We start from the raw sequence: 51824 nt of genomic DNA on the forward strand, positions 1-51824 counted from the left end.
TGAACAGGTCTGTGTTTGCCATTGGCTCATCAGAGCAACAGATGAACATAGATGGAAAGAGATCACATACATGTTGATGTTTTTAGCATGACAGAGCACTGGTTCTCAGTCCAGGGCCACATTTCATTAGCCATTTGAATTTGGTTTTCTGTCCTACCAGCTAGTTAATCACATTCACCTGGCGTCCCAGGTGTAAATCAGTCCCTGATTAGATGGTTAGAATGAAAAGCAGCAGGCCTGTGGTACTCAAGAATGGGCCTCATGTATAATACGTCGGGATGTATAAAAATAAACTTGACGTGAGAATGTGCGTGCCCTCCCGCAGACTTTAGATCATGCGTACACAAGTAGTGAAAGCCCTGGCTCCCTCCGGACGGCTTGGCTGGAGTAGTCCATGTCAAGACTGGAGGACCAACACGCATATATGAATGTTTGGACATGATGTTCAGTGTTTCCCACAAAAAGACTTCACTTGTGTGTTCACACAGATCATGTTTTTAAGTTTCATGTCATCTCTCAGAACATACTGACACCACTTTAAGTCATTTCAGTTGTTGAACTCTGATTGCCTCTGCTCCTCAACATTCTTGATGAACTCACAACTACAATAACCGTGCAGTAATGCCGGTGAAATCCACATGTAAACTGGGAATTTGTTGGAAACATTTTTATGATTTATGATTTATTTTTTAGTCATATCATTACACTAATGCAAAGTTGAATTAGCCTGCCATAGCCACAGTTTGACAAATGCTCACAGATCTCTTCCAGACACAGACAGTGTGACTGAGGACAAGATGGCAGTGAGGAGTTGTGGTCATACTTGAGGTCCTCTTGTATCCCCAGTTCATCAATCTATTGGAAGGAAAGTGGACTTAATAAAGCAATGTGGGCTGATTTAATTTTTTTTCATGAGTTCTTCACCTGATTTGAAAATGAGTCACTGAAAAAACCTTCAGGACAGCTAATCTTGAATTTGATGGAAAGCGCTGCAACTTTGTTGTCATAAAGTTGAGAATATCTATTTGGATACCTGGCTGAAATTCAATCGACTCTAGTCTACGGGTAATTGTCCGGTAGGATGGAATGGGGTATCTCATTTCTTTGGACAGAATTAAATTGATTAGTTCCAGGGTTTTATGTCTTATTTGCAATCAAAGTAAGTAAAGTACATGCTGAATTAGCTGTCAAAGTCAATGATATTGTGTTAAAATTGAGAGATACTAATACAGTACATTTATGATTTGAATTTCATTCCAGTAGCTTTTGAGCTCAGACCTTATCGTATATATTCATAGTCAGTGGCAGCACTTTCAAACTGTAACTGTTGCAGAGTCCACTTGTGACTTAATGTACAGATTATTTAAGGAAAAGTCTGTTTGAAAGAAATCATTCAGTGTGTCTCTATACTCCTCTTTCCCTTTCTTTCCCCTCTTCCTCGGAGAAACCCTGGTATCTTAGCTCTGGCAAATCACAGAGCAAATTCCATACAACTCTAACAAAATGTAAGTACTGAAAATGTCGATGTTTCACACTTGATCAACTATTAATCACTGCTTTCTCCTCCCTCTCTTTTCCCCTCAATCACTTTCAATCACCCTATCTTCTTGGGCATTGTAATGTCAGGCTTCTCTCTCTCTCTCTCTCTCTCTCTCTGGGCAGTCAAGGCATCTTTATCCTCCTCCACAGGTCTGAGACTGTTCCTCAAGGATACTGTCAATTTGAATGTAAGCAAGGACTTACAGTAAAGCTGGGGACACATTAAAAGATTTTTCCAATCATAAACGAGAATGAAAAGATTGAGCAGCACATTTAACAACTGAAATTGCAGAGTTCTAGTCTCTTGTGATGCACACACACAACAGCAGAGGAGCACAAATCAAAAGACCATAGACCGTATACAAAAGACTGAGAATAAGCGTCCGCAGTTCTCTCGCGAGAATGCGATTTTTTGTGGTACACTTGCACTGTACAGTATTTTTCTGTGATATTTTTAATACCAAATCAAACATGCAACCCATATGGCTTACAACAATTGTGGTTTGTGCTGCAATTTGCATGGAAAAAAAGACTGAGAACATATTCAGGTTTCTTTTTCTTTCCCGGATCAGCCATTGTGCATGTTGGATCTAATGTTTACACTTACGTGTTTTTTCCCTCTTGCTTTGTCTGTCGCAATCTCCGTTTTCATTGGCTATTGAAAATTGCAGTTAAGATTTGAGTCGAACATGTTTGATCTAATCGTGATGTTGTTGATTGGGATCATAGGAGAGAGATTTGAGTGTTTCACTTCTACACACATAACGATTACAGGTGCAACTAAACACGAGCACCTGCACAACCCTGGACTACTGCTGACTGGCCGATCTCAAATCGTTGCCAGTGATTGTATCACTGTTTACAGTATTTGTGGCCATATTGGCATAATTCCTTTTATCGTCACCTTGACAGTTGGACTTGTTGGGGACAGTGAAGGAGAAGTCTCCCCCTGTTGAGGTCTGTGCTGGTGAAGTGTGCCTTTAATAAAGTTAGAAAAGAGAAACAGTGTGCAACTTGTTCTTTACTCTTGATGTAAACCCCACTTTACTCATTTTTTTCTTACCTCAAACAGCCTTGCTCCTTCTGTAGGCTTCCATAGATTGAAAGTATTGACCCCCAGCATTTCCCCTATTAATGGCTTTCACCCAAAGCTCACACTGCTCTGGGTCTTTGGGGAGGCAAAAGAATGACTTTTTGTTTGGGCCCAGTTCTCAGCTTTGGCACATCAAGGCTGCACAGCCACCTGTTGTGCTACCAAAGGAGACAAGATGTTAAGTGGCATGACCATCAGTGAAATTTATTATGTGCATCCTCACAGTCAGACTGCTTTTCAGGTGCCTAGTAATGTGATGTTATGGAAAACCTCATCTGTAGGTTATGGCTACATATAAATCATATCCCACCAATAAATACTAGTAATATTCCAGGGTTTGCCTAATAGCATGTATGAAAACCCATTACTACTCATGACATGTCAGTTACAAAGACACAACCAAGCACAGTGATATCTGTAGTTTTTGTATTGATAGCAGGGGGTGATACATACTCAACCTAAATAACTGATAAATATTAGCCAAAAATTGGTACGATCTTAAACATACCTGTTGCTTGGTATTCTGTCAATAAAGTTTTAGCTAGCTAATCGACAATGTCTGTTCACTTATTGACCAAGATGTAAAAAAAAAATTTTAGTTTGCTGAGTCCTTGTGAAGGTGAAAGGAATCCACGGTTTGTAGAGAGCGACTTCTTCAGATGCAAGTGATTATACACTTTATTGATGACTGACTCTTTCTCATTTCATAGTCATATAACAATGAGACAAATGAAAAATGACTGTGCATGTTGATGCTGGATATATGACGTGGATGCTGGATATGTGCCATCACTGACAGCTTATATTGCCCTAGAGAAGGCAAGATGGTCAGTACTAACACATAGTTGGTTTTGAGACAGGCAGTAAGAAAACAATAATGTGCATATTTGGGAAATAACACAAATTAGTGTAATGTGATGTTTGTTATTTATTTTTGTGAAAGCTTGTCAAGCCAGATATCCACAATATGAAAGTTTTTATTGGCACATTCCCTGCCGCTCTCATAGACTTCAATAGTCTTGACTCCAAATGTTGTCTGCAAAATGACATTAGAACGCTATAGCATTATGCCGTATCTGACTTTTCCTTGTTTTTTTTTCCTTCTTTTCTTTCCTTGAGCCTCAAGTAAAACTTGCCAAACAAAACAAAGTATTTCATACTTTCATCTTAAAACACATGGGCTCCTAATTCACTTAGCATTACACATGAACCTGCAAGACTGTAATGTCTAATTTTCATTACAAATGCTCTAGACTTCATTCTTCATTCATACAAACTGGAATTACTGAAACAATTCTGCTCCCATGGCTCCCATGTTCAGAATGTGAACTTTTGTGGGTTTTTGACAGTCTGCGGGGGTTGATTATATTCATGTACTGCAGAATATTAAAGAAATGTTCACATTTACTCAGGCATATTATTATGGAAACTTTCATTTCACCAAGGCAGGCTCAAGCAGCTACTGTACTTCCTGGTGTTTAAGTGCGAGTGCTTCTGATGCACTGGGAGTTCGTCTTCAATCCCGCAGCCTCTGAGTCATAGTTATGGCAGACAGTATTGCAAAGCTTTTACAGGGCCGACACAGATTAGAATTCAGGATGATTCTTATGTGTCAGAGTGGCTGACATAGGACCGCCCACTGCAGCATAAACAACTCCCCAGCCAAGAGCACTGGAGTCATTAGCAGCGTTAGACCCAATGCTCTGTATTATTCATGCACACACTTGCAACACCTGCACAAATACACTTTTTCTGGTGACTGTGTGGAAACCTGTCCGGTCACTAGATACTTAGTTGGCATACAGCCTGATTTAAGATAGCGTTGAGAGTTAATATAACAATCACGCTGGGACTCACAGCATCATCCAGCAGCAAGTAGGCTTAAATCATCATGCAGGATTCTGTATGTAAATTAACTTAACATGATTTATATTGATGATACAGCAATTATGGCAGGAGATGACAAGGATCATTTTTCTGTCCAACTCAACCTATAATAAGTGTGGTCAGAGACATTAAAATGTGTCTTTAGAGGTCCCATTGTGTCAGCTAAATTCACACAAGCTTCGGGCTAAAAAAGAATTATTGATGTACAAAACACATTTTGTTGCAAGGAGAAAGATGCACCCACTGTGTTATTATTGTGGTTAGTAACAGTATGGATGTTAAAATACATTCACAATCAAACAAACACCAAATTAAGTTGAAAACTACTTTAACAACATAAATATAATTGAATCACTTAATGCACAGATCATATAAATATAAAACCATCGCTTATTTAGTGTAGTTTAGTCTAGTCTTGCTTATTTATATAACCTCTATATAGCCCTTTATTTAAATTATTATATACATTGCTGTATTGCTTTAATCTTAAAAATCGCTTTACCCAAAAAGGCTTTATCTAATTATGCTAGAATGTTTTTTTAAAGCTACAATATGCAACTTTTTGACATATCATATTTGAAATATGTAGGATATGTCATACCCTTATGAGTCTAGGTTTGTGTGTGACCTGTGTGCACATGGGTAGTCACACTCCTTTGCCTGAAATTGGCTTTTCAGTGATGTTCATGACATATAGTCATATATATATCTTTTTTTTTTTTCCTTTTCCCTTTACCCTTCGAGAGGTCCTTTTGTCCTCTCGCTAGGCCGTCATTGGAAATAAGAATTTGTTCTTAATTGACCTGCCTGGTTAAATAAAGGTTAAATAAAATAAAAATAAAATAGGGGCGTATAGCATTTGCTGTGGGTGCGGCCAGCGGTGAGCTGGATTGTGGCTATTAAGCCTATAAGTCATAACAACAACCACAATGGCAGGAAAACAGTCATAAATGAAAGAACAGCAAGGCTAAACGTGCAGCAGACGAAGCCCATTAAAAACCATGAGTGAATAATGACATTGTTTTTTTTATTGCCAATTAACGGCCTTTCTTGTCTCCTTCAACTCCTTCAATGCCTGTGGAGGATTAGCGGATGCCAGTAACCTCAGCTTCAGGCTAGATGCCGTTTCAAGGTAACTCATCAAGATGAGTGACAAGTGTTGAGGTGGGAACTTGACCAACTGAGGGAGAGGAGGGAGAACTAGCAACACACTTCGTTTCTCAAGACAAAAAGTTGTATAGTATACCTTTTAACACCTAATCTAAACCTGTGAAAGAGGACACTTGTTAATTGTCTAACCTGTGGTGAACTTTTATGACATAATTTAACGTTAAGGATGCACTACATGTAGGATTTTTCTAAGTTTGCTAAAAAAAATATACATGTATATATATTTTCTTTTTCTGAAGGACTGGAAAGGTCTGGCTACTTGACAAACCAGATTTTACTTTGAGTTATAAAAGCAATTCAAGCAGCAAATGAGCAGAGCATATTTCCAGCAGAAATAGAGGAAGAAGTCAGCAGAACGGAACCATTACAGACAAAAACAGTCTTAGGAAAACTGACTTCATGTAGAGTTTACATATAGATTACCAAATTAAATCCGCTAAAAGTTGCTATTGTGAATGTTCTTGTTCATGTTTCCAGTTTCGTTGACAGTGGTCCGTGTCTTCTGTGTAGACTCGTCCTTTTCTGTTGTGTTAGTGTGCTCCATTTAGGCTGTAGTGGTGTTTTTGTCTGCCATAGCAGTTACATATTACCTCATTTTAATAAACAAGTGAAAACTAGTTAAGCATTAGTTACATGCTCACCAGCCGTGAGTGTCTTGGCTAATAATGTAACATATGTTTTTTCTACAGCCGTCATGGATACAGGCAACTCTAATCTTTAGCAACACCATTTATTGGGACGGCTAAAGGTTTGGAGTAGAAAGATGTTACAAGTCATTTGTTCATTTGTGGGGCGAGATTAATGGGTTGCACTAGAGAACACCAAAATATATTTATAATCTCATTTATTAATTTAAGTGTAATGATTATTGTAAATAAGTTCGATAAAAAGCATGTGGATGTGTGATAATAAAGTTGCTTGAGTAGCTGCGTGGGCCAATCTTTGTCATAAATGAAGTATTTTTATAACGCGTTGCACATAAAAAGTGAGAAGATGTGATAAGGCTGTAACAAGTTTGGAGAGTGGTTAATTTAATTTCTTACTTATTTCAAGCCACAACACCTCTAGATGCATGAGTAGATGTCCATCACATCCACTGGATATATAGTCACCTAGTACAATTATTGTTGTTTCTGAGTTATTGAGCTGAATTTACCTAATGTATAAGATTAGTGTCCAGTAGCAGGTTAAAATGTGGTTCTGAGAATTACTGAAGTATTACTTACTGCTTCAGTAATAAGTATTACTTACATTGCAATTATTTTCAATGAAGCTGGTTAGTTTTATATGTTGAGTGATCGTTCTAAATGATTATTTGAGGCTGTGTCAGTTGGTATTTTATGTCTTTTTACAATGGCGTTTGTCACACAATGTTGACTTAATTGTCTTTACAATAGGGCCATCAGCTAGCCTATAAAAGACATTACCACAAGTATTTCAGTCATGTGCAGTTCAACAAGACATAATAAAAATCCTCCAATCGCTTAGTGACTTCAGCAGTTCAGGAATTTAGATGGAGATGCTGCCCTGCTGGCAAGCATAAAAGCACTGGAAAAGTATTCCCTTTGAACTAGATCTCTCTCTCGCTGCAAGGCAGCATGTTGCCAACCACACTGTACTTTTGACAGCTTTATACCACTTAATACCACTTCCTCCACTGCCACTGCAACAAGAACTATTAAAACCAATGCAGTGGCATAGTGCCTCCTGAGAGATTTTATTGTGACGCCACATGAGGCAGTAAAACATTATCTTGTTGCTGAGGTATAGTGTATGGACAACAAGTCCTCCAACCCATACGGCCACATAGGTCGTTTGTTCCTACCCTCTAATACGACCCACAGGAACGTTTCCTAAATTAGCGCTCCTACCGGCAAAAATTAGCGCTCCTACCGTCCAAAATTAAAAATGTGACTCACGGTTGTATGTCTTTTGGAAACGCTAGGAATCGAACCCCGGTCGCCGACATCGAAGGCAAATGTATACGTCCATCCACCATCCCCGACCACAACACCCTTACTTTCCACCGTGCTATTTCAATGTTGAGAGAGAAACTTGACAGTCACGTGACGTGGACGCAGACCAACGTAGCACATTGTTGTTATTTAAACGACCGCTAGAGGTCGCTTAACTTTAAAACGTAACTATAGGTCGTAATAAGCTGCTTGTACAAACGACCTATGGGGTCGTTTTTTGGGGGAGGACAGTCTCTGTATGGAATATGATATCGATATAGATAAGTTGAGGCTGTAAGAACATGCAAAATAGCAACCTCTACTGGATTTGATGGGCTAAATGACGGAGTGACACCTGAAACGCAAACTGTAAACTCACTACAGCTTACTGACCATCTCTCCAAGCTAGCCATTTTACCAGTAATGTTCACAATCCATCCATCTCCTTAAAACTATCTTCATCCCCTTGCCTAATCAAGACTGTTGCAGAGGCTGTGATAAAAGAGGAAGGCAAAAAGAGTGAGAAAAAGATAACAAAAAGAGGACATGGGAATCCTTGATTTGCAAGCTGATTTCAAGCGTAATCAAGAGGCACTTGCTAGTTTTGTAGCCTTGACATCTGGTTCTAATCTCCAGGCAGTGGGCACAAAGTAGCCTAAAGCCTCTTGCGCTTTTTCTCATCCACTAGCGATTGGAGGAGCGCACCTGTGTGGTGTCAATCACTCAAACATCCTGCATTAGATTAGATCTTGCCAGACGTCAATCACAGCAGTGCAACTGGAAGCACAAGAGTATTCTCTCTAGGATTAAGCTGCTATTAAATTGGCTGCACTGAGCAAGATGAGCTGTGGTGCAGAGAAAATAAAGTAAGCCAAAGGATGGAGGGGAAGAGAGGGAGGCAGAAAAGGCAGTGGATAATGGGCCTTGTTAGGGAGAGAAAAAAATGTGTGATGCCGTGTTTAACTTTGAGAATTACATCCCTGGTTGTGTGAAATGAGGAAAACTTGAGGGAATTATTCACTGAGCTGTAATTAAATTCACTGTGAAACTTTAAATCAGCTAAATAAATTGCTTTTCTCAATTAGCTTTCCTTGACTCCTCCTTTCCTCTGATTTATTTATTTATTATAGCTTAACCTTACAAAATAGGAAATTTAAGGGCAATTTAGAAACTTTTTTTTAAAAGCTATGGATTCCTTTAATGTTGAAAAATCATTGACTGTCTGTCCTTAATTATTAGATATACTGTAGAAAAAGATTTTCTTTAACAATCTACTTTATTTTAAATCGTACTCACACTTATGTACTATTATCCTTTATCTAAGTCAGCAGCATTCAGGGGTTTACAACTCAAGCAATATGCTTAAATGTGTGGTAATTCTTAATAATCAGAAAGGGGCATAAAGAAATTTATGGAAAAACATCAGGCCAGCTTCCCAAGTAGGATGAATGGTGCAAATGTAAACAGCATCGCCAAAGTTGCTAATTAATCTTTAGTGACTGCTCCTTTTTTAGAATGCCTCTGTAATATTAAAATTGCATCAGCAAACCAGCTACATTTCATGTCTCACTAAGACTCAAATATAAGTGTAATATACTGTGTCTGGAGTTCTGCTATGGATTTTTGAATTGCTAATTGAATCTGAGGAAGCTTTGAGAAGTAACAGCTGGTCCCATATGAATTCTAAAACCTGCTGTTTGTCAAAAAAATAAAAAAATAAAATGTGCCTCCTTATTACAGTTCACTGAGATACAAACACATAACTGGTAAATAACGCTACCTGTTTTTTAAGCAGGATTTGTATACATTAGTGCATTTGTCCATTGTAATATTGCCAAAAAACACAGTTCTTTAAGTTTAAATCATTGGACTACTGACTATATCCATAGGCTTCATACAGTATGTATACTGTAATGCTGCACCATGCTCTATTGTAATAACTGTACTGCCTGTTAATACGTTTAATTTCTCCTATTACTTCTACCCTTGTCACAGCAGCTGCTATTTAACAATCTAACTGTTGTTTTACTTGAAAAAGGACTATTGGAGTTTTCAGAGAGTAAAGAGGCAAAGCTGTCAGTCTTTTGAAGCAGCGCATTGAGCAATGAGGGAAGACTTTCTCTGCATCTCAAAGGGTGCAAAAAGATTAAAAGATACATAATGTCTTTAAGGTTTGAATCCAACTACATTAGCGAGGCATCCCGAGTTGAATTTTTCCCTCAGACACTGGGTCTTTTGAGGTTGAGATTTTTTTTTTGATTGAAAAATCATTAAATTAATTTGTGTTTGCATTCAAGTGCATCTGCCACATCAGAGATGAGTGAGACAGATCTCCCTCTAGTTTCATTTTCTCCCTTTCTGCATAAATGAGTGTCTGAGGTTCACCATGCACCATGCAGGCGTCGTCATTGAGATGCAGCAGCAGCGATGTTCTCACGTCTTTCTTTTCATAATTATTTTAAAGGGCACCGGCAACTTCAAAGGGCCTGTTGTCGGAAGGCGCTGTCTCTTCCTACTGTTGTGTCTCCAGTCTCTTGCCCAAATGCTCCTTCCAAACAAATAGAATCAAATGAATTGCTAAGGAGACTCACAGCTGGCGGGAAGTGACTCAGGCAGGAAGCGACTCCCATTAATATGCAATGTATCATTCACAGCATGGATTTACTATTAGACAAAAAATTACACCTAACTGAATTAATTTTATATATGGAACATTTTCTGAATCAATGGGAAAGTTTGTGTATGTTTATGTATATGTATTTGTATATATTTATGTGTATGCGTATGTGTATGTGCATGCTTCTTTCACTAGATCAGTATATGATTATTTGATAATAATATTATTATAATAATATTAATATATATTAAATAATAACCGGCAATATGTTGTCGGTTATGTTGTTGGTTAACAATTTTATTTTCTTCTAAAGCACTTTTAAATTCTAATAAATACTCAAAATAAACTAGAAGGTACTTCTAGGTACCTCTGCAAATGCTGAATAATTCTCCAACTTGCTGTTACAACCAAAGTAAACATTTAAATTTTAAGTTAAATTGATTTCTTGACCCTAAGAACATACACTTAGTATTTGGAGTCTCTTTCTCCAGTTTTATTATTCCATGTTTTCCATACAAAAATAAACTTGTTCTATAAGCTGTTGATGAAGTCAAAGTTTCTTAATCTTTTGTTTGTCTGTTCAGCCACGGCGGCTGAGTCCTGTTTATTTATTAGGTGCTCAGGACGGAGCACCTCAATAAGAGCTGGGCTCTGTGTGTTCGTCTGTGTTGGCAGTGTGTGGGTGCGTCTGTGAGGATGCACACACAGGATTGGCCCTAATGAGACACTAGATGGTGTTGAGATTGGACCTCCCAAGCACCTAAACAGCGCTATAGCAAACTCTTTCAATCAAACTGCTGTTGCGGCTGCTGGAAATGACATCACTGGTTTCCATCAATGGAAAACGCATCACTTTGTGTGGATTCTTTCCCAGTAAAGACCTACCAGCCACCAGGTGTTTAGAACAGCAAATGTAAAAGCTTTCATGAACTGGATATAGGTTGAATCACTGTTGTGTTATAGCAATCAGTAATAAAGCATAGCAAAATGGGCATTTATTTATATGAAAATGTCACAAATTAAGACAAAATATTTTCTATGTAGCCTACACTAATGCACCTTCAAGAAAATATTTATGCAAAATGATGTGATGCCTCTTTTACTATTTAAATGTACAATAACGTCTAATGTCCCCTTGTTAAGGCAAAACACACTTTCCCTGGATTCCCTTTAATCCATTATATAGTTTGTACTTGATGTTAGGACCGTTATGCGCCACACTTAGTCGAATTGAATCATAGGCACACGCACATTCACAAACACACACATGCAAACACGAAAGACACACACGAGTTAAGAACTTTTCTCAGTATGTGTCCCTGGCTCCTTGGAATTTAATGAGTGGGGAAAGTCTCTCTCAGTGCACAGTGCTGCGCTGTTTGGCTACCACAGCAAAATCTTCGTCAAGCATGAGAGAATAAAAATAAATTGCTGGAGTAGAAGGAAAAATAACATTCCAGTCTAGTGGGAGATAATGCCACCTGTGCAGCCACCCGTGGACCCGACGCAAAATGCGATACAGGTAAAGTATTTTTTGGCCCAGTTTCATGCAGTTACTGTATGCCTGGACAATCCCAAGTACAAATAAAACCATGATACAAAATATGTCGGCAACCAGCAGTCATGAAGTCATGTTGCAAGGGGAAGAAGACTGTTTGAACAAAAAAACAACAGGAATTTTAATGATGTACAAAAATCTCTATCTTCTCTGTCTCTTTCTCTCTAACACACACACACACACACACAGAAGGACACACATGCATCTACTCTCTCTCTCACACACACACACACACACACATTGTAAATAACAACCTTAGATAATGCTTCAGGCATTGACACTAATTGCTGAGGCTTTGGAAGGAGTTGAGCGGAAACACATAGCCAGTGGTGCACAAATGAAGCTCAGAGGGTAAGGCTGTGACAGTGGTACAGAGACAGGCTGCTTGAAGGGAAACAAGAGACACAGGTCAGAGGTAAAGGCAGAGGCTTCTATAAAATATTTCTTATATTATCTAAAGCCTCAGTCATTTCGTCTGCATTATATTCACCTAAATTCTACTTATCAGCACCATTTGGCATGGTAATGCAATCAATTCCTGCTTAAATAATTTATCATATTTTGCAAAGTGCACACTTCCACCCACTGGCACTCATTTTGTGTCAAAACAAGTCATCTGGCGACCATTTTATCAGCTACCCACTCACCACCACTACAGATAAATCCCTTCTGTCTTTTTAACCATGCCGCTTATCACTTATCATGCAGTGGTTAACGCAAATACAACAAAAATAAGCATGAATCTGCTCGTCAGCGAGGATCACTGATCCAGATATGCCTGATTTTTAAATTTGCCTCAGAAGTAAATATTAATGTATTAGTAAAGTTACTTGATGTGATTAGTCAGTCCTATTTATAGATGAGCCATCAGGAATGATTTCTTAGTGAAACTCTGCTGTCGCTGGAACACAGCAGTGGAACACCATCACAAGATGAACTCACTCTTCTCCCCTGTCACACATAAAATGAGACTTAAATGTAATGAATTTCTCCCTGGGGAGGGAGGCGATGCAGCAGCCACTTGGTCCTCGGTTCAGTGGAGAGATCCTTCCCAGCCCATCCAGAACTGGGAAGGTCAGAAAGCTTCATCAGTCCTTGGATGAAAGGAACAAAAATTTACGCATTTTTGATGATGTTAATGACATTAATGTTATAGCTAATCATACGCCTATATTTATTCCGACACATTTGTTTACAGCCTCAAAGCTATTGTGAGCTATTATTATCAAAGTAATAGAATGTTTTAATAATAGATGACAGATATTAGAAATAGTATGTTACGTGTGGTTACGCAGCTACGCAGTTTCAACAACACCTCAGACCTCCACTGGTCAGCCGGGCATCATGGGTCCTGGCTTGTGCATATGTGTTTCAAAATGTAAAACTTTTGTTGAACTTCAGACTAACTTCTTGGGCTGGTTGCCAGCTGTGGCTACTGCACCTGCTGGCCCAGCCCAAAAAAAAACAAAAAAAACAAGAGGGGAGAGGAAAAAGGAGCGAGAGAGTAAGTAGCTATCATTATTGTCCCACAAATTGAATCTGAGCCAAATCATAAATAAGGCTCACCAGTTTAGTGTGCATCAAGGGAAAGTCAAGTCAAATAAAGTTTATTTGTATAGCCGTTAATCACAGTCGCAAAGGGCTTCACAATGGCCACATCTTGAAACAATAAATGAAGATGACACCCTCCAACCTTACAACCTCGATGAGAACAAGGAAAAACTCCCCAAACCCATTAAGTCTACACTTTAGCCATTCTTGAATGAACCACAATACACTGCTGATGAGGTTTTGGGCGGCAACAAAGAGCTGCCACTGTGAGTCAAGCTGCTGCCCCATGGGAAGACATCGACAGACAGAGGGGCTGCAGAGGCTCAAGCTAAACTGACTGCTGGTACATGTGTGGATACTGCACAGCCTTGTCCACAGAGATTGTGTAGAAATTGAGTATATGCTGCAACAAATCGGACCGTCACAGTTTTTGCTTGAATCCATGGCTGACATTGAGGAACAGGGATCACTGTGTGTGACTTCAATTTCAATGTTCACAGGGACAGCGAAGACCTGGAAATAACCAACAGGATAAACTGGCAGAAGAGAAAGACACCAGCTGGACTGAGAGGGCAAATGAGTAATAAGCAAGTCCCTTCAACTGTGAACTATTAAATTGACAAATATGATACACAACATAAACATTGCCAATAATGAGCTGTTATGTATTATCTGGCGTATGGGTTTCAACTCCTTTGACTGCAATGCTGTCAAAAGCAGGATTTTGCAATTTGTAAGGCTATTACTGACTGTTGCAAGAACTGTAGAAACATTATGATGGGATGGACTCACCCTGGTGTCAAACGCTGGAAGGACTTGAGCAGGTTCGATGTCAAAACGCAGTATAATTACGGGATGCCCAATGAGCAGCAGCAGCCCTTCAACCAGACGTGAAGTTGGCGAATGCGAATGGTGCGTTACCGTCTCTGTAGACATGGTCACTCATAGTTACCAGCTGAGAAGTAACTAACTTGTAGAATAGGCATCTTCTAACAGGATTACACTTCTTGCTTTTCGACATTATGGTCCAAATGGGAAAAACATTCTGCATTCTAAATGGATAATTAATTATGCACCTTGAACTTATTTTGACATTGAAAATGTGACAAATACTGAATGCAGTCTAATAGGCTATGCAGGATTAGATTACATTTGGGTTGATTACAACATTTTGAATGAATGACAGTATTCTAATCAAACATGTTGGCACCATTGTTCTTACTTACAACAAAGGAGCCAAAGTGTTCAATAAACTTTGTTGTTTGCATAACATTTTTTACGAGGCCAAATTTAGGCCAAAAGCCAAATTTAAATTGTTTCATGTGCTACTATCCTGTTAAAAAGACATTTGACTCACTCACAGAATTCTTTGACAGTGTAAAATGTGCTTACCTATCTGGTTAATCTGAATTAAAGTGTCTTGAAAAAGAGCAAGTTAATCTGACACATTTTAGCACTGAGTCAAAAGGGAACATCATTCCAGAGGGTTTGCAAGTAGTGTTTTTATCCATAAACATGTGGTGGAGGTTAAACAGAAATTAGGCTATGACTTATTTATGGCTAGCTTCTACATCAATCCTCTTCCAGTGCACTCTCACTCACTCACTCTCTCTCACTCTCTCACTCTCTCTCTCTCTCTCTCTCTCTCTCTCTCTCTGCCCAAGAATACATCAAGACCTGAAAAGTGTGGTCTTGCACCCTTCAACTTTAATCAGAGGTCCTTGAGCCACTGGAGCAGAAGAAGAACTTTTGAAGTATATTTTTCTGAGAGTGTAGCAGCAGAGAATTGACCATAGAGCACCTATCATGGTAAACCACCAGGCACGTAGATCACATGTTCTAGCCAGTGGAGTTTACTTTTCCCCTGAGGAAACTACTGTCTGATATTATTAGTTTATTGGAGAATGACATCCTCCAGTCTGGTCCTAAGGAATTGAGTCTGTCAAGCTCCAAAACACGGGATCCATGGATGACATCACTGCTGTGCCGAGGCCTGCAGAGTCCCCGCTGGGCCAAGCTTTACATTGCCTCGCTGCGATACAAGAGAGATCATGAATAGGTAACCAACCCAGCAGCCTAACTCACTTCAGCTGCACCTGCTGATGGACAGAACCGCCCCTTGTCTCTCTGTGTCCGGCCTGCGCTCTAACCACACCCTGCTGCCACAGCACAACAGCACAGCAGCACAACCTCGAGTGTGATACTGCTTTTATACAACAGTTGTATAAACAAAGCTGTTCATCAAATAATGGTAATTTGAGACAAAAGATGATTTTTATCTTTTATTCGTCTCCGCCAATAAAAACAGTTCCCTCAGGATTCCACTACCAAGTGTTGCCAAGCAACGGGTAAACTGTTTCCCAACGGCAGGCTAGCTAGATACTTTGAGGTTTGCACAAATGACGAATTCAGCTTAATTTCTTTCCCAATCTTCTGCCTCGGCCGACCGTTCATAATTAAGGTGTGAATGAAGTTAGAGTTTTGCGTAGCCTAATCAAGGTTATATTAGAACACCTGTAAAGCAGAGTGATACATATAGTAAAACATCCCAGTGCTGTTATACTGTATATCAGCACTCATGGAATGCCTCTTGTCCAATTAAATTACTCGACCGGAACTAACTGTTGTATAAAGGAGTATAATGTCAGAGCAATAGTGTTGTTGGGGCCTCAGAATCTGTGCTGACATGTACACTGCATTGTAGACTGCAAACCTCACTGGAATTTTGAGGTTGTTATTCCCAAACCTTTGGAAACACAGCGACACACACACACACACTGAAAGGCAGGTTTGACCATATTATGAAAAGAACAACATGGACATTAATCTTTCATTTGTCTTGTCACAGTACACTTTAATTCAATTTATTTACAGTTCCACAAGTAGGTAAAGCAAGTGCATTACAGTTTAGGGTACATGCCAGCAAAGCATCTCATTCAGTCATTATGTTTACGTTATGATTTACATAAGGAACCTATATACAATGTTTAAACATTTGCCACTGCCATTTAATGACAAATGTGGAGCAGCAGCTTTACAGCACAAATGTCCCTGTAAGTTCATTTTGAGAGGCTATAATACATATTCAGAAATCAGGTAGGTGATGAGGTGAGGTTTTGGCATATAAACAAAGAATGAACTGTCCAGTAGAAAAGCAATCAGCTGTGTTACCTCTACAATTAAAGGCGGTAAATCATGACTATTCATCCTTGTCAACTGGTGATGGAAAGCTGACTGATGACCATTAGGATGACAGGGGCAAAATGAAGACTAAGGATTCCTGGGATCAGCATAACCATAATGCCATCCCTTCCATCTCCCCTGTGATTGATTTAAACACCATTTTCTAATGCTCCTTTCCTGGCCATTACTATTGTCATTTAAGACAGATGGTGTAAGCCTGTTTTGGCAAGCACTTTGAATCAAGCAGAGCCATAAAACAAGGGAAACTATGAATACATTATAACTGTGTGAGTTTGTGTTTCTGTCTGCATAGGGACCCATATTGATTACTTGTCAGATGACAACGGAGGTTAGAGATGTCTGGAGGTCCTCTAAGTTGAGAGGGCTTGTCAGGTGAAGCAATGTTCTTAGTGGAAACTATTAGTAAAGCAGGATGCTTCCTTTAGTAATACATGTGGATGTCTGTCTGTTTTTTTCTTTTCAAATGGCATCAGTGAAAATGCGCAGATGAAGGTGATTAAAGCATTTTTATATTTGGACTGATGGGCAGACATATCAAAATCAAAGTTGAACTTCCAGAATGAAAGACTAGCAGCCAACTACCAGAGCTAAAGGATTCAAAAAACATTCAACTACAAACCAGTTTGTGGTTTTCAGAAAACTAGACGCAGTGTTATGAAGTTTTCAGTGACAGTAAAGCTTAAAAGAATGACTGGAGAGTCAGGACAAGTTTGAAAACATTTACTTCTGTGGTGTAATTATTGCTAATTAAGTCATGAGGGGAAAAAAATCACTCTTTGAACATTATCTTTTTTAACATAAAAGGTCTGTGCAAGCACTACGCCATTAGGAGATGCATAGATAAAGGCACTTGAGCAGTCAGCAAGCCTCCTTACTGAGTATGCCAATATCTCCCTCTGGGTGCAAGCTATCTTGTATTGCTGCAGCCAAAGCAGTGTGATTGAGCAGGGCAGCTCAATGAATGCAGATATATTTACTCAGAGTGTTGCCCTGGGAAACATCAATCCAGTAGGCATCGTTTCTCACAAAGTTAGGGTATCATTGATCCACAAAACGTGCTAAATGATTTAAGACTAAGCAGTTCTCCAGCAGCACTTATATACCATCTTAAGGCCAAACCCTGTAGAGGAGTAAAGTAAGTTTATTTATAAAGAGAGAGACAGAGGATGCATACCTTCAACTGCAAAACAAAAACCGACAAAATATAGAATGTCATTTATGGTGGAAAATTTGAGATTAAAGATTAAAACTTGAGATTCATATGTGATGATACAATAAGTCATTTGAGTATAAATAACAAGCATAATTTTTTTCTGCTTTACATCATTGCTTACAATAACCTGGTGTGACCTTTATGATTATTACAGTTGTGATTATTATAGACATGAAATGTTATACCCAGAAAAAGGAGCATTCATAAAGTGATCTCTAAAAGCAGGGAGATGTATCACTTTGGGGGGAATGGCAATTTTCCATTCCCCATGCTTGCATCTGTAATGCATGCATTTTCCATGGAATGGAAAATTGACATCAAGTACATACTGGATACTACATAGAATTTTCAGTTTTCTTTTTCTTTTCTCTTTTCTGCTGAAGGTAGGCTACTTTAACAATTAAATGTTATTGTCCATTAACAATGCCCTGTTTCAGGACTGGTAATGGGACACGCAAAAATAGTTTATTCAGTTTTATACATGTTCTTCCAATTGTATGTCTAACAATAGCAAATATCTGTTCACCTGTAAATCTGTCAATTTTAATGAATTTGTGTATTTATTGTACTATCCTCAACATGTAATTATGTTGTAATTATTTGTTATTTTATCTTCTTTCATTTACTCTCTATTTACCCTTTTCTTATCTACTGTATATACATTTCTGATGCTGCAATCACACAGTTTCCCTACAGGGATCATTAAAGTTTCAGCTAATCTAATTAGCATTAATGCCGTTGTTAATAGCATTTTTCATATTTTAGAAATTTGAATTCAGCACCATCTGAAATGATTCAGAGCCATATTTGGAGCAACTATTAAGGATTTGTTTTAGATACTTACGGCAGCTACGTGTCAAGAATGAGCTGGCTGGAGAAACTAACAGGGAGAAAGCTAGCTGGTGCTGCCATGACCACAGTGACCTTACTGCTATCGCTGCCACAGTTTCATAATATCTGTGTCATTTTCAACTCATCTGTCTGCTGACTGAGTGACTTTATGTACAACGACTGACTACTACTATTAAAGTCCAGCCATGTATTGATAAAGGAGCTCCCAGTTGGTCTAAAAGCAACACACTGCGGGCATCTGCTTAATGAGCAGTGGTCGGGCAGCTAACATTTGTCCAATATCATTTATAAATATCTGAAAGGGTATTCAGTCACTGCTTTAATTAAGGGATATCTTAGTTGTCTATAAGTATACGAGAACTAAAGTAATAGTAATTGTTCTCCAGCCGTTCTCATTGCCCCAGGTTGTTGCTGAGAACGAGCAATATTCTTAATCAATTTAGCTACTGTCAAATATTTTGAGCAACACATTTATAACTTTACATGATGGAAAAGGGGGATTTTGACCAGTGGCTCAAGCCGTTGTGCCAGCTCCCTCTGTGCATCCCAGATATTTAGTTCCAGTTGGGATAATGGCATTTCACTGATAGAAGTGTAATCTTTTTCTCTTTTTTTTTTCATAACATTTCATCAGAAGCCCTGAAACCAAATAAAAAATATAGGTTCATCCACTACACTGTGAGAAAACAAGGGACAAACCTTATACCTTTTGCCACTGGGGTACTGTTCCTTGTTTTCTCACAATGGACAGCAAAGGCTAGATTTGCTGGAAAGTGCAGGAAAACACAAAATTCTGGGATGCTGACATGCTTTGCCTCAACTGCTCCCACACTTGAGAACATTATCAGCCGTTTGTGTATGTGTATATGGCAAATATGGTGAATTTCTATAGCCTATATGCTTATACACTATGATACGGACATATATGATACAATCATCAGAAAACCATAATAGAGCATGAGTTAGATATAGAATTATATAAGTGGCAGTATTCAAAATCTGGTTCTGATCCACAAAGAGTGCAGCCATGGTCATAAATCCTGTATCCTCAGTGTAACTGACACACCAGCAGTTCATACAGCAATTCCCATTTCCCTTGGTTGCTGCTGAGAACAGGCAATCTTCTAAATCAGCTTGGCTAATTGGGCTGTTAAACATCTGTAAAACTAGAAAAGAATGTGATATCAGAGATTTAAAATGTTACATCCAATATCTTTAGATGACAGCAGTGATAGCAACATTCAATAGTTTTCAAATAATCCTGATGTATAACTCATGATCATGCAAAGACGTTTTTATGCTTGTGCATGAACAAGATGACAAGATGTCTTCAAAATACCCTGTGCATCCCTTTCAGTTTCGGCAAGCAGGATTTCTCTCCCAGCTGTTATGCAAGTGTTCAACTCAGACACTTGCTCATTCACAATTCATGCTCCCACACACCAAAACCTCTCGTCTATCTTTTTTTTTTACAATCTGTTATTTTGAGTTCCGCAACTGAAAAAATGTCTTCATCATTCCGGTTCGCACTCTCCTAATGGTTCTGCCTCCTGGTGTCAGTGAGGCTCTGTGTCACTTCCAGGACAGAATGTCCTGTATTCAGCATAAAGCAGTTTGTGTGATCTTTGGAGCGCTCTTCGTCTCGCCTTGCCGTCTTCTCCTCTGTGGAAATAACAGGAGCCTTTGAGACTAGTAACGCTACTAGTTGTACTACTGCATGTCAACATATAATTCAAGATGAGTGGAACAGATGCAGTGCCTAAGACAGAATCTAGAGTTGCACGGCCAATCCATAATGCTAGTGGTTATCCAATCAGAGTCTCTTAGTCACTGCCTGATTTCCTTCAAATTGCTTTAGTCAGTGCATTGTACAAAACACACTATGTACAATATGAATGCTATTATTTTGCACCCTGGATAGCAATTGTGATATTCTTATAATATCCCTATCCATCCTGTGCTTGAACCAACTGTCAACAATTTTGGCTGTCTCCACACATTGCCAATCAACATACTGTGAACTCAGACAGGCCTCCGCTCTGTGAGAAGCAAATGAAAACACAGTGTGAGTGCTTGACAGTCATCCTAATTAGCCCACTTTGTTTAAATGCCGAAAATGATACTCACATTCTCTCTTTTTTTGATCTAGATAAATGGCAACATTTCAGATGGGATATTGGCAAAATTCAACACCTGCCAAATCATACTGGGTCAAATCGGTTGTTACACAGGAGAGAAGTTTGTCGTCTCTTAGGAAATATGGGGAAAACACACAGAAAAGCAGGCTCAGGGGCCAACCGATGCACATCAGGGAATAAGAGTTGTCTTTTGATGTCAGTGTTAAGAGGCATAGAAATATTTATATAAGAATTTGAGTGCCGTCGAATGGTTTCTCCTACATTATTATTATATTAGCTTTAAGTTTTGGCAGAGTACTGCATTATGTCAGTGAACCCATACCAAAGCAATGCCATCCTGCTGAAATGAGGAAAAACAACTCACCTGTGTAGTCCCACATCCAACCCACCACCTAACACACACACACAACATGACATTCCATGAAATTACAAAAACTTTGATGCCTGACAGACTTTTGACAGTTGTTCACTCTATTCTGCTCAATGCTTACATTTTCATTTCATTTCTGCAGAGATGTGCCGAGGCAGCTATGGCCCTGTTGTCAATAATTCCCAAACTACAGTGTTTTTAAGTCAGACCTGCAGTGCTAATTAATTTCAGCAGCGTGATACATTTAGAGGGTTGGACCAACAACAAACACTGCTCTCCGCTCCTTCTTATTACAGATTAATGACTTTTTCACATTAAGAGAAAGTGTGTAAATCCAAAGTACAATCAAATGTATAAATGCAATAGTCTCTGAGCTAAAAACTTTGTGGAAAGGCTGAATTGAAAATAGAGATTTAAATGAACGTCTAGCAGCACCTATGCTCTATCTTGGGGATACAATATGTCTGGGAAAAGTTGGCCGAGAAATTTGTGAGACAAATATTTGCACCAAAAGATAAAAAGGAAAGGATTTGAGTCCCACACCTCACTGAGCACTGCTGGTATTCGTTTCCCAGCTGGATGAAAGCAGAATTGAGTGGACACATGGATTATTCATGTGTGACTCCAACACAACCACTTACAGAAATACATTTCAACAACGGAGCAGAACTTAAAACTGACTTGGACTAGCTCCGGGCATTACTGACTGATGGTGATCGTGAGGTAACTTACAGATATGCATGAAACAAATGCAGCATTCCAAATTACAATGGCAGTCTTTAATTAAAAAAAAAAAAAAAAGTATTTGCTGTAATTGTTTTTGGCTCATTTGGAAGGCAGCGGTAGCGCCTCCCCTTCAGACCTGAGGAAGGTGGACATGTTGGAATAACTTACTTTTGACAGCACAAGTTGATTTTTCTTATTCATTTAGGGAGAGGGATTGGCAGTTAAATTGTATCCACCCAATTTGTGATGCGATCTGGCCATTCTTAAGTGAGTGTGAGTGATGGGCTTATAACATGGATGAAAAACTGATGGCTAGTAATCAGCTGAAAATGAAAAAGCTCTGGAGCCGCTCTCTCTCTCTCTCGCCTCCTCCCTCTCTCCCTTGTTGTCCTCTCTGCTTTGAATGCAGCAAGGCATTTTGAAGGAGTTGCCATAGAGATGATTATTGCAGTTGCTGTAGTGAACAATTTGGCTGGAAACCTCAGAGATAGTATCAGTGCGGCAGACATGCAGACCACAAGATAAAGATGAATATATTGGCATATTTGAGAGAGGCTACATGAAGGCTGCTTTTTGTTTTTTGAAGAGGGGAATGCGCAGTCTGTCCTCCACAAGTATTTATATTTATTTTATGACAGTAGATATAGAAAATCGAGGAAAGATGTAAGGCAGCATCACACGGGTCAGGGCTGTGAGGGCTTGCAACTTAGAAAGGTGACAGGTTTGAGTCCCTGGACTGACTGAGGTGAATAAGTAATGCTCTCCCCTCTCTCAACAACCACTGTCCAGGTGCCCTTGAGTAAGGCACTTAACCCCCAGCTGTTCCAACAGAGCTGCTCAGCCACCAGCAGCACAACACTGTACAGGGGCAGCACCCAGGTGTGCATGTGCAGAACTGTATGAATGTAAAACACGGCTGGGCACGGCTGGAAAAGAGCAAGCATGCTCAGTTGACTTCGCCTAGATCAGTGGTTCTCAACCTGGGGTCCGGGTACCACCAGGGGTCCTTGAGGGAGTTCCAGGGAGTCCCCAGCAAATTGATGAAGTGTTAAACTTCACCAGTATTTCATTTTACAATAAGTTAACACAATTAAAGAATGTAGAAGACTGACTATTTTGATAGTTTCACTGTTATATCACTTCCTACAATACAGATAGTCATGGAATTCTGGACAAAATCATATCTAACAATAAAAATATTCTCAGGGACAAAATCTCATCAAATGGGGGTCCATGGCCCCAATGGGTACAAAATTAAGGGTGCTTGATATGAAAAAGGTTGAGAATCACTGACCTAGATGAATAAAGGTTAAATAAATATATAAAAAGGATCCAGAGCCATGCATTCTCAAGCTATGTTATTTTCAGCACAGTGAACTGTATGAATGAGTCACAAGGACATCCCATTAGTTGCGTCTAAAGAAGTCAATAGGAATATATTGTATTTGTATTGCACACATTAAGATATAGTGACATTTAAAGACCAAGCATAGACAAGATAAATCACAAAAGCTGAAGCCATTCAGAAATAAGATTCCTGCAGTAGAAAGGCCCTGTCACACAGGTTTGGTGCTTGATCCTGGTGCTGAGGGTTAGACGTTTGGCATCAGCTGACCACCGAATGCAGTGAAGTGTGCGACTATTGAGGAAATCGGAGAGTTGTAAGTGGTCAAGTTGCATGGTGAGTAGACACTGGACCTGAATCTATTCACTTGTCTTACTTCATCACATCAGCCTGTGCGCTGCAGCTGTTGTGATCTGGTACAGTAAGAGACTGGAAATTTTACTGAGGTAGAACAAGCTTGCTTTATCTGATTATTTATTTGAAAGTTTGGAGCAACCAATTTTTTTTTTTCATGCTACCTTGAGACAAACCTAACTCTCACTGGCAAACTGCATTTTACCAGGGTTCAGAGAGCAGGGTCAGTTGTTTTGCCTTGTTCCTGGAGCGCAGAGAGGTTCAGGGTCTTGCTTTGGTTGGAAGGAAAACTGCAGACTCTCGGCCCTCCAGGGTTGGACACCACTGCTCTTGCCTAGGTACTCAATTCTGGTCCTCGAGGTCTGATGTCCTGCAGGTTTTTGTTCCTCCCTGGTGGTTAATGAGCCACCTGGTCTGTACCCACCTGACACCAGGTGAGGCTCATGCCGCATTCCATTCAAAGGCAATAGTTCCGAGTTGGTATTACCGACTTCCGATCTAAATGTGTTCCAGTGCGTAAAATCACGTTTTATTACAAACTTTATGTAAAAATTGATGCAAAGGGAATTCAGTTTACTTTTTACCGTGTGTGCCACCATACTGCTGTGACGTCAGCTGTGTTTATGTCAGAGAACTCAAGCGTGACGGATCTTGCCCTAATTTCCAACTGGGGACCGTTCTGTTTCTTACTTTCCTGTGTCAGAAGTCGTTTTCCTCTGAGTTCCGAACAATGGGATGCAGCATCATTAACTATCAGGGAGGAACAAAAACCTGCAGGACACCGGACCTCGAGGACCGGAATTGAGTACCTCTACAGCAGGGATAGGCAACCATGTCATTAGATGGTATTATGTGGCATGGAGGGCAGAGAGAGGTAATTTTACTGATTAGCTCACCTGCAAGCACAAAGAAGGAACTAATTATAACTGCAGCAATACGGAGACGGAGGTAAGTCTAGCCATAGTTTTTGGGAGAGAAAAGGAAACTAAAGTTTTTTCAGTGTTCATTCAGAATTCTTTCTATAATTCTATATAAAATCTAAAACAATGGCAAAAGAATTTAGTCAGGGGAAAGAAAGAAGTAAAAAGAGAATAATATAGTGCTTATTAAACCTTTAAAAAATATATATAAGTTGTGGAAATTATATCAAAAAAAAAAAAGATAAATAAATTGATAAATTTGTAAATATTTCTACTTAATTGTTTGGAATGTGTTCCTCTCTAAATTATTTTTCAAGTATGACACATTTCCCATTCATTTCTATTATGAAATGACCACAGACACATGAAATGACCAACTGTGCTCACAGTCTTCATCAGCTCAATCAGTCATATCACTTGGTGTAGTGTTTGATTGGAATGAACACCATGGCCCATGGTTGCCTATAGCTGCTCTACAGTATCTACTCTCTCACCACACTGAATAAAATATAGGCACAGAGAAAAACTTAAACTGTATTAAGTCTAACATTACCAGATCCACTCTCCTCAGTCAGGGTATGCTGGATAGCCAGCACTGAGTTACAGAGAAAAACAATGAAAGATAAGAGGAGGTACTCCACAGCAGTCCACCATAAGGGATTGAATGAGCTGCGGGTGGAGATCGCTGCCTTTTGATGAGATGCTGTTAGGGAGCCATTATGAAGCAAAATGGGATGTTCTTCAATCTTTCTCTTATCAAAAGCACAGGTAAACTTGCCTCTGTGCTGTTAGCAACTACATGGCCGGATCAATTTACAGACCAGGAGTAATTCCCACTTGAGGAAGCTTTTATTGGTCAATCATCCTGATTATTGACCCTCTCTGTCCTAGAGAGGCTACAGATATATACTGTTGTGAGCTCTGGATTTTACTAAGTTTAAGTAGGCCCCCAGGGGTTCAAAAGTGGGCAGCAGGTGGAAGTTATCGACAGGGAGGGGAGCTTTGTGACCTTAGCCTTTGATGAATAATGCTAAAAGAAGCGAAGCCTCGTGGTCAAGGGCATGCACTCAACTACAAGTGTACACCAAACAGCAACAACTACTAAATCAATGGAACCATGAGACACTTGGGAAGCATTTCTACAGATGTTCCACAGATTCTTATGAGGGTCAAGCCTTTTCTTCTCTCTCTCAAGTTGTGGGCTTACTGCACTGTAATGTGTCTGGTGGTCACACACTCTGTAGTGTCCTGAGGCTCAGCCCCAGGCTGCTAATGATGACACATATTGAGATATGTTAATCGTGTGACTGAAGACAAACCTGCGCATGAACTGAAATTACAATTAACATTAAAAGAAAATGTTGTATTCACTTTACACTCGTCTATTCTGAAACCTGTTTACAATATTTCACTACAATATCTCTACTTTTTTTTTTTTTAGCATGCATACTCTTTGTGTTCATGAATAGTCAGACAAATATTCATCACCCTGTGTAACCAGGCCCTTGCTTTCATTTGAAAATGTAGTCCAATACATCATATTTCTAATATAAATACAGTCTTGGATGATTCACCCCAGATATATTTTTTGTTTCAAGTATGTGTCATTGCAGATTTAAGGGAAAAACTAAAGATTATAGGGACAGCTAATGTCAGAGGCTGACATGAAATCATACCAAGGAATTGTAATTGTCAAGGCAGAATATTGCTTTTTAGATTTCATATTCTTGTCACTCCTGTCACTAATTATTCTTTCCAACACCAGTTGTAGCTGATGTAGGACATAATGAACTAAAGGCCTCCCCATGTTCATATCACAAAATGTAGCACTGCACATCACAAAGCATCCCTCCCCAGGATTAGTAGGCAGCGCTGTCATGCCCGCTGGGAGAGGTCGTGATGAGGGCCCACCGCACCAAGCGGTTGGACATGATTGCTCAGCATGAGAGCTCAATCATTATATGGCCTCCTATAGAGAAGCATATCAACTAATCCTCCTTTTCCCAAAACACGCCCATGCTCTCAGAGGAAAAAACACAAGAATCAATAACAAGACTGTTTTAATCTTGTAGATTATGGACTCACCTCAGAGACAACTGAACACAAGATCTCCCCCTCCACGCTTGTCGTGAAATAGATGCCAATTATATGAATGATGTTGAACTGAATAACAAGTTGACTTGAACAGCTACTCAAAGAAGGTTGCTTTTCAATAACCCTTACAAGGTGTGCAAGAAATGTTAGCAAATTTAAATGAAGGGTCAATTAGGTAAAAGCAGCAACTCGCTCTGTGCAAAGCCTTGCGAGAAAAATGAAACCTTTTCTCCATGTCAAGAAACAAGAGGGAGACCTAGTGCAAGCCGGGCCTCTTCTTGGCTTTCACACCGTGGTATAATACATGTTCTGTTCTGCCCGTGACCTGCTCTATCATTTTCAGTCACACTGACCCCTGGAGACATTTTGAGTTTAATACAATGTTGGAAAGAGGGCCATTTATGCCTCTTTATGTCTTGACTGTTACCAAACTATGTTTTTGAGAAAAAGAGCCTCAAAGTTTGCAGTCAATTTTCAGACATTTATTCAAATATATTAGAGATATCATTCAAACATAACATACTAACATTAAATTTCCAGTCTTGAGTGCCCATACACACGCATCAGAGTTAGAAAGTAGACCAGCTATTCCCAAAGTGGGGTACGGTACCCCCAGGGGTACTCGCAGTTACGTCAGGGGTACGCCAAAAAAAAATCTAAAGTAGCCTACCCTCTCTGTGTCAAAAATAAATCCACACAAAAAAACACTTCAGTCACAGTAATTAACAGTCAGCAGTCGCATGATCTTTAGCAGTGTTTTTTTCCAAACCCGCATTCTGCGAAGACCCCAATTAAACGCCGAGTCCCTTTTACTGGCCGGGTGTGGCTACACGTTTTGACAAATACAGGCCGGTCTCAATTAGAAACCGGTTGCCATTGACGCTACTTGCACTCAAACGTCAGTCACATTTGTTGATCGCCATGGTGGCACAGAGGAAAAAAGTACGACCTGAAATTCAAGCTGTCACTTGTCAAATTTGCTGAACAAAACTCAGGAGAAGCAGCAGCAACACATGTCTCCGTTGATCTTTTTGCGGGTTTCATCCTTTCTAAGGTAGGCTACCGGTATTTTGATATGGGGCTCTCGCGCTCTCTCTCTCTCTCTGCTCTCTCCGCTGTGAAACAATCAGAAAATAACGTTTTATTTCTCTGATTCACCTGCTTTCTCGCTACCAGCGCTCCCTCTCTTCATTCACTTTCTAGCTCGCTCGACCACCGCTTCTCTCTCTCTCTCTTTCTCTCTTCCTCCTACCACCGCTCCCTCTCTTCATTCACTTTCTAGCTCGCTCGACCACCGCCTATCTCTCTCTCTCTCTCTCGGAGCGAGATCAAATGAATGATTCGAAATTGATATGTTATTCGATAGCCTAATTTTTTTATACAAGTAATATTCATACTGGTTTAAATAAACAATTTGATAGTATTTCCCATCTTTGCTGAGCAAGAGTTTTGTGCGAAAGGAATTAAAGGTCTGTCCCATATAGACGCCTGTCCAAAATATAGGCCGGTTGTGTTGTGTTCAGTGTTTGAAGCAAATAAAAGCCTGGGCTATTAATTTAAGTTTTAGGTACTTCCTTTTTGTAGCAGGCTTACAAACATGGCAAAATGTAACATCATATGAGAGTTGGCCTCTGTGGAGATAGAGGGGGTACACAGCAGGAGGTTGAATGTTTGAGGGGGTACAGGACTTTAAAAAGTTTGGGAACCACTGAAGTAGACTATAGCCTGAAATGAAGTCAGTCCACTGAGCCTCAGTCACGGCGAGATAGAGTTTAATATTTGAGATATTTCTGCCGGGAATTAATTTCTATGTTGTTTAATAGCAATAATTTCAGGCTGTAACTGATTTCAATTCAACTTCTCTCGATTCGGTTTCTCTCTCTCGTTCTCTTAGGTTGCAATGCCTGACAGCTATGTTTTCCGCGGAAGAAACATTATCTTTGATTGGACAATAAAGTGAACGATGACACACACCTGTTGCTATGCAGATGTTCATTCAGAAGGACGCTTGTAGTAGCGTGACTCGCCGCCTCTGGAAACTCCCGAAATTTGTGTTCAAACTTTTAAACTAACCGTTGTCGATGTAAAATGAAGACAGGCAACTGCATGGCTGATTTCTCGCCTCAAATGTTTTCAGAAACACATTTCGGTGAACCATTTTCATAATATAAGAGCATGTTTCCAAATGAGCCGCCATGTTTCTCCAGTTTGAAATCCGGGGCAGAGACACACCATGACAGTGCAAACAACGCAATATCACGTATACCACCATAACTGTGTCGGTCTTGACGCCACTTCTCGCGCAACTTTCAACAGTGGGTAGTCAGTCAGCTACTCTACTAGGCCGGTCCCAGAGACCCAGCAAAAAATCATCTACAACTGACTTGAAAAAGGAGTTGAGCTCCCTTCCAGGATCCCTATACATTCTCTCTTCTGTCCTCACTCTTGCCCTCTATTCCCAAAGCAATCTCAAGTCAGTGGTTCCATTAAAACAATACTGCCTCATGCAAATTGCTACTGTCAAGCCCCTTGGTTTTATCTCTCATCCTTACCCCTACTCTCATATGCTTTAATGAAGCTTGTGCCAACCAGACTTTGCAGCATCAGGTAGAATCAATAGTATCAATAAAACAATCTGACAATGATCCCCACCACTTTTCAGCTGAAAAGAGCAATGTGTGACATGGAATGGATGAGCACTTAACTGACGGCTGCTGCCTACACAAACCAGGCAATTACCAACAGGGGCCAGAAATCTGACCTGCACCTGTGCAGCTTCTACACGGCACAACTTTTGGTACAGAAACATAATTATACTAATTGGCAGGTGGCTGCCTGTGCTATTGTTGCATTTGAGTGGCATTGTTAACGACCCTCTCTACAAAGCACGTCAGCTTCATCTCATTCCTCAACCAGCCCTAAAACACAGATTGTGGATATTTAGACGAGTGCTGCTGGCTCTTAACACAGTAAGATTTGTCTTGTCTGTTTCATTAGGAGCCGTTTAATAAATGACTGATTTGCATGCTGGGTACTTTGGCACAATTGAACTTCTCCATGCATACATTAGTCATTAGGTGTTGCACTGTGTGCGAGGGTACTTGCAGGGAACCCTGCTGCGTTTATTAGGATTGCCGTCTGCTCCGAGGAATACTCTTGTTTCTTAAACCCGCACGATTTACTGAGCTGAAGTATACACTCCCTAGGTAATGAGGACTTTGCTGTAGGTCGTTGGGTGGGTCTCAGTCAGTCATTCATGGGGAAGAGAATGCCAGCTCAGAGTTTTCTGTTCTTTTTGCCTAAAAGATGGCACCAAAGTTGAATACATCCGTCTTCAATGGAACATATTGTCGTTACATATAGTACTGACTCTCAAACTGAGGGCAAAATGACCTGAAAGTAGTCTGATGCAGCTTATTCTGCAAAGTGATTCACACTGATAATCCAAAATGCACTTCCTGACAGAACAATTTCATCCCCACCTTTCATCTCAAGACTCACTTAAATTGTTCAAAAAGGTATGCTTGGCATCCATCTTGAGTGAGCCTACAATAAAGGACTACAAATTCTTTGAATAACCTTTTGAATGAACAAAAAAAAAAAAAAGATCTTTGACTTGTCATGTGAAATAACTGAAGTGCACTCAACTCCAGATCCAATTAAAGTTATGTTATTCACACTAAACATTAAAGGTGGATCTAGGGGAGTTTGTAGAAGGTGAGCTCCCAATGAATAACACCTCCAAACCTTTTGAAAAGAGCGACCCTTCGAAAATGAAGAAATACGCTTGAATTGATGTTACATTTCCCTCTGTACTGTCGTTGTAACCTACTTGTTGTCACGCTGTAGCCTACCCATGCCATTTTCTACCTATGGCTTTGAATGCATTCTTCAGGAAATACCCAACGAGCAAGCTTTTAAAATATGTGTGCATCCAATTAAACACAAAAATTGAAGAACCTGACCTTCCCACATATTGGATGTTCCTGCACTTTTCCACATCAAGGACCCCTATTTGAGAAAAAAAATTGTCCGATAATACCTACCAGAGATTTTTCCATTTGCATTTGATTTAGCACAGAGTTGAATATCACCTTCTGTCTATATAGAAGGTGCGGTGATAAGAGTGGGGAGAGTGAAGCCTGGGATTAGAATACGCAAATGCTCAATACAAAACAAATATTTTAATGTCAAAATTTGCAGGGATTTTTTTTTCTCTTTGCTGAGGACCCTATGACTCCCTCATGCGATCATAAGACACCTGGTATTCCCTGAGTTGAAAGAAAACATTCAGCAATTCTTGAAGAACAATTTCTCAAAAAAGAGAAAGCTACACACCACCGGAAGGCATGCTTTGGCCTCTTTTACAGTGTACGAACCCAAAGAAAGCAGAACTACAGCTTGGCAACTTTTGTATGAGAAGGAACTTCTGAGCCTCTAAACAAATAAGCTTTGAATTCCACCGTCAGTCATTATGTTAATTCGTTAATGCAGATTAAAAAGTAATTGCTAACAATGTGTACACATAATAATCTGTCTTGGCTGACTGCTGTGTAGGAGATAAGAATAGGCTGCAGAGATGTCCAGTGTAGGGCATTATATGCTTCATTACACACTTTTGTTCCTTGCGGGTTAATTTAAAAAGATTCTGGTGGAGCTGCCCAACTGTAACCTTATCTTCCCCTTTCATTTTCCTCCACTTAGTCTAATTTCACATTGTGGACAACAATGAGGTGCCAACTTAACCTATAGGTATTTGTGGATCTTGGAAGTCCATCTTAATTAGCAGCTAACCAGAATTTTTTCCTTTACTATTGACTTGTGTACACAGGGTCATATATTTATAATTTTAGATGTACTGAAACGTGGGTGATTCACTTCAAATCTACTTCCATTATCAGAATGTTGAAGGTCAGCTGTGTCCAAAACAAAATAAGTTTTGTCTATGAACAAGGGTTAAGAGCAATAGTCATGCTATACTTGAAAGTAAATTAATTTAATTAAAAGTTATAGCAGGGATATTGAAATACATTCCACTGAACCAGAATTCAATTAAAGCTCTGAATGTTTTCGGACCAATGTTCAGTAAAAACACCATTCATGCAGAATGTAGTTGTCCTAAAACTAGTCTCAAACCAGTTTGTAAGTGTTGTTAAGGGTAGAAAAGATAAATTCCTACTAAATAGCCTTTTATGGTAGGTATGTAGAGGTATTATTATAACCAAATACTGTAATTTTACATGTTAGGCTTTGGCTTTTGCAGTTTTCTTAATCAACCAATGAGACTGTGAGTGGGGAGTTTGAAATTTTGGAATGTATTGATGGATTATAATTCATCGTCTTCATCCTAATCGTTTTCTTGAATATTTTACCAGTGATTACACAAACCCATGATCCATACATTAGGAATTAATTTACCATTGTCCCTCAGTAGGACACTTTACTTCTGAGGACGTATACTAAATATTTAAGCATTTTTTAAGGAAGCAAAATCAGTAGTGTCATTTATCTGTCATGTACAGATCATAGTTACTGTAGATAAAATATGTAACTTTGAGAGACATTGGTATGCTCATGCTCCATACTGAATGAATGGGTTAGATTAAACATGGACTGTGCCCATTCAACATGTGATACCACTTGTTCCGTTGCATATTATGTCAAATTCTAAACTCCTTTTGTATGCCTCAAAAGGCGAAGACAAGGAATTCAGACTTACCAGACAGGCTCATTCTATAAGGAGACTACATCCAGAATGTGTGGATCTCAAACATGCCATGTGAAAGTATAAGCACAACACAGCAGAAAAAAATGATTTGAGAAATATTTCTTATTCAGGTGGACAGCCAGTGAAAATGAGTGATGGAATACGTCTTACAGTAGGAGTATAATAGAAAGAAACAGATCACCAAGGTTACCATGGCATCTCTCCTCCAGCTGTTGACTAAAAAGACATTGTACGGAGAAAAAAAAAAATAACACAACTTCTACTATATAAGCTTTTACACTGTGTACAATGAGTTATAGGATACCATTAAGACAGTATTATTTATTCTCTGTGTGTAAGGTACAAGTTCATAGCAGAAAGAGAAATTACAATATAAACACTGCATGTGCGTATGGTAGTTGAACTTAACAGGGTTCATAGACACTGTAGGGCATAGCCACCTCAAGAATCAGCCTGTTCATCTCAATTTGGGGCGGGAGGGTGAAGGTCCGATGCCTTCTTGCACAATTTACAACATCTTCCTCTTCTCAAACTCCTACGGAGATGGACAACAGAAAGAGAGAAAGAAATAACGAGTGAAATAAAGTGAGAGAGACATAAGAGGATGATTTATTCATGGAGAATTCGCACAGCTTATTTTGATCTTGAGCATCAGATCTGCTGTTGAGGAGAAACAGAGGTAGCTAGTGCTTGGATTTCCTGATGGCTGTTTTTTTTGTTTTTTGTTTTTTCCTGGGGAGGCAAATCCTGTCGCATGTATGTGTCAGTAAGTTTATGTTGTTCCCAGCACTAAAACAGCTTAATTTGCTGTGATCGATGAAGAGCACACGTCCCCAAATCTAATTTTAATCCACTTTTCAAATTCTGACAAGTATATATGAGCTTCACGTGCCGCAGACACACCTCCTGGTTGGAAGGGATAATTAGAATTTAGGTTAGGTTATAGTTACTGTGTGTATCAGTAAAGAGTCCAACCATGTGACAACAAATGATTGCATTATGTTAGCCATTAAAGAGGATGTAGCTATTTACATATTCAATTTGCAAAATATCAAACAAACCGCAGGATGATAGAATATGTCGTTCCCCAAAGAATTCCCATTCCGCAGGAAAAAAAAAACCTTTATGCAAATGTCATTTATCAGGTCTACAGAACACACACATACTTATGCACATGTTGGCCCATGCTAAATGACTTGTGGGTGCCTGGAGGCCTACTGCCACCTTGAGGGGAAAATGCGCTCATGTTTCTAGTCTGCACCACCGCTGTAAGATATCTGAAACACTTAGGAGGCAACACCAGTCTCTCTACCCTTGACTTTATGAGAAAGACAGAATGAAAGAGGAGACGTTTGGGTGGGTGGGTGGGTGGATGGGTGGATGGGTGGATGGGTGGGAGCGGGTGCAACATGGCTGTCCCCTTGTCCACTGGCATTCTCTTGACAGATGAGAAGCAGTGGGGTAAAGGGGGGTGTGGCACAGGATCCAGTGTCTAGGGGCAAAGCGGGCATATATCTATCAATTCACCCCAGATGAAACAGAAAAGCATGGAGAAAATGAGAGGAGAGGACGAAAGGAGGGAGTAATGCGACGGGATGAGTGACAAGAGAAAAGGAGGAAGAGGGTGCGCATGACATATGCAGGCATATGCTTTTATGATCTAAGAGAGCAGACAGTAACTCAAGGGTACAAGAGACGAATCATAGAGCCTAGGTAAGTGCAGGGGTGTTTGTGACAGAGGAAAAAAAAAGAGACATTTTGTGTGAGACAGAGTCAAGAGCCAAATATAGAAGAGGGCAGGAGAGAAGCCTGAGATGGAGAGGGCTTGACAACACAAGTCAAGAGGAAGAGGGGGGAATAAAATGAGGAAAATAGAGGGTGCCACTCAAAAGGGTGGTTGAAAATACTCGTGTGAATTGAAATTTGGGAAAGTGAAAAAGACAGGGTGAAAGAAAATGAAACCATTTACAAGCTAGCAATAATGATAACTTCTACAGAGCTGGGGCCAGATGTACGAGGAGTGCGCACACCAGAGGTATCGTGTACACCACTCTCAGCTTTTGAGTTGGGGGATTTATTGAACAAACAAAAACAAACTGAGGTTTAAATGCGTTTACCTCCATCTGCCCACACACTTGCATGAACATGTACTCGTGTGTATGCAAGCTTCACTGTGAGCGATAAGTAATTCAGAGTTGTATTATGATTATATAGTATTGCCAAATGCAAAGGAAAGACAAGAAGCAAAAAAGAAGGCTCTTACAGCAAGGTTTATATAAAAGTTATGTTTTCTGTACACCTAATTATAGATATCTTCTAAATATCTTATAAACAAGTTCATTAAAGTTATAGGTCATAATTTTTGTCTCTTGGGCTTTGTTTGGTTTCCTTGTTTTATTTTGTTTGAATACTGTATTGCATCATCTTGGTTTGTGACTGATTGATTAGTTAGAGCTAGGTACTCTCATTCTCTGTAAAGTCCACAGAGACATGCTTTGTGATGAAGGGCTATATAATTAAACTTGACTTGATAATTTGTCTACCTTGCATATTTATTAAGTCCTAGTTAGATCAATATGTTGTCGTTTGGTATCTTGTCCTTGCACCAGGAATGACATTGGAAAGAAGTATTACATGTTGTATTTGCATTCCATGTATGCCATTTTGCCTGTATTTTAATTAAAAAAAAGAAAGAAATATGAAAATGTGAATTAGTGATCATATTTGGTAATTTATGCGTTTCTGAAATAGAAATGCATAAAGAAGTGCAAAGTAGGAAAAGCTCAAGATTTCCATCCAAAATTGTAATGTATAGGTCGTCTGAATCAAATCCAAGCAACTATTTTGTCTTTTTGTTAGCCTGCATATTATTATTTGCTATTTTGTTTTCAACAAATTGTAAAATGGTAAAATCTGAAAATGTTGTAATGTTTACAGGGAGAGTGGTAGCAATGCCAGTTAGCTGTACCCTGCATATAGCAGAATGGGCAGTGTGTATCTGTAGTTATTACGATGAATTATGTTGCTGTGCAATGATGTGCTGATGTAACTGAGAAGACAATAGCATCTTCAGCAATGTGTTCATCTCAACGATGTACAACTCAGAACTTCCAGCATTATTACTGCTTGTCATCAGACATTTCATTTTACTAGTAATGCCTCAAAATAATACCCTCTTTTCCTTGATTCAAAATAAATACACAGTTGGCGATGCATGAACTTGCTTTTTTTTGCTTTTCTTATCAAGAATGAATGCATTGAGAGAGAAATCATGTGTAAAATGAGAAAATAATGGCACATCAACCACTGTTTATGGCCAGTTGGGGAAGTTGATAGGCTCTACGTTGTACACACAAAGTTCATTTTGCCTGCACACAATTTCATAATGATTGTAACAAAAATCATATACTGTAGCTATATTTGTCATTCATTAACTCTGATAAAATATGTTAATGCATGTTTGCACCATGGTGGATACACACCTTTTACTGCTTTATATTTATGGCATGTTGTGTTGAGCTCTATATGCAGGTTATCATGCTGCCCACACTAACAAAGCATTATGTTTACTTGCTTCTCTTATGTGTTAGTACTTCGATTAGAGTGGTCAATGAGATTAACAGAGATGTATGAACACAATGGGCTGCAAAATTAACAACCAGAGAACACGTTTTTCATCATTACGCGCAATGATTATAAATTAAACTTTGGAAAAAAATGCGTGTGAATCTATATCTGTGTGCAGTTGTGCCAGCACTGGTAATGAAAGTATAAGATGATGAATGGGTGTAATACATGCTTTCACTTTTTATATATCTTGTTAAAAGTGCTTCCCTAGTGATAAATTGAAATAAAGAGGCAGTGGCGCCAGCTCAGCCACTGTCAACAAACGTTTATTAATTTCTGCCCTTCTCTGTTGCCTTTCTTTATCGTGTATTAAAAGTTCAATTTCAACCTTGCTATTTCCCAGCAAAAATGAATTCCGGTGCCCAGTAAACTTACTCGTCATTTTCAGCTGCTCAGTGAAGGAGGACGGTGCTGCGATTCAGTGGCCGGCGTCGCAAGACATTTTGTTCTCAAGCCAAAAAAAGCAGTATAACCAAATGACAAAGCAATATTGCCATTACAGTATTTTGCATTGTGACATTACCTCTTCACTAGACGTTTCTGTTGGATCTCTGCTCTAATTAGCCAGTTTACAGTCTTTATTGTGAAAAGGTGATATTAGAATTTGTCCAAATTACAGGCCACTGTAATAAAAAAACTGTAAGATTTTTAAAGATCAAGTAAATCACTTTTTTATAATTTTCACCACTAAAGCAAACGTTTTGAGCAAAATGTGGGTCCCTAAAGTTTTTTTATTTGGTTATGCCTCATTTGAAAGTCAGTTTTTCCTGTTTTGAAGTGTCAAATTACCTGGTGTGTACCCCGTGTTTTGTTGCATTTTAATTTGGCAGCAACCATTGAAAGATTGTTTGAGAAAATGACTGAAGCTACAGGCAAGAACAGGAATGCAGACAGGGACAAAGATTGGAGGAGATTGATGGATGAGGGAGGGAAGAGAATTAACATTGGACAGAGTGGAGAAGCCTGATGGATAGGAGGAAAATTAACTCTGCAAAGCCTCTGCTATGTTTCCTGTTAAAAGTGAGAGGAACATTTGAACATCACATTTTGAATTATATTTTACGCAGAAGAAACATTATTTAGAGCAGTGGTTTTCAATCCTGGTCCTCAGGACCCAGAGTACTGCTGGTTTTCTATCCTACGAGGTAGTTAATTGCATTCGCCTGGTGTCCCAGGTGTAAAATAGCTCCTGATTAGATGGCTAGAATAAAATCCAGCAGGGCTCTGGATCCTGAGGACCAGGACCGGAAACCACTGATTTAGAGAATGTTACCTTGTCCCTTGGCATTTTCAAAAGTGCATGCGCATGTAATAGTGGGGATGCCAAACGCAGATGTATGACATTTGAATAATGCAGACGCCTCTAAAGATAACTATGGATATTCTTGCTGAAACTGGATTATAAATACACTGTCAAATAATAATGCTATAACTCACCATAATTAATTTCAAGATAAATCTTTGATAAATCTATAAACTTGAAAATGTATGGTCCTGCACACCCCAATATTTCTTTCTTGTATGTTTTGCATAAGAATACTGGCTATTGCATATGACATTATCTCAGTGTTCTGGAGAAAGGCCTCACCTTGAATATAGTGCTGCCTAGCTGTGCAGGGGACATGCTGACCACAACCCCAGCCGACTGGAGGGCTGCAATCTTCTCTTTGGCTCCGCCCTTTCCACCGGCGATGATGGCACCGGCATGGCCCATCCTACGGCCAGGAGGAGCAGTTAACCCCGCAATGAAGGACACCACAGGCTTGGCCTTGGCACCCTGAGCACAGCAGCAAGGAGGGAGAGAAAGGTAAAGCAAAAACATGAGAAGTGAAATTGGGTGCAAGGGACAGAACAGGAGAATGAGATCAGAAGAACATGTGAGAATGTGGGAGCAATGTTGGCAAAGCAATAAAAAGGATGCAAGGAAGGGACAAAAATAGAGAAACATTTATTTTATTTTTTCCTGCACCTGCATTCTACACATTCATTAGAAATAAAACATTCCATGTCCTCCCATTACCAAACCCCCCAGATAAAAGGCTTGTCTGACCAGTTATCTCTGTCTCAGCCTGCATTATTAAAACAAAGGGTCAATCAAGCCATTTAATTGCATGGGTGGGTGTGTGACCAGATAGGGTCTCAGGCTCCTGCCATTTCATATCATCTCATTTCTGAGATGGTAATTAGTCATGCAGGCACTGATTAGCTCAGCGCCTGTCTGTGCTGCTTGCTCACTGATGGATAGTTACATTCAACAGTTGAGATCATTTCCAAGGTGAAGAGAGCTAATATTTCATCTTCAGCAATAACATCATAATCTGAAGTAAGCCAGCTAGTGGGACGGAGGGAGTGTGCGTGTGCGTGTATGCAATAGCTAATATTTCATACTTAGCAATAACAGCATAATTGTAGAGGACACACACACACACGCTTGGCGTTCAAGGGGGCCAGTACCTCGTCTGGCAGACTGTTATCGGAGGGTTAAGATGTGATGTGTTCAACAACCCAAGGAACGTGGCGAGATCCTTTAAAAAGGCCCATATACCTCTGCTGCCATCTTAATTCCAAATTCAAACCTGACGCTGGCAGGAACGAGATGGCAGCCGCTAATATAAATTGGCAATGACTTTGGATAATTGTTTAAGAACTATCAAAATGCTCATCTGCCAGGGCAAACTGAAAAGGCCTTGGCTAGCAATACACTGCTAATGAGCCATATTAACACTTGAACAGTGAACAGGGAAATTAAATTAAGAGTAGAGAGATGAAGAAAGAAGAAAAGGCATTTCACTTCAAGGTGCTCTAAATATATGACATGCCACTGTTACATCCAGTGAAAATGCACCCACCAAATGAAGCAGCACCAAACCCCAGCTCCATCTCATCTTTCGTATTCTGAAGTCATCCACGTTTTGAGTAAATGAACCGCCCTAGTGTGAATCAAGTCTTAAATCTACCTAAACAGAATGGGGTTTAATTACTCTATTAATCCCTGCCTCCCTGGATACTAAGTACCAACAGCGCATAAAGGGAAGGGAGTCATATTACCATTCCTTTTTCCTGTCTTTTGTCTTCCACTGTTAGCAGCTGAGATATACTGCTTTAATTATGAGACCATACAGGGTGGTTTCCCCCACTTCTCTGTGTGCCAACAGGACTGGAGGAGGCCTTAGCTCTAAAACAAAACACAGCCTGCTCCAGGGTGAGGCATTATAGTTGTAAGATTAAGATGCCAAGCTGAGACAATTATAAGCCCCTATACACACGACAGGTACTTATTAATAAAGCTGGCATGTGTGCATACACATGGAGCACACCAACACGTACTTCTTCTAACCCAAGTCTCCCCAGACTACAATCTGTGTTAGTTTTCAGTGTTTGTTTCCACTGAATTACAAGGGCTTAGCTCAGCTCAATGGAGAGAGCCTGGGCTAAATGTCATGAGGTTGAAATGGAAAAATTTCAGTAAACCTTCACGGTAGCTTAGGTGCCAAATACTCCAACCTACTTTAAATGCATGAAGCAAATTGTAATACAGTCTTTCCATATAAAACTTATTTCTGACTTCAGAAAGCTACAGAAGACTGTGAGTCTCCAGAAATGATAGGCAGACCTTTGATATAGGTGACATATGAGACCAAGTTATGTTGGCAAGCTTTCAAGACACTGATGCAAAGACTGAACCTTGAAATATTCCCTCCACCATAAAATCTGACAGCGGAACCTGGTGGAAAATATAAAGCTACTTATTGAATTTTACAGAATTCCAATGTCCATAGATGAATTTGTTAAATTCATAATGGGATCGATACTTCTTGACATTAAGTGGAAAAGTTGTGCCTTTTGGTGTAAAGTGTCTTTCACACTGTGCATTCTACAGTATATATAATCTGTCCAGTAGGGCAGGATTTGTCAAGTTATTGTGATATGCATCTTCTTAAAGACCCCGTGAAATGAAAGATGACTTTGATGACACACACCAAAAAACTCAAGGGAGGTTTTGATTTGTGATCAAAACAGCTCAAGATCATTTTTTTCCTATTCATCCTCTAAATGCACTGTAAAATGTTTCATTGTACATGGGTGCGGGACATTTTGATTGATTTCTCTAGCGTGCTCAAGGTGCTGCGCTGGGGACTCATTTAAAAGATAATGTGTTTACAAAAGTTCATCTTTACAACAAATCAATGTGCTAGAGATCTCATAAAAAGGCTCATTAATAGGCTTTTCCGTCTTTTTAGCAGGCAAACCTGTTAAACTTCCCCATTCTATCAAAACAGAGTGAGAGAAATCTAGCACCCAGTCTAGGCCTACACTAAAATGTTTTCTTACGGGGTCCAATCCCATACGGCTGAAACCCTATTGTTTTTGTCAGGATTTTTCACCGATCGGCTACATGGTGGCACTATAACAGGAAACTTTACGTTTTTGGCCAATAACTCCTGAACCATAAGGTCTAGAATCATATTTTTCTCTCTTCAGATTCCTTGGCTCAAGCAGAGTTGATCCAACATTTTTTTAAGGCACAGCATATATAGACTTCTTAGATTTCAGCTATTACCCAGAGATAAGAAAATCACAACGGTTTGCCCGTGGTGCACAAATGAAGTTGACGGCAAAGACACGCAAACAGGAAGTAAGGCACAATTCCTAAATGGTTCATTCCACATTCGTTTTTTTCAGGCCAGCCTTGCAATAGCAACTATTTAAAAAAAACTTATTTTATCTCGACCAAATGTTACACACAGCATATTTCAGCTGCCTATATCATCTTCGTATCACAGAATGTTGATACTTGTAACCATTTGGCCTTGACACACAAAAGAAGTTGACGACAAAGATACAAATAGGAAAGGAGTCAGATTTCCTAAATGTTTAATGCCTAACCTTCCAAACTTCACATACCTGTTTGCAAAGGGCCCAAAAATGTGTCAGACCACATTTAATAATGCTGAATATTTCAAACATCAGGACAAATTGGCAATTTTTCAAATGGCAATATGTCAGGCACCATTTTGCCTGCAGTTATAGGACTTTCACTGAAATGTTCTATTGCTGAGATGTAGAACTTTTCCAAAATGATGAATCAAGCTTATATTCTCACTGTCAAATCATTTGCCCCACTGGCTTGGACCTTGCTAATGGCCACTTGCAGCTGTAGTTATTTATTTTACCTTTATTTTTTTGAGGAAAGCTGACTGAGCACACTTTCTCTTTGCCAGCAACAACCTGCTTCACATTCATACGGTTCCTCACATTCACACATGGGACCTGCCCTAGGTTACTGTATTGATGATTTGAATATAAATGTATTCAAATTAAAGAAGACTGCAGTTTGCACCAAAGTAAAATGATGTCTTCACAAAACAATACCTTCGTTTTTAGCTTTCTTTGTGCTATTGTCGACCACTTAAAAAGGTCTAACTAAACCATTTTGTGTACAATGTTCTACACAATCGACTTTCAGTGGGAGATCTGCTGCTCACTCCCACGCTCTGCTGGGCTTTTTCATGCATGTTAGTGTTTCATTTGAATGGTCCCTAGTTGTCAACACTCTGGGTGATTAGGTGGGGGTGTTTGTACTTTATACGTTGAGTGAGAGAAGTTATTCTCCTGAGACGCCAGGGGGAGATTTGCATGCATTAGGGCAGCCGAAAGCAAATCAAATCCATTTCTCAGCTCCACAGCACCTTAAACACACACTCTCTCTCACACACACAAAAACAAACACACACGCGCAGCAAAATTAACAGAGAGTAAAAGTCATCTGCGACTAGCAAAATCCCGAGTACAGGCCCACTGAAGTGAAGAACGTCACTTGAAAGTTCTTAGCCACTTAGCTACATAAGCCACCCTCACCCTCACACCCGTCACGTGTCTGCATCGCAAAAGTGATGGTGGTAAACTGTAAATCTCTGGAACATGCCCTGTGAATCACAACTTCATCCCATCTCTCTGTCTTTCTCAAACAACACACATACACAACCGGAGCGAAAGCCTGGGGCTATAATCACAATGAAAGGATACTCAGTTGTACTACCTTGTCCTCGCTGTATGATGGTTTGCAGCGTTCACTAGAGCTGATAGATTTGAAAGGGCATGACTAATAGCTAATTCAGAGAGCGATCCATTTGTTTTTAATCTGAACAAATACGTTTGGCTGCAGCTGTAGCATAGCATATTATAAGGAGACTGAAGTGAGAATAATGGGGGATCCTGTGTGTGTATACCCTTACAGAGTTGTGCTGTTTGAGGTAATCTGCTGCATTCTCCTCTGCGTTGCCACCAATTTCTCCGATAAGGATGATGCCGTCTGTCTTGGGATCCTGCAGGAACACCTCCAGACAATCGATGAAGTTTGTGCCGTTGAATGGATCACCACCAATACCTGGCCAAGACAAAGCAAACACTTGTGGTGCCCAATTCAAGACTCTCAAAGGATAATTCCTGTATTTATTTGATATTCAGGTGACTCTTCAGCCTGTGAGTAGAATAAGAAGCAGGTGAAGCTTGTATGTACGGTGTGGTCTGATGATCAAAACAGCACAATGGATATTTTGTACTGATGATGGGGTAGCTGGAAAACATTTTGCAATGTCTGCATTATTTGATCTGAGAACAAGACATGGTATTTTTTGGATGTAGAATAAACATCATTTTATATTCCAATATCTCAGTTTGACAAGTGTTTTCTTCCATTGTTGAGTGCCAGCTCCTCTTGCGTCTAGTGGTCTGATCATCATAACATTATCAGCAATAAATATTCAAATATTCAAGCAAAATATAGAAATCAACAGTGTTAAAAGGAATTGAGGTCATGGGAACAAGATTTTTCATTCACCTTAAAATGAACAACACTTTGTTTAACGGTGTATTTGCCCGTAGACCAGATACATGCTAATCTCCCTTTATCTCTGTATGGGAAAAAATGTCATGTCAGACACCATTTTGAAATCTGGCAGTTTAATGTTCCCTTGCTTATCAGCAAACATCCACCAAAGCACGACTTTTTCCAATTTGTTATGGTCCAATCATAAATTTGGTACCTTCCAGCTCCACCAAACAGCACATATTTTAATTCATATTCAGTATGACACAGGTCACCGGTAGCTTACCAATGCAGAGTGATTGGCCCAGGCCGACTTGAGTAGTTTGGTGCACAGCTTCATATGTCAGGGTACCCGATCTAGACACAATGCCTAAAATAATAAGCAAGGATAATTTTATTATGTCATATTTGGAAAAACAACAAATAAACCTTAACTATTAACCTTACTATTAAAATACTGCTCCGATCACATACCAGGCCTATAACATATGAGAGGGGTGACAGAAGGAAAAGAACTGCTGCTGCATTTCAAAAGAATTTATATTCTGGTCTTTGCCTTCAGTTCAGCATGCCAGCAAAAGCAAAAGGGATTACTGCACCATAGAGCAGCTCTATACCAGTTGCTCTGTCTATACAGTGGAAGTGATGTCAGTTGATTTGACTATAAAACAGACTGTTTGCAAATGTCCACGGACGAGCAGCAGCACACACAGCTAATCGAGCCGTCTGCTGTCTGGGAGAAGAAAAACTGTGAGGAGCCATCAATGGTGTCGGCTTCATCTACAATAAAAGTAGCTTCATCTTGAATAGGCACATAAGAGGAAAACCTTGCCAGGACTGCTACTCTTTGTGCGCTAGTGAAGCTTAGTTGTGCTTTCATTTCTTTCTATTCCATCACACACTGAAGTCATTCACAGACTGGGACACTTACTGGAGAACTTTGAGCCAGCAATTGACGTTCTGTTTGTAGATACACACATGTAAGCTGTCAGTCAGCGAGTATTCTCTACTGAAACATACAAGTCAATACAGAACTTCTGTTTTGTAGTAGTAAGTAAAATTTAAAAAAAGAGACTCCAACCTGAAACAATATAATTCTGACTAGGCTATAATTTATAATTTAATACATTTCATGAACAGTTTAGGTAATCATACCAATTCTTCCTTTCTTGTGAATGTGGCCTGGCATGATCCCAATCTTGCATTCTCCAGGCTGCAAATAAAACATTTCAAAATTTAATTGAAATGGAGGCATTATTACACTCAGACGCATACATATATACTTTACTACTACTGCTGAATATCACTGTTATGTTACTGATACTAGTTCCAGAACAAATTCATTACCAGTTTGATAGGTTTCTTTACTGACTGAAAACATATTTCATTACATAGAATAGAATAAATTATAATTTAACTTTTTTTATATGCCCTCAGCTCGTCTTAAATAAATCCAAACACAGTCAATGTATTGCCTCAGTACAAATTCTCATAAGCAAGAAGAAAACTTAAAAAATCCAAACTTTGCAATACCTTAAAATCCAGACAGATACCAAAAATAGTTACAGTGCCAGTTTGATATCGAACCTACTGTTACCAATACCACAGATTGCATATTTTACAACACTAAGAGAAAATCATACTCCTTTTAGGTTTGACTATGACTGTGCTCCATTCTCATTTATTATTCTAAGGAGGTAACAGTATATTAGCATGTTAAGTCCGCAAATTATCCCTGGATTCGGAGAGGAAATTTCTGCTTTCAGTCCTCCATCCAACACCATCCCTCTCCTCCCCTAAAAAGCACCTTCAGTTGTCTATTTCGATGCCTGGTATTGGTACCTTGTAAAGTCAAAATTTTGGTTGTCACAAGACTCATACAGTCCCACACTCACTCACTCCAGTCAAGGCTGTGTGTGTGTGTGCTCTTACGTTGATGACTCCTGGGCAGTTGGGGCCTATGAGGCGGGTGGTGCCCTGGCGCAGCAGCTTATGTTTGACTCGCACCATGTCCTGCTGAGGGATGCCCTCGGTGATGCACACCACCAGGGGCATCTCTGCGTCAATGGCCTCGATGATGGCTGCTGCCGCAAATGGAGGGGGCACATAAATCACCGTGGCATGTGCCCCGGTGCCCTCCCTCGCCTGGAGCAAAGAGTGAAGGCAGGGGAGGTGCATTAAAACGGAAATTCTAAAGTTATGAAATAGTGCCACCTAATGTTTCTTTAAAAAAAAATCATTTGTAAAGCTTCATAGTCCGTCAGGGTCTATTTGCTGCAAATTTGTCAGATTTATTCTAAAGATTTTTTTTTAATACACTTTTCCAAAACTCTGCTTTCAAACTCCACATGAGCTACTTCAGATATCAAGGAACTTCAAAGGAAAAACCACAGACAAGTATGGGGGCAAACGTACCTCCTTGACAGAATTGAAGACTGGCAGGCCGAGGTGCGTCTTGCCCCCCTTACCTGGGGAAACACCTCCGACCAACTGGGAGCCATAGTCAATTGACTGCTGACTGTGGAACGTCCCCTAGAAAGACAGAAGAGTCAGAGTGTGTGTGTGTGTGTGTGTGTGTGTGTGTGTGTGTGTGTGTGTGTGTGTGTGTGTGTTTGTGTGTGTAATGGAGTGGGTTGCAGCCACACTTGCAGCGTCAACCTTGAGATATCATTACAGACAGTAGAGAGGAAGGAGGAGATATGCTGCCATCCAGGATTAATCACTTGTGCGGAGTGATGTCTGCCAAAGGGATAGCCAGAGAACTGGCATAAACTGGGTTCCCATCCAAGTATTTTTATGTAAATTATGATGCATCAAATTACAAAAGCTAAATGGAAAGGGCAAATATTGCAAAAAGGTTTTTACACTCGCTTGGGGAGGAAAGGTTTCTCGTTGACAAAATATGTAATGAACAGCGATGGAAATGCACTTGTCAAATAAATAATGACATAAGCTTAGTTCAATCTCCTTGCACAATGATTCAAAAATTCAAAAGTGGCTTTGGATATTCTCAAAGACAGACTGTAACATATCTCCCAGAAATGTCTTACAAGCTGTTGCTCCCATGTAGGCTATAAGGCGATCGTCACGGTTGCATTGCCATAGTTGGTGGATTCTTTTTTTCCACCCGACATTCAGGAAGCCCATTTATTCGCTTCAACCTAGCTGATGGAAACACACCTAATTTGCATGTGAATTTTGTGACATTTCAGAAGTTTGCTTAAAATTCTTTTAAAGGTTGAGTGGAAATATAGCTCCTGACACCTAGAGAAATCCAGAATAAAGAATAAATATAGTCAACACATGATATGGCCTTATTATTTCAAATGTCGGTACTATCATGAGCTGTCCACTTTTTGTTTCCACTCGTTCTAAAGCACATTGGGTGTATACTGTACTTTCCAGAAAGGAAAGTCCTCAAGAGTCAGTGTGCCAGTAAGCACAAGTGAAATTTAATAGGCTAACCACAGTTAGGCCAGTATACTATATGAAGGACTGTACTGATTTTATAAGTTAATACAAAATACTGGTGTTGGTAATTTCAGCACCAACTGTTGGTATTTGCTGTTGATAGTGTTTTGTTCTGTATTTGGTACAAATGTCACCATTATGGCCTATTTAAAACCAGAGTGAACCAGGTAAAGTTACGATAACACTATGGGAATGGAATGTATTTTTGGGAGGTAAAACTGTGCGAGTGAAATCTTGTAAATCTTGTAAAATAACTTTCTGAGAAAATTAGTTCATCAAGGTGTTCTATAATTGATTTTCAGCTAAGGAAATCCTATCAGCGAGAGTTAATAATTACAGAAGATGTTGAAACAATGTACATCAAGTACTCAAAGGTCATGACTACAACAAGTGCAAATGACCCTAATGTAAAAATGATAACTGGCGCTGTTAAGAGGAATTAGAAACTATGAATCAGCATTTTTCACCCCCCAATTGTAATATTCTATCATTTCTATGCAGTATTCCTTTGCCCTGCTAACTTTGCTCTTTTTGCCAGACACTATTCTCGCTAATGTTGGGACAATAAATTTGAAAAATGGTTTGCTTATCAAGCCAGAAAGACAAGTCAATGTGCACTCGATAGCACTCGCTTCATTACTCATCCTTTTCTAATTACCCCGAGTGTTCATTAGAACTATATTTAACAACCCTTTATTATGTTGAAGAGAAAGGGGAAGATGAAAAATGAAATGTGCATAAGGATAGAGGAGGGGTATAAATCTGTAAAGTCAAAGTTTCTAGCTTGCTGAACACAGTTGCCAATATTTTTATTCTTCTTGACTGGACGTGGTTCAAAGACAATCACCTGCAATCTTTCATGCTCTTGAAAAACAATCTGGGTGATTAATAATCACCCGCCACACAAAGTTATTATAATTGACTAAAACCAAGAGTAAAGTCAAAGTAAAAACTGCAACTTAAATATTCTGCCTCAGGAACTAAAACAGAAGAAAAACAAAGCTGAATTATTTTCAGTTTTAGTTATTTTCATTATTGGCATATATAGAAAAAAATATATTTTATTGAATGGACCCAGACCAACTATAGCTACAACAACAATACATTATCAATATATAGATAACTAATATTCCCATCCAAGGACAATTTCCAGCACGTACACAAAGCATGTAATACCAGTGCATGCCTGATGAAATACTAAACTTTTCACTAAAATAAAAAGCTAAAACTGATCATTTATGAAAATTAAGAACTAAACTAAAACACCTAAAAATAACTTGGAAGTACACTAAAATGGAAACCAAATTTGAAAGTGAAGTAAAAACTGATGGTAATCATAAATAACGCTGCCTCTCCAGTCCCGTTAGTCACACAGGGCATAGATGCACTGTGTGCTTAGATGTACAGAGAAGCGAGGGTTTGGGGTGTGTGCAAGTAGCAAGGAAATACGCTGGTGTCACAACAAGAGTACAATAAGCTGCTCTGACTGCGTGACTGGGGAGGAAGAATAAAACAAAACAAACAAAAAAAAACTGTGTTGATGGTGTGAAACATCAAAAGTTGTCTATGCGAACCTGTTTCCCTGTGAAACCTTGGCAGATGACCTTGGTGTTCTTGTCGATGTACAGGTTCTTCCTTGAAGCTGTATAGCAGTGCCTGACTCCACTCTGCTGCACTGAAACAAAAAAAGAGAAAAGGGCAACACAATGAGATTTTGGCTGACATTTCTCCAAATATCAATAAACCACCAAAGTCATATACAAAGGATGAAACCTTTCTATCCACTTGTTGACAGAGAAAGGGCAAATGTCTGGGGACACAGACTGCACTGTAACATGCACGTAACAAAATCACTGTACGCATTATGTAAGGGGTACATCAAGGTGTGCTGTTATCCAAAAATAATACACGGTTTGGAGGTCAAGGGCCCTCAACAAAAAGCTGATTACATTAGTTTTCAATAATGGACAACCTCATAATGTTCCTTTTTATACCATTGCAAATTGCCAAAAGTTGAAAATCAGGACTGTCTATTCAGCTTTCCTCAGAGAAAATTATTCTTTAGACTTTGATCACTACCAGTGTTTTGGCAACAGTCCCTCTGCTTTATCTTTTATTTGTTACTGAAGAACCATTTTAGCCTCTCTCCGGCTTTCTACTGTAACTGTGACCATGTGCTTAGCTCTGTGTAGCTAATTTGCACAATAGAAATGAATAGAGGTTAGATTTTGCAATTAAAAGAGTTAGCTGCTTTAGCTGACATGGTGTCAACCACAGTCAGTTGGCACATCAGTGGCAAATTTAACACTTCAGAGAACACAGTAAGTCTAATCAAACCCTCTAGAAGTGACTGTAGTTAAATGATTTCCAGGGATGTGACGAAAGCTTGCGACAAAAAATTACAAATGACAACAAAGATACAAAAGTTTGACGATATGCACTGTGGAGTTGAAACATTTTTCATGATTTCAGCTGCTGTATAATGTATACAAAATGACATTCAGAATGTTTTTCTCTTTTGCATTGTTAGGGTTAGAGAGTGTATGGCTAGCAAGTTGTAGCTTGGGTCATCACACTTCCAGTGAGCCCAGCTGAACTACTGTGAAGACGCAGCAGGTGACAAGATGGACTCAAGTGAAACTGAAATTGAAGACGCACTGTCAAGTTTTAAGACTGCTGTGTGGCAGCACGCTGGATTTCCAATTAAGGCAGAAAATGACAAAAAGACAACTGACAAGACCATGCCTTGCCTTACAGGTAAAACTAGCAACACGCTGCACCATGTAGAACATCACAATGAAAAACTGCAGTCTCCAATATATGGTAAAATGTTGTCTTTGAGTCTTAAATAAGGTTTCATAGGTCTTAAAAATTTAGCTGTTCCTACACATTAGTTAGTTTATAGTGAGAAATTACCCTGGTTGTGCAGATGTATACTTTTTATTTTTTGTTTGTTTGTTTTTTTTACTCTTCAGGCTTATTTGGGGATGACAGTGGTGTTACATTTTATTTGAACTGGCATTAAAAAGGTCTTAAAACGTTTTTAATTCACCTCATATAAACCCAGAGATGCTCAAACGATCATAATGTGTAGCAAGAGGTGTGTAGTTTGTCACCAAAATGTGTAGTTTTCGCTTGTTTTACAGACATATTACATAACAGCACTTGAGTTGGAAGACAACATGTTTAATGGGAGCAACCAGCAGTACTCGTCTCAGTGGCTGAACTTTGGTCTCTTCACAGTGCCTCATTCAAACAACTCATCAGTGACACTATAGCTAAGTTCACGAGCCCTATTCAGCTCAATATCCTAAGAAAGTTGCTGACAGTTTTTAAACTCCACTGACGCCAATTGATCGGTCAGTGACTGCCCTTGCAAATACCTTGTCAAAACAGCACCATGTAAACCAATGTGACCAACAAAACAATTTGTCTGGCTCAGCTGTCAAATCTAATCACCGGGCAGCAAGCATGCAGCTGCTCCCTAGACAACGCTAAATGAAGACTAAACATTACTCAGACAAAACAACTAAAATGTTCGCACTAATCGTACAAAATAGTGGATATATTACATTAAGTCAAAAGGACATAGGAGGTCAAAGTTCAACACTTGCTCTGGCCTGGGACGAGGCTAAAGTTAGGTTACTGTCTATCGTTAATGTGAAGCTAGCTAGCTGGCTAACTAGCCGAGTTCCACCAGAAAGAATGTTGGCAGGACACCTAGCATGCTAGCTAACTGACAGATAGACACAGCAAGGTTTGCAGACCATGGCAAGACTTTGTGGCCTACAGAGCTCGTCCAGTGTGCACAACCGTGCCCAGGAGTGCGTTTCTGTGGCACAAACTAAACTGTCAGAAAAAAATTATAAATAATTTTAGGAATTAGTTCAAATACTTACAAAGCAGCCTGGCAAACAACCTGCTATGCGACATCTTCGGTCATTCACCAATGACACTGGAGGCTGTGGACCTGATACAAAGCTGTAAGCTGACTACAAATATCCCGGTGAAGTCCGGATCTTCAAAACAACATGTTAACGTTTCTAAATAAGCTCCGAAAATGCTGAATTTATCGATATTGACTGTTATTCTATTTTTCCTCATAAGCTGTAAATGTAGTGCACAAGACATTCAATGACATTTAAATTATTTCAGGCAAAATATAAAGCCTCCGTTGTAATCACAATGGATTCTGGGTAGTGAAGTTCTCTACACAATAAGTGAAATTTAAGGTTGTCAACACCAGAGGGCGCATCAACCACATGGATAGAAGTTAAAAGGGCATACATTAAATTCAGTGGTCTATTTGCATATGCTATCCCGATTCCCTCGCTCAAATTAAAGTTTCACTGAAATGGATATTTAGTCAGTTGTCAATTTCTGATCTTTCTCAGTTTGTTTGTATTTTGAAATCTGTTGTATCCACAATAATTATCAGGGTTGAATGAATAATGATTTGGTCATATTTATTGCTGAGAATATCATTTGCTCTTGTTTGTTTAAAGATGTAACGTGAGGATTTAGTCTATATATTAATCTGCCCTGTTTAATTAGTAGTGATGATTATGCGAGAAATTGCCACTACACCTCTACATTTCTGAACTCATACCAATGTAGGCTATAGGCAAGCTCTATGGATAATTAATTGGAAAATATGTAAGAGGTGACCATAACCACAATGATTTAATGGGAATAAGTCTACAATATAAAGCTTATTTGGATATAACTTTAGATAAACCTTCTATGAATCCATTAAAATTAGTCATATACAGTGTCAATGAAGTAGTACTGCATAATACTAGCCTATAGGTCACAGATCGGCTCTGTGGTACCATTTGGGGAGCAAATTAATTAATTAATTAATTAATTAATTAATTAAACAATTAATGTTTACAACATTAATTGAACTGTCATTGTCCCTCTCCTTCAGTGAACACGGTAGACATGCGATGATCAGGCTATCACAGGCTATTGCTGTGATTGTGAACAAGAGTGTCTCTAGTCTGTCAGGTCAATTGAGAAGTGGTGTGTTCAAGCCCCAATCCGGAATTTATTTAGCCATGCAAGTTTTATGTATAATCATATTTATTCTTTTAGAGTTTGGCTAGCAAATGGAAAATAAACTTTTTCCTAACTCAAAATACAGGTCGGTTTTAGGCTACTTCAATGTTGACAAATATTAATGAAAACAAAAGTTTTACACCCTTAAACAGCATGTAAAAATATGTTTACCTGTCACATGGTCTGCTCATATAAACATCTCAGACAATACATTGTTTAAGGCATGTCTAGTTTTAGTATCACATGGTGCACAGTGAAGAGGAACAGGAAATTGAGAGAGAGGTGACTCTAACCCATGACACTGTGACAACTGGCAAAGCATCTCATTTACGATTCAATATCATAGCTCTCTCCAGAGTGCAATGTGTATTGCATGCGTAGGTCGGGGCTTGTTTTACCATTTTAAAAAAGTGCCCACAGTAGGATTTGAAAATTGTGCCAATAAGCCTAAACAAGATAACCCACAATAATGCTGCCTTCAATACCATCCAAATTTTCGTAATTAAGAGTTGTACGCGCATG

At 39.4% G+C, this 51824-nt stretch overlaps 1 protein-coding gene across 1 annotated transcript; it reads right to left on the bottom strand.

Moving 5' to 3' along the window:
* Positions 1-32398: 32398 nt before the first annotated feature.
* suclg1 (succinate-CoA ligase GDP/ADP-forming subunit alph) lies at positions 32399-50211 on the bottom strand. Its single transcript, XM_071546766.1, has 9 exons — positions 50141-50211; positions 47816-47916; positions 45186-45302; positions 44703-44915; positions 43926-43983; positions 43057-43140; positions 42178-42329; positions 37530-37718; positions 32399-32849 (listed from the first exon to the last, which is right to left on the bottom strand). The coding sequence occupies exons 1-9, from the start codon at positions 50172-50174 to the stop codon at positions 32823-32825; spliced, it is 975 nt and encodes a 324-aa protein (XP_071402867.1). The 5' UTR covers positions 50175-50211; the 3' UTR covers positions 32399-32822.
* Between the last annotated feature and the right edge of the window lie 1613 nt (positions 50212-51824).

This window comes from Centroberyx affinis, unplaced genomic scaffold, assembly GCF_046629955.1.
Source record: "Centroberyx affinis isolate AG114_WGS23_722 - 3 ecotype Tasmania unplaced genomic scaffold, CSIRO-AGI_Caff_v1 ptg000266l_1, whole genome shotgun sequence".
Lineage (NCBI taxonomy): Eukaryota > Metazoa > Chordata > Actinopteri > Beryciformes > Berycidae > Centroberyx > Centroberyx affinis.

Bases quoted from the DNA above. Each gene is read 5' to 3' on its own strand.
- suclg1 (XM_071546766.1), bottom strand. From the start codon at position 50,174: ATGTCGCATAGCAGGTTGTTTGCCAGGCTGCTTT. The intron at 42,330-43,056 runs GTAAGCTACCGG...TGTCTTGGCCAG, and splicing joins GGGCCAATCACTCTGCATTG to GTATTGGTGGTGATCCATTC. The intron at 32,850-37,529 runs GTGAGGCCTTTC...CCATCTCCGTAG, and splicing joins TAGGCAGCACTATATTCAAG to GAGTTTGAGAAGAGGAAGAT.